Below are 70,772 nucleotides of genomic sequence, written 5' to 3'. Positions count from 1 at the left end.
TCATACTCGTACTTACGTAGGTAAACCAAGATTAGCAACTGTACTTGGTGGTTATCACAGTCTGACTTATTGGCGGGTTTCAGGTTCGTCTTGCTTATACGTTGGTCGCCAGGCCTTCCCGAATAACAGCAGTTGTCAGCGTTTAGTGCTTTCGCCTTGCGAAAGCAGCGGGTTCGGCGTAGCTGTTTATAAGCGCTGAGCTTGAAAGAGAAATTTTGGAACTGAATAAACAAAAGGAAAATGGCACACAAGTGGTGGACCAAATCACCTAATTACCATTGGAAATGAAGGTCAGGGAAACTCGCAAATCGGTCTAAATTATTCATGAAACTGAAAGAGGTACAAATCGGCATAGATAACAAATGTTTATTGGAAGTTTTGGGCGAAACCCATTCTCCTTTCGAGTGGCAACGCCGCATAGCTAGAATTACACGAGACGCTACAAGATATTTCATATATCTACCTAATTTTTGGGTTTTCGGGACCAGCAGATCCTGAAAGAATTGGTTAGGCAAAAGGGTGACCTCGATATTCATTTATAGGCGCTGGGTCCGACCAGCGACCGCGAACATATCTTGATATCGGCTTTGCTCCAGCATTATACGAGTATATACGTGTTTACAAACAGAGACGGAACAGTTAATTGGTCTTTGTCGGTGTAAATGTATGATATCCACCCAGCGCTTCAGTTCACAAGTCATTTATGACAGGAAAATTAGTTGCAACATTCACGGGCTTTGGATCTTATGCATGCAATGCGTGAATAAAGAGGATTGCTTATTTTTTATTCACTTACTTAAATGTGCACGTTTGTTTTGTATGTAGTGGTTGATCTAGAGAAAGTTGTCAATTCTACATTGAAAGAAAGCCATCTCATGTGAAGACATCTAAAAAACCTGCACAGAGCCAGTGGCATTCGATGAGTGGCATTCGTGTCATGAGGGTTGGCCAAAAACCGATCAAGGATGTTGGAATTTAAGTATTTATTGGGAGGATGACGGGACGGCAGCTGGCACTGTCGAGTATTCAGGGAGACGCAGCCAAATGCCGTCAGAAAACATCCAAATAATGTATACTTTAGATACATTTCATGTAGGCATTAGTTGACTGGTCGATTTGAATGGCTTCGATCTCAGCCAAGGAGAGTATGAAGGACTTGATAGTGGACATTGGGAATGGTGTCGGTGTGGCGAAGTGTGTGTTTGTGCTCTGTCCGACTCGCTCACCAGCACCGCCTGCAGGGGCGTTACCCCGTGGTGGACGTTACCGGGGGCGTTACCCTGAGGGTGTTACCCAGGTTCAGCTAACCGAGGGCGTTACCCGAGAGCGTTGCCCGTGTTTCCGAGTGTAGTGTTGCACTTTGTCGGGCAGCCGCGCCGCCTACTTACACGAAATGTCTATCAAAACTTGGAATGGCGTGTATCGTTCGGACGCTCCAACCCTGTATTGTATGTAACTTCTACGAAATGATGTCTTTCATGTAGTCTCTTTCGCTATTAGAATGTGATCTAGAATCATCAAGCACAATTTAGCGAACGCTTGTATGATATTAGATTCATATCTGCCATCGAGTGAAATAGAAATCAATAGTATCATGTACATTTTTGAGGTGATGATATCTTGGATTTGACAAAACCTGTTACACTCAGTGAACATTTATATTGGCGGATAACGAATGAAAAGAATCATATCATGCTCGGACCTAGGTGCTTGGAAGCATGAATGCAATTAAAGTTTTGCTGACTCAAGGATTATCATCGATATTCAACGAACCAGCGAACAGACAGGAAAGCATTTATGTAAAAAAAAAAACTCAAGCGCTTGCTCGTTGCAGCATGGGGAGACTGTTTGTACACAATTTCTTCATTTGAGCATGGCCCATTTTGATTGGCTCTGACATTATGTGACAAACGTCCGTGTGTTCGTGTGACATTCAGCTTTGATCCGTATAGCTATATGTGTATGTAATGTGTAATTTGTCCATATAAGTTTATGGTGTAATTCGTATATCAGCTCCTCAGTCACTCTAATTAAGTCACTCTAATCACTAATCACTCTAATCACTCTAATCACTCTAATCTAATCAGTCACTCTATTTTGAATATCATTTCGCAACATAAGACAGTTACCATTGCCAAAAATGGAATTGAGTTAGATTAAGATTATTCAAACGTAATAACACCTTAAAATGAAATACAATACACCAGAAGAAAAGATAAGTGATTGTTTTAACAAAGGCAACAAAATAACCTATTTGTGCTACAAAGGTAGCTTTTTACCTACCCAGCAATGACGACAGCAGGAGTCATACATTCAATCCATGGAACAGTTATTTGATATAACCTACCGCTTTCGTTGCCAATAACAAGTTATTCACTATTTGGCCTTTAATCTTCATTAAAAGAAGCTTGAAACAAAAATGAAAACACATTGGCCAAACCATTTTCGTAGAACTTGTGTGTTACGCTTGAGCGTGCCACTTGTGTCACATATAGACCGTTTGAAAACAGTGGACTTTTGTTAATTGACTGGTTACTAGCACTTAACGCATATATGTTTTTTCATTTTGTTAGAGATGCTGCTAGATGCTTTTATACCTAAAGACGCCCTCCCCGGCGCTGTGTGTCTGTGTGTCGCGGGCCCGGGGTGTTGCCGGACGGCCCTGTTCACCCGCTGTGTGACTGCGTGTGTCACCCGTTTGTAGCGTGCTGGCCCCGGCCGCAGCACGGCGGATCTCATATCACGGGCGGATATCACCTCACTCACGAGCGCTTCATACGGCGTCCCCCGGCGGGTCAGCGGGCGCCACCACTCACCACCGTCCATCCATATCCCCGGCGCCTCGGCCGCTTCTCGTGTGGGGGCGGGGCGGGGCGGCGGGGCGGGGCGGGCACATCACTGACCCCGCGTGACGTCATGGTGACCTGACCGGGGCACACGCCACACTGCGGTGCAGCCGACCACTACCCGGCGGGCTGGCGATAGGCGTTATGTCACGTGGTCTGTCTCGGTAACACGTGATCAGCGCCGATCACTTTTCCCTGCCAATGGCGGTGCGGTAACTTGGTTCCCTTTCAGTGTAACTCGCTCCATGTCAATGCGATCAATAACAGGATATCAATAGCCCCTGTAGTATATCGCTCACACGTGTGCCGTTTTGGCCGAATCAAATAACAGCCCATCGCCAGCCCGGGCCCGCCGCCCCTCCCCCTCCCACATCTGCCGCAGCCCCGCCCCCCGCGGCACCCCATGGCGCACGAGCGTTATCAAAGCGTGAGACTTGTTCCTGTTTGAGGAGCCACTTTGTCGCGATCTTCGGTACCAGCTTTAAGGCATGCCCTGCGCACCGGGGTCGGATGCTCTGCTGACGATTTGTATACCATGTGGGACGAGTGTTCGCTGTCCTGTGCTTACTGTTAGACAATAAACTTCTACAACAAACGTGTCTTTGAAAGCAAGGACGCGGGAACTACTTTCAGACTGGGGGGAGGGGGGCACACCATAATAGAGATCAGCCTAGGGTACCCCCAAATCTAGTTTTCTCACCGGTTTTAGGCCACTTATTTTTCATCCCTTGGCTTTTTCAACAAAAAAGAAAACCTTTGCAAAAAAGTGATATTCCGTCTCAAAGATGTGGGGGCACCGCCCCCACGGCCCCAGAGTTGGGGAGCAAGCTGCCCCCACTGCCCCCCCCCCCCCCCGGCTCCCGCGCCTATGTTTGAAAGCCACTACAAAGGGCAATTATCACCTTCATGCTACGTCACCAACACCTTCCTATTATGCGTCGAGCCTTACGTATTTATCCCTGAGCCATGAGCCAGCCCCCTGCGACGGCCGTCAGGGTCAGACAAATGTGATGCAATGCCACCGATCTGCAATTTCGTCTCCGGGTCACATACAATTCAAATGACCAATTTTTCCCACATGAGTCACATGGGCGTCATGAGTCGCACATCCATACGATCAACACGATACACACGGGCTACTTATGCATATTATCCGCACGATCCATAGTCGAGGCTCCAGTAGGATCGTTCGTGGGAGAAACGAGGCCTCGCGAGGCACTTGAAGAGCTGCATGCCCGGGAAACCTGCTCGTCATCTCTTCTGTTGAAATATTTTGACGATCCTGGACATCCCAACCTGCGAAGCGTAGATGGACACTGGACATTGTATGTTAGGCATCCATCAATGTCACCACGAATCATGTAGAAAAAAATTGAGATGCAAAGCCTAGATCAGCTACCCATTACACTAAGCACAATCATATAGTATAAAATAAGCCTGAATACATACTCGTACATACATATCCCGCACCCCGCTGGGCTATTCAGCCATTTTTTTGCTTAGGTAGGTCAGAGGTCAGGTCAAGGTCAGGTCAAGGGTACAAAATGCAAGTTTCTACAGTGTCGGTCTTGCACTGAGTGCCGAATAGTTAGTTTTGCTGTATTTTCCCTCTGCTGACACCATACGAGTAGGTATGCACCTGTTGTAAAACGAAACAGATAACGCACATAAGCGTAAAACATTGATTGATCGACCGCAATTACATTTAAATTAATGCATTGAGATGATAACATGCACTCATCAACAGCGCTAAAAAAATGACTAGTTAGAGATGTATACCCAGCTAACAGGAAACGTTAGTACAACGTTGCCACAACGTTGTTTCGGTAAGTTGCGAAATTACGGTTTAACCCTCGCATGTGTGCGGCGTTTTCCAGCTTCTAATGTGTAGGGGGGGGGGGTCGGTTGGACCCCCCCCCCTTGCCGTTTGGCCCCTGATCGAGCTAGAGCTTCGCGGAAAAAACGAGCGTGTTGCCCGTGACGAGAGGAAGTCGATGATACCCAATTTTAAGGTCCTAGGTCATTGGTTGACCTTCCAGGTCAGGTCAATGACCCAAGGTCGGGAAAATCGGGACCTGTTAGAAAGTCGTAAAGTGTGGCTGCTAAGGGGTTTTTCGGGGTGCTGATCACGAATATCGTGTTAGTTTTGATCACAGATGATGTCTTTAAGCATTTAGACCAGGTCGGGTCAGGTCAGGTCAGGTCAACCAGTAGGCGTCGTGACGGGTATTACGTGTCAACCGCCTCTGACAGCTTCGTAACATGTTACGAAGTCACCAAAACTACTTCGTAAATGTTCAAATGGTTGCTAAATTCGAATTCAGCTCCAAAAACTAGCCTAGAAACATGTAAAACTCGAAAAAGTGAACCGAGGTCACCAAAGGTCAATGACCTGACCTGACCTTCAGGTGACCTTGACACCCACCCTAATGCATGGGAGCAACATCAAATCACATGTTTGAACGTTTGAAACCGCGAAAAGCTTGCAAGCGCGCGGCTAATGCGAGCCGACATACGCGGAATCGCGATTCCGGCCAAACATGGTCTCGGAAAAGAGGTCACAGGTCAAAGGTCATTGGGGTCAGGGTCATGAAATTTTCAGGGTAGGTGTAAAATTGATCAATGCGAGGGTACTGAAAGTTTCGTCGCGATCGGCCGCTTTTTACGCGAGTTATTCGCGAAAAACCATGGGGGGGGGGTCCATCCGACCCCCCCCCCCCTACACATGCGAGGGTTAATTACGTTCTAGCAACGTTCTGAACGTTGTGAAGCCATGGTTTGGTCCTAGAGTTGTGGTAAAACGTTGTGACAAAGTTTTATTGGTACGTTGCAGCAGCCGCGCACTTGCAACATTATATTTTGATAATGCATGGTGACACATTCTGAGTATGTTGCGAACACGTTGAACGAAAATGTTTAGGACGTTTAGGATGTAAAATGTTTTAGGACGTCTCGGGGTCGCAGGGACGGCAATACGAAGTAGCGACAACGTGGTGCGCACGTGATAAAAACGTTCAGAAACGTCGCAGAGACGTTGCCAAAGCGTTCTATACTCGTTGTAGTTTATACGGCCTTGGTTGTAGTCACGTTGTGGAAACGTGGTGACAACGTTCCAGAAACACTGTTGTCACGTTACAGAAAACATTTCATAACGTTGGCGGGACGTTGTGAGAACGGTTTTGGGACGTCACGGTCACGTTACCGAAACGTTGTGATGACATTCAAATGCATGGTCGGATGACGTTGTCACGCCGTTGTCTGGAGTCTACAAAATTACGTTGTCACAACGACAAATCGGAACGTTGTGGTAACCATCTGACAACGTTTAAACGATGTTGTAACGACGGCAAATTGTTAGCTGGGTAAGAAATGACAACGCGCTGCGCTAACTCCAGGACAGCGTCGGCAGGGCGTAGATCGATTACGTTTACGAATGACGAGGACGGATGCGTCTCCAGTTCAATCCTCACATACTTTTTCACGCAATCACGCGGACTATCCAAAATAAATATGAACTCTAAATGTGTCTCTAGAGCTCAATCTCACCAACCATGCCCTAATCCTAAATAGGATTTGGTAGCACCGGCTTAGGTTCAACTACAGTAAACAGCTTTAAATAGAAAAATGTTTTTTTCACGCATTTCAGTCTATCGTATTTTGACGTTCCCAGGAGTCTTCGTTGGCTCGGATACCAGTCATAGAATATCATATTTGCCAATACCAGCACTCTTGCATTTGCTACCAAGTGACGGCGTGAATATGGAAATTCTATATGTAAGACTGCCAAGGATTGGCCACCACGAATGCACTGCCGGTCAGGTGCCGCCGCCCCGGCCCGACCGCTCACCCTCACGGCGCTCCATACTGGTACACCAGAATGACGTCCAAGTAGTTGTTCCCCACCCACCAGCCCATGCCGCGCTCACCCCACCAGCCCGGTATATGGGGCCTTGCTCGCGCTCACCCCGCTGCACTGGTCCGGCCGCGTAATGGCATTGATGAATGAGAACGTAGTTCTTTCAACGCCATCAAATAATGCCGTTCGCTGAAAAGAGCATGACATTAATCACAGCTGAATGAAGCATGAGCTTATTTGTCAGTGGCATTGCACCCTGCAGTTCATTCTTAGGCATTTATGATCTAACTCGGACAAATATAGGGCTGTGGGTAAGTCATTATAATATATATTTTTGATGTAGTCAGGGGCGGTCGCAGACTTGGCGTTTGGGGGGGGCCAACTTGGCAAAGGGGCCCTTGCACTGACCCGGGGGGCCCGGTGCTAGCTTAAAGGGGCCCACGGGCGTAGTGCATGAGTGCAGAAATCTAGCCATGACCGGTGAAGCGGGGGGGGGGGGGGGTAGGGAGCGGCACCCGAGCGGAGGCTCATTGCCAGCTTTGAGAGTGTACTATGTCGAAAAGGTAAGTTCATTTGGAAGCATTGGTAATGTCAATAATTCACGCAACTGTGAATTGACTACCGCAAAAAGTAAAACCGGCTAACTTAGCCATTTTGAAGATATCGTGCTAAAACTTTTGACAGTGAGTCATCGGTACGTTTAACTTACCTCAACATTGTAAAGGAGACGATCAGGAACGTTGTGCACGAGTATGCATGTCCAATTTATTCATCTGAATATATTTCTAGTCAGGAAGCCAGGCAGCATGTACAAATGATAATTAATGACTCACTATTCCTTGAAACTCTGCTAATGCAAATCAGAGCTCGAACAATCAGATATACGATAGATAAAGCAAGGCAGAGAAATGATTTAGAAAAACGCAAGCTAACGGAACTCCAGACATTAGAATCTCTTCCAAACCCAACATCAAGAGATATGTCCGAAATTAACGAGAAGCAATGTGAATTACAAAACCTGAGATCTGCTGCCAATGAAGGAAGGATCATTCGTTCTAGGGCCAGATGGTATGAGGAAGGGGAGAAAGGCTCATCTAGTTACTTCTTGAAAATGGAAAAGAGAAATTTCGAAAGTAAATTAATACCTTCTTTGAATGTGACAAACCGCATAGTTAAGGACTCCGATGGAATTCTAAGTGAACTAAGTCAACATTTTATTAAGCTGTATGCGAGAGGCTCTGATAGAACGAACTCTGAAATAAATGCGTATTTAGATGAGGTGAATGTGCCGACACTTACTGATGAGGAAGCTGAACTCCTGGAAAGAGATATAACGATTGAGGAAATCGGAGACACTCTTATGCATTTTAGCAATAACCGAAGTCCAGGTTCAGATGGCTTCCCATATGAATTTTATAAGGTTTTCTGGGGTGACTTGAAATGGTTTGTTTTTAGATCTCTTGAATACGGTCTTAAACGAGGAGAGCTTTCTATTACACAAAGAGAAGGTATCATAACACTAGTACCCAAACCGTCTAAACCCAAAAATTTTATATCGAGCTGGAGACCTATAACCCTACTAAATTCGACGTACAAAATGTTAGCTGGAACCATAGCCAATAGATTAAAAAAGGTGCTTAATAATATTATTCACTCGGATCAAACAGCTTTTCTAAGGAATCGATATATTGGAGAAAACATTCGTACAACATATGACGTTTTGTGGGAAGCACAGCACAGCAGCAAACAAGGACTTCTGCTTTCTATAGACTTTCAATCAGCATTTGATGTAATGAACTGGAAATTCCTTGAGAGCTGCTTGCGAAAATTTCGATTTAGCGAGAAGTTCATCAATATGTTTTGGTGTTTACACAGGAATACTTTCTCGAGAATATCGTATAATGGTGAGCTTAGCCGAGAACAGATACTGTTGGAAAGAGGCTGTAGACAAGGAGACCCGATATCATGCTACCTCTTTATAATCGGTGCCGAGATCCTGTCAAATAAAGTGAGGCAGAACGAGCGTATCAAAGGAATAAAACTTAACAATGAGGCAGCTAAAATAATACAATACGCAGATGATACGACGCTGTTTTTTAGACGGATCTGATAGAAGCCTGAGAGAAGTGTTTAAAGAGCTCGGGTGGTTTTCAAAGTACTCGGGCCTTAAGCCGAATATCTCAAAGTGTCATGCAATGTGGATAGGTGAATGTGCAAACTTGGAAACCAAAATATGTCCAGAAATAGAACTGGATTGGGTAAAAGAACTCAAGTTACTCGGTGTAACATTTACTCCCAAATGTGCGAATATAACAGATGAAAACATAAAACGTAAAAAAGATGCAATTTTGAAAACCATAGCTATGTGGCAGGGCAGATGTTTATCGTTAGTTGGGAAAATAGCGATAACTAAATCACTTTTGCTTCCTAAAATCACACATATACTTTCTGCCTTACCAAATCCTAGTGATAAACTTATAAAAGATTTAAATGCAATGTTCTTTACTTTTATATGGGGATCCAAAAGAAACCCGGTGAGAAGACGACGGTTGTGTCAGTCAATAAATGAAAATGGTCTGTCAATGATAGACACTGGCTCTTTCCTTCAATCCCTAAAAATGAAATGGGTTAAACGATTTGTTAAAGGTAGTAAGAGCACGTGGTATACACTGATACCGCTTAAGTTGCAAAGGGAATTCATATGGAACTATGGAGTTGTTGCACTTAAGGAAGTGGCAAAATCTATCACCAATCCATTTTGGAAAGATGTAGTTACGATATGGATGCATTTTTCGAATATTTTTGATATACCTGCTGAGAACATCAGTAATGAAAATATATTCCACTCAGACCATACAAAGTTCAGGAAAAATGCATATCGTAAGTGGGAGAGAAGAGGCGTGCACATTATAGGAGATCTTTTTGAGAATAATAAAATTCTATCGTGGGAGAGATTTAAAGAAATCTATGGAATTAACTGCAATTACCTAGATTATCACAGCCTGCTACACAGTCTTCCACAACACCTGCGAAGAGACCAGCCTGACGGGTGGAAGCAGGAGCGCCCCTATATTCCTGCTCGCATGTATTTCTTGCTTAATCACGATAGCTACACAAAAACATTTAATAGAAGTGCCCTAAACAGCAATATTAGGAGTGATACGGATATGATAAGGATAGAAAATAAATGGAAACAAGATGTGGGGTGTTTTGAACAAGGATCTGCCCTGACAGTTAAAACCAGTACGAGCTTGTTACGGTATACATCCTTTCAGTATAAGTTTGCTATGAGAATACTAACAACAAATTCCTTCTTATTCAAAATAAATCGCAGAGATCATGATCGATGCACCTTCTGTGATCATAACCCTGAAACATTAAAACATTTATTCATCACATGCCCACACGTTCGCATATTTTGGGAAGATCTTTCTCGCTTCTTACACACAAATGTAATTGGCCAACTTAATGATAAAACCAAATGTTTTGGTGACAGTGAAAACGCATTGCTTACACATATAGTAACAGTTGCAAAACTCTGTATATACGACGCGAGATATAAAGAAACAAAACCATCAATACATAACTTTAAACTCTGCATCAAACGAGATTATGAAACTGAAAAATATATTGCAATGAACGGTAATGATATGAAAGTTTTCGAAAATAAATGGAGTAAGCTCCAAAATACACTCGGCTCAAACAACCAATAAGAACCAGGCTGCCTCGCCTTGCTACCCGGCACACCGCCGCACAACGGTGAACCGGAAAACTTTCTCCATCACTCATATATCAATCAGTAGCCTGAATGATATATTTATCTCCAATGCTGCTTATTTACTGCTTATTTACATCCAATGCCCTAAGATATATCCTTCTATGATCCTTCCCACTCTCGAGCGCTGCTGTGTGGGGGCGGCATCTGATGGCGGCCCGTGGCCGGCCGGTGCGGTGGCGCCACCTACTGCTGGATGTAGTGGCGCCCCCTCTCCGTTCCTGGAGCAGACAATGACATGTTCAAAAGACTGACCGCCTCCGTCTGCCGCTCCGCTGCCGCCCCTTCAGTTCCTGCTGAGTATCTAAAATATTGTCACACTTGTGCCCGAACATGGTTAAATTTTTGTTTACTTTTTACTTTCTTTACTTACTTTTTGCGCGGTCTGTGGTTGGTGTGGACAATTTATTTAGTATAAAATGTCAGCTGGCGGGTGTTATACACCTAGGTGCCTATACAGAATTGGTTCGCGATTATGTGTGAAGAGAATGTGAATTAGAAATGTTATTGATGAAACCTGGGTCACACTGGGCAGTTTTCGCATTTTTATTTTTGCTCTGCAGTCTCTTATGTTCCTCTAGCGTGACTGGACGTCCCGAATTGAAACATAAGCGTGGATTATTAGAGTGACAGCCGAGTAAGAGGAGTCATGGGTGCAATAATTGTTTAAGCAACCTGTATGTGAGTGAAATAAATAAATTTATGGAAAAAAAAAAGAGTCATCGGTACGTGTTCAATCACATATGTTCCGTTTCTTATTTTTCACTTGAGCACACATGTAAGTTTTGAAGACCATCACAGTAGCAAATGCATCGAAAGATGGATAGTAGGGGAGAGTGGGGCACATTCGTGCAAAAAATGGATAAACCCATATATCTGTTCTTTGGTTAGTGCAATGGCAAAATTGTTGATTGTAGTATGGAAAGGAACTATTGCAGATAGTTTTCCTCTTTAAAAGTTATCCTATAAAATTATTGCTTCCATTAGAAAAAATGACTTTTATCAACTCTGAACATTTGCACGAAACTGCCCCACCTATGGGGCACATTCGTTCAAGAGATGGGGCACTTCCGTTCACCCGGCAAAATTCGAGAAATTACCGGGCATTACCAGAAATTTACCAAAGGAAATTGGCAGGGGGTCATTTCACTTGATTCCTTTCGACAAGAATGCATTACACAACAAATGTAGAAAGAATGGGCTGGCCAACAAGAATGTGCCAACTGCCGGCCTCCGTGATCTCGCCAAGTTCGCGTGAATTGCTCGTCACGACGTCGCAAGCAGTCGAGACTGAGTCAGGCGAGCGTCATTAGAGAAACCTACTACAGATAAAGTCATAAATCGCAAAAACTAAAAAAATATGCACGAATGTGCCCCCAGGCAGTGCGTACACGAACCTGCCCCACAACGTTATTAGTAATATATTTCAAAATTTCTTTTTGAAAAAATGACACTTTTTCAACAAACAAGTTTGCAGCAGTTCCGTGAATAGAGTGGGCTTCTTCACCCCCAATTTTGAAAAGCTGAACTACATTTCCGAGTCAGGATCACGAAAATGGATGATATGAGAAAAGTTTGGAAAGCTCACGAATATTACAAATTTGCGTTTTTATCAAGCATGACAGCAGGTACAGTGTTGTCTTCTACGGTGAACGAAGGGCGGCAATGATAGACATATTTCCATAATTTACCTTGAGCTCGTGCAGTCACTCGTGTTCCCATAAACTGCTGAAAACGAATGTGCCCCATGCACGAATGTGCCCCACTCTCCCCTAGTGGGCAAAATATCCTGAATTTGTCGTGCTGCATCGAAAGTAGTGTTGATGAGAAAATGGGTTTTATTCCAGATTATTGTGGGTAGAGAATACATTGTCTGCACCCACTGGATAATTATTGTTGGTGCAACTTCACCCACTGCACCCGTGACTCCTACACTAATAGGCCCATGGATAACGCTTCGGCGATACCTATCGCATAGAGGCTGCAATGTGGCCCTTAGAGTACAGTGTCAGACCCCCAGAGGCCGGCGTTTGACCATCTGCAAAGGGCAGTTTGAGACCATCAGAGACCGACTTGGGCACTCAGATGTTAATGTGGGTCCTTACAGGACAGCATGGGGCCCTCAGAGGTTAGCGTGGCCGCCGTGGGGCCCTTAAAGACCGGCATGGGTCGGCGTTGGACCCCAGAGGCCAGCCTCAAAGGCCAAAGATGGGCCCTCAAAGGTGATGCGGGCCCTAAGACTAAGAGGCCGGCATCGGGTGTTTAGAATCCTGTGCGGGGCCATCAGAGGCTAATGTGCGCCATTACAGCCCAGCATGGGGCCCTCAGAGGTCAGAATGGGGCCCGGAAAGACTGACATGGGCCGGCGTTGGACCCCAGAGGCCAGCAGAGGGCCCTCAAAGGCCAAGATGGGCCCTCAGAGGCCGATGCGGGCCCTTAGAGGCCGGTATCAGGTCTTCAGAATTCAGTGCGGGGCCCATAGAGGCTAATGTATGTCCTTACAGGCCAGCATGGGGCCCTCAGAGGTCAGTGTGGGGCCCTAAAAGACCGGCATGGGCCGGCGTTGGAACCCAGAGGCCAGCGGAGGGCCCTCAAAGGCCAAGATGGGCCCTCAGAGGCCGATGCGGGCCCTTGGAGGCTGGCATTGGGTCTTCAGAATCCAGTGCGGGGGGCCTCAGAGGCTAATGTGGGTCCTCATAGGCTAGCATGGGGCCCTTAGAGGTCAGTGTGGGGCCCTAAAAGACCGGCATAGGCCGGCGTTGGACCCCAGAGACCAGCGGAGGGCCCTCAAAGACCAAGAGGGGCCCTCAGAGGTCGATCCGGGCTCTTAGTGGCCGACATCGGGTCTTCAGAATCCAGTGCGGGGCCCTCAGAGGCAATTAAAGGCTAGTCTTGAGACAGAAATGAGACCACCAGAGCCTGTGTATTGTGTAAGGCCCTCAGCCGCCGGTTGGGCCCCTGAGACCGGTTTAGGGGCCCTTAAAGGCCAGTGGAGGGCCCTCAGAGGTCAACGTGGGTCCTCAGCGGTCAATGTGGGCGCTTGACCGCCACTGAAGGGCCCTCAGAGGTGAGTGTAGGACCCTCAAGACCGGTATGGGAGCTGTTAATAGCTGGCGTGGGTTTCTCGAGCCTCGTGACAATCGAATACGGGCCAGGGCCCCATACGCCCATGGGGGCCCATCGGTTGTTTGGGGGGGGGCCAAATGATATGATGGCCCCCCCTGATTTGCGTTTGGGGGGGGCCATGGCCCTGATGGCCCCCCCCCTGCGACCGCCACTGGATGTAGTAAGGCTTACGAAATGTAGCGTTAACCCGCGCGGGGCTGGGGGGGTAAATTTTACCCCCCCTCGCGAATTTTTGCGATATCTCAAAAACGGCGGCGCGCAGCGCCGCCAAATTTTCAGTACCTTTTCTTACATCAATTTGACACGTTCTCTGAAAATTTGAGCGAAATCCGTCGGAAAATTTTTGAGAAATTGACGTTTTAGTGACGTCATGTTCGCCATTTTCGCCTCAAAAACGGCAAAAGTTCAAACGCCGCTAACATCTTCATTTTTAAAGGAATCAAGACGTAACAAAAAAGGTTATACGTAATTTTACTTTGTCTATCAAATGGCTATCTCGGTTTTTTGAAAATTTTGGATTTTGGCCTAAATTTTTTCAAAAAACTGACTTTTTTGGGAAAATCATTATAAAATCCAAAATTTTGAGTGTATCGAAAAAACCGGAATATATGTCAGAGAAGTGGTCAATGTGCACCTACATACCAAATTTTAGAAGAATCGGTTCAAAAATGTGGGAGTTATTCAAAGTTTTATGACGTCACGACACACAATTTTTTTGAAAAATGACTTTTTTGGAAGTTCTAGACCTCGTACGGAAACAAAAATAGCACCATTCGATTCTCCGTGAAAAACTGCATCAGATAGACACCTTTTTAGGCCTTAACAACCAACTTCAAAATTTGACCTCACTTGACCTGACCTTGACCTGACCTCGACCTGAAATTCATCCAGAGGTGGTCCATATCACTTATTGAGTGTGCCTATTGAATTCTATGAGTAAAATGACCCATAAAACATGTGTCGCACATGCCCTTTTCTATATTTTGTTTTTTGGTGACCTGACCTGACCTGACCTGACCTGACCTTGACCTTGACCTCTGAATGATATTGTATGCAACGAATATTGTCTTGGTAGCCTAAGAACACGTTTTGGGCGATCAGTCTCAGTCCATGACTCCATTCTTCGGCAACTACGGTGCAAGGCCGATACTGTAGAAACTTGAAATTTGTACCCTTGACCTGACCTTGACCTTGACCTCAAACTTTAAAGTAAGTACATGTTTTTAGTAGTTCGTGACGAGAGCTTTCGATTGGCGTTTGAATTTACCAAATCGGACCATTAGTTCGGGAGATAACAGGGGGGGGGGGCAAAATTTACCCCCCCCCCCAGCCCCGCGCGTTCGGCTGGAGACCCCAGCCCCGCGCGGGTTAAAGGAACCCTCCCACCTTAAAAAAAGTTAATGAATTGGCATGAAAGTGATGTCGCTCGGTTCAGAAAGAGCAAAAATGAATATCTACCAAATTTCATCGAAAAATATTCACCGGTTTTCAAGATATTAGACTTTTACTTTTGTTTACTTTTTGGGATCTCCGCTGTTCCTAGCGACTTTATTTGAAAGTGCGGCATTTGTTGCGCGCAAAGCAGCATATACCTACCACCGCGTGCTGCCAAACGTTTTAGTAAAAGATTTAAAAATCGTTAGATCTCCGCTGACGTCACAAATTCTAAGGGGGCATACCAATGCATTAGCCCCTTAGAATCCGAAAACTGCAAGTTTGAAATTCCATATCTCCGAATTAAAGCATTTTTCGATGTTGTGAATGCCCAAACCGGTATTTTCAGGCCATGGCCACCAATTTGGCTATCTCAACTCAAAACTAATGTTAAGGTGGGAGGGTCCCTTTAACCCGCGCCCTGCTGGGGGGGTGTTTGAACACCCCCTTGTGGTTTTTCGCGAATATCTCAAAAACGGCGGCGCGGAGCGCCGCCGTTTTTGGTACACCTTATCACACATCAATTCTACACATGTTGTGAAAAATTTCAGACCAAGGTCATTCAAGGTCAGGTCACCAGGTCACTTGAAGTGACCTCACCTCATAAAAAGTTTCAATGTCTGTCATAGCTACACCGAGTGACCGATCGCTTTGAAACTTTCAGCGATTGCTAAGAGCAATAGCATGTACAAAATGTATATCTCAGAATTTTGATATCGATGACCTAAGGTCAGGTCAATTTTGCGACCTCCCCATTATAAGTCAATGGGAGAAAATTGAAATGCGCCTCTTTTGGACGAAAGACATTATAAACACTCCCAAACACTGAATTACAAGTGGTTTAGACACACTGAACATGAAAATGGTGTCCGTGACCCCTGTTTATGCCCTGAGGTCATCTTAGGTCACGAATGGTATCTAACAGTTTTTCGCAAATAACTTTTGATAGAGGCATGCTAGATCGATGAAAACGCCTTAGATGTGTTCAGCTCGACGATACGGATCGACTGATATGCAACATAACCCTTTCCGGTCAGGTCATGACCTTGACCTGAGGTCAAATTTTCAAGCTGACCTTTCAAGGTCAAGTTATAGTTCAGTCGATGCGTCTTGACGAGAGGAACACGATGCCGGTAAAAGTAAGCTCGTACTATGCTTGGGTCAAAAGTTATTGCAGAAAAACTGTTTCCGAAAAAAATCGGCTATTTTTGCAGTTTTTGTCCCCTGCAGGCAAAACCGTTGACGTTAGGTCAAATATGAGAAAATTACTCAGAAAGGGCGTTAATAGGGCTATCGAATGCGCTTTTCCGCGGCGCTATAGTTCTATTGGTTCCCGAGTTATGTGTTGGCTTCTTGGAAATTGTCGACATTCGACCTGGAAATCGGCGAAATTTTGCCTTCAATGACCTCTGGTGACCTGACCTTTGACCTGACAAAAAAATTGACCGAAGTGATTTCGTCATTATTTTTGACGCTCTTTCGAACGCCGCCTTCCGCGTATCGCTACGTGGCCCAGGAGCCGAGTTAGAAGGGGGGGGGTGTTCAAACACCCCCCCAGCAGGGCGTGGAAATCCAGGACCCCCAGCAGGGCGCGGGTTAAAGTGATGTTATGCAAATCTCTGGATATGGGAACTTGGGTAGCTATATGGAATACTTAAATGACTTCAGAGGCATGGTCGATGTCAACATCATTAACTAACAATTTCTCTTGTAAAAATGTTAGATCATTGTTCTGGTGAGAAATGAAATGCCCCTTCTTTATCTTTTTTTTTTTTGCCTTTGAATTTTAAAAGCATATTAATTTCATGCCAAAACCACCTCTACCTTGACTTTCGATAGTGTTGGATATGGCAGCACACCCTTTCACCGCAAACCGTCCCCTGCTTACTTCACATATGGTGTGCCACATTCAAAACATATCATTTGTCATATGATGTGAGGTACCAGTACGCCATCGAGGCGATCTGCGCCTACTACCGGGGCCCGGGAGGCGTCTCCAATCAGGAGCCCTCCTTCCACGTGATGCCGAGTGCCTCCTGCACTATCAGCTGCCGCTGGGGGACCAGCTGCTGCGGCAGCTGCTAGGACGCCAGCTGCCTGGGACAGCTGCTCAGGATGGCTGGACGGCGACTGCATCCCCCCCCCCCACACACACACACAGACTGCTACCGCCAGCGGCCAGAGCAGGTTACACCAGCACGGCATTGTAGCCACTCACAGCTCTCTGAGCAGCCGGAGCGTTACCCCGGCAGGCGGTGGGCCTCCTGGCCACCATCCGCGCGGGGGGGGGGCATTTTTTGATCCCCCCCGTATCTCAGAAACTACGGAACGGATCCGTAAAATTCAGACGGTGTTCGATAGCCCTGTCAGATTTGTTGAAGGAAACCAAATTTCATTGACCTCGGGGTAACCAATGACGTCACAGGTCAGGTCTAAGATAAAATGTTTCACCGTTCACGGGTCTTCTAGGGAATGCGCTATAACCAGGGGTGCGGAGCCGGAGCCGGAGCTGGAGCCGGAGCCGCCGGAGCCGGCATATTTTGCCCGGAGCCGGAGCCGGAGCCGGAGCCGTGAAACAATATAGCCTGGAGCCGGGACCGGAGCCGGAGATGTCAAAAACGCAGCGACTCCGGCTCCTTTTTTGAAGAGGAAAAAAATATCGACCTAGTTCGGTTTGACAGTACAAACAAGGCAGTAAAACATGTGGTATTCAAAATAGCCTTGTTATGCAAATACAGAAGCAACGTGAACCAATCCCTTCGTCTTTTCTTCCACCCGTATTTAATTATATAGACGATGTACTGAGTGCTGGAGCCGGAGCCGGAGTCGGAGCCGCCGGAGCCGGACCATTTTACTCGGAGCCGGAGCCGGAGCCGCCATGACATTTCACCCGGAGCCGGAGCCGGAGCCGGAGCCGATTTTTTTCTCCGGAGCCGGAGCCGGAGCCGGAGCCGTCTGAAATTTCCACGGCTCCGCATCCCTGGCTATAACACCGAATAAAACGCATTTTGTCGAAAATCAGCGATAGGGCGTCAGTTGCCTAGTACATATGTTGCTAGTAGAGTCACTGATAATACCAGGTCAGGTCACAGGTCAGGTCACCAAGGGTCAGCACATGAACCCAACGTTACTAAGGTTCTGCGATGCAAGTTTTATGGCCAATTTTTCATTTCTAACTCAATGGTGTTGGTCATAAGACTATCAGGTACGGTTTAGGTCACTTTCTGGTGGAGGTTAGGTCACGATCAGGAAAAAAGGTCAAATTTCAAAGTTGATAGTTTTGCATAAGTGGGTATTGATTCGATGCAACTCGTCACGGGGAGTCTAGATGACCTCAGGTCACCCGAACTTGGAAATCCTTGATGACGGGGGCGCCAACACAGGTCGAGCTGCTCCCGAAGATGTGCCGAAGATGTCCGAGGCGATCTTCCAGCAAGACGGTGCTTCAGCTCATCACGCCACCAGCACTCAACGGTGGTGCTAGGACAACCTCCGAAGGTTTTGGGAGAGGGGAGTATGGCCGGGCAACAGCCCCATGACCTGTCGCCCATCGAGAACGTGTGGGCTATCGTGCAGAGCGAGCTCGACATGATGGAGCCGGCTACCACCGAGCAGGCGCATATCAGGAACCTCCAGCGAGCGTGGCTCAGCATTAGTGCAGAGACACTGTATAACCTGATGTGTGGCATGCCCGACCGTATGAGGGAATGTGTGCGATTGGGTGGAGGGTATATCTGTAAATAAACCATGACCCATGCATGGTTTCTTTCCTTGTAAAGTGGACTAGAAGAGTGCGCAATCAATTTCCGGACACCCTGTACAACTCGGAAAGCTTAGCATATCCTGCCAGTTTGAATCAAATCGATGAACAACTCTATATTTCATTGACAAAATGACGTATTTTCAATACCATTTTGACCATTAACCGGTTTTTGTGACTTTGTGACCTGACCTGACGTTATTGGAACACAAAACTCCCAGGTCACACTTCAAAGGGCTGCCCCAAGTTGTGTCTGGAGTTTGGTGGCGCTAAGTCTTACGGTTCTTACGCTACAAACGATAAACTCAGCGATTCTGTTGCCGCTAATATAGTCCAACTTTACCGTGACATTGTACCGGTTTTGGTGACCTGGTGACCTGACCTGAAACGGCAGAGACCTGAAATTTTCAGGGAAGGTATCAAAAGGCTGCTTTAGAGGGTATGCAAGATTTGCCCCCCCCCCTGGGAGCGTCGTAGAGCTTAGCGGAAAAGACCAACGGATTGCTCTCAACGAGATCTCGCGATTGGTGGTATATTTTTGGTCCTAGGTCAACATTTGACCTACTTATGACCGGTCAAAGGTCAAATTTTCGGAAAAATCTAACTTTTTCAGATTTCCGCGCCGATTGCGGCAAAACGGTAAGAGATATCGACTTAAAACCTTCACTATCGTGATCCTTGATCAATTCTCTATCGTTTGGTATATATTTTGATGTCATAACTCTAAAAATGATGCGTTGGGAGCATCGGAAGTCTGCAAGGTCATTTGTGCATTGGGTCACGTCAGGCGTGTGACGTCACTGACCTGACCCTGACCCAAAATGAACTACAAGAAACAGCCGACGATGCCTGAAATGGATAGCAAATTCGAATTCAGGGCATCAAAATACCCCGAAAAGGCATACAAGTGCAAGAAGTCATTACAGGTCAACCGAGGTCACTGACCTTACCTTGACCTTTAGTAACATTAAAAATGTCAACGGACATTGTGCTAATGTCAAATCAGCCAGTTGTGATTCTAAAACAATCCATCCGTGTGTCAGGTCAGTCGGCATTTATACCAATGTGAAGCAATCTCCAATTTAGCGTAAATCTGGCCGGAGGTTGTTCCCTTTATGACGTCATAACTCCGTGATCTGACATGACCTTGACAAGAAAAAAATTACCAAAACTTGCGCAAAGGATGCCCCAAAGGGTACTGAAAATTTGAGCAGGCTATCTGAAACGGTTCGGCGTGTAGCTAAGAAAAACCTCAGGGAGGGGGGGGGGGTTGCACCAACCCCCCTACATGGGCGAGGGTTAAAAGTGACCTATTTCCCTGTGAAATTTCACGTTTTTCCCTGAAGCCTTTCATTCGCATGCAACAGCTGAAAATGCCTTCAGACGGCACGGACGACAAATAATTGTATCTCCAAAATTAGCTTTTGAATTTTGAACTCGGACGGACCGATGGGATATATGCAGAGCCCCTCTCCCTCCCCTCCCTCCCTAATCATTCATGTTGTAGAGATACCCCAGTCATGCGTAGATTGACACACTCACTCAGTCATCTGTCAACTGATGTATTGTGTTGGTGTTGTGTGTAACAAAAAAAAAAAAACGAATAAATCAATCTCAGGTTTCTGTGAAAAGCTAAAATCGAACAATGATAGTAATAATAAAACACATATCCACACAGTCCCGGCCTGTAGTTCAGTTTGCAGTCGTGTCGCCAGGCGGAGGTTGTGTAGGTATGTGTATCCTGTCGCGGGCCCCTCCGCAGCCTGGTGACACACACCAGACCTCTGCTCTGCCACAAACAAACACGGGACACTCGGAGACGCTACCAGTCGGATAAATACCGCGCCGTGCCGTCATGTTCTGTCTGTGATACACTGCTGTTACGTTGCTATAGGCTATGTAAAAGGGATGGCTAGCACACATGCTCAAATAGAATATTGGCTTCACTTTACTGGTGCTGGCAAACTGAGGGATTACCGTTACTTGATAAATTAGAACAAAGTTGTGAACAACGTTTATATCGAATGAAGAATGCTGTGGATGTGAACAATTGAGCTAATGTTCTAGTGTAGCTATGCTAGCATGCATCCGTTTAGAGCTCAACTGTTGAACAATAAACAGGTACTGCGGTATGCACCACCACAAACACACGTTCGAGTCACCCGTAACCTTTAAATCAGTCTAAGGCGACCAATGATGGACCTCAGCCCGTGTGACGTCAGCCCGGACTGCCGGCGGGCCGGGCATTGTGTGCCGCGGGTACCGGCGCGGCCCGGTGCCGGTATATAACCCCCCTCGCCTGCGTCCTCTCGAACACCGCCGCCGCCATGAAGCTGCTTCTGTTTGTCTGCGTGTGTGCGCTGGTGGCCGCCGAGCCGCAGCCGGGCGTCCCGTCGACGCCGCAGCTGGCCGGCGTGCTGACCAACCTGTACCGCCGCTTCCTGCACACGGTGGCCCCCAAGCAGCTCGAGCTGCAGGATGCGCTCGATATAAAGTGGAGCGATGGCTTCCTCGCCGGACCTGCCTTCTATTCTCCGGTAGGCTCATTGAATTAATTCGTCAGCGGTTGGACGTTTGGAAGACCTGTTTGTGTTACGATAGCCTATTGGCGGCTCGGCTTTGAAAGATAAGGAAACATTAACCCTCGCGGGCCCGGGGGGGGGCGTTTTTCGCCCCCCCCTGGCGAATATTTGCGATAGCTCCCGAACGCTTAGGGATAGGAAAGCGAAACTTTCAGTACCTTTTCTCCCATCAATTTGACATCTTCTGAAGTAAATATTTTTGACCTAGCCCCCTTGATGACGTCAAAGGTCGATTTTTCTAGACCCCTGCAAGGCAAACTTCGGCGTCACAGACGCGAACTTCAAATAGCTGCTTAAAATAGAGTTTTAGAGATAAAGACAAATTACGAGCACGGTTGTGTAGCGTTTGACGTAGAGAAAAATAGAAAAATAGTTTTGGTGACCTGAGGTCAGAGGTCAGGTCAACGACCCCGAAATGTGGTTTTAGTTTTTCGCAAATAACTTCGACAAAAATGGTCCTAGAGCTACGGCAGTGGTACCATCGCATTCGCCGTGTCAAGCCGCGTCGAATGATATATATTTTGTTTGGAAAAGGTCAAATTTTATGTTGACCTCATGTGACCTCGAATGACCTTTGGGTGACCTTGACACATGAAAGGTCGTTTATGATGGATTTGTACCCGCTGATCACGAATCTGGCATCCATTTTCTTCTAAGTCTTCATTTAGAGCTTCCGGATGGCAAAACTGTCTTATTTATTATTACTAACTTGAATTAGTGAAATAGCCTCTAGCAAGGATACTCTTCTGTGACCTTGACCTTTGAGCAGCCTTGTATCGTAAGATGAACCACAAATAGGGAACTGATAAGCCTCCAAACATTTCAAAACATCTTGGAAGTTAGCACGCAAGATGTACGAAAAAGTGCAAAGTTTGAGGTCAATTGTGAGCGTGACCTTGACCTTGACCTTTGATTTTGAGCACATATTCGGAATCCTCAGATTCTCTTCTTTCGTTTGATACCCAATTTTGCCGGTTTGATGCATCCTGCCATCCTCTAGAAGGCTTACTTTGAGATCACTACACATGTGCCGGTTTTTGCCTTTGACCTTGACCTCTGACCTTGAAAATTGACCTGAGGTCAAAAATTTTAGGTGCTTTAGAATCGTCTCGTAAGGACCTTTCGTTTTGTATCGCTTTTGTTTCCGTAGCTCCCTTATTTACGGAGTTAGACAGGGGGGGCGAAAAACGCCCCCCCCCCCCCGGGCTGCGGTGGTTGGGATTACCCCCGGGCCCGGCCGGGTTAAAGCAGGTAGGAAAATTTCACGTAACTCGTAAAAAATAAGGTCCTAGGTCATCTCAGGGCATGAGTTATTAAGTTCAAACTAAGGTCCTGTTCGTCCATTTATGATCGAGCTGTTCAAAAAAAAAAAACGGAGAAAATCAGCCCAGAATTTTTTTTAGACCTTACTATGACGTTTTAAGTCAAAGAAAGGTGACCAATGAGATAACTGTGGCTGCAAATGTATGAGCTGCCCTCATAGCTGCTCTAATACAATCCAGATGTCATTCCATACGATTCGGGCATGTGTCTTGTGATTGCTCAAGGAGGCTGACCCTTCTCGTGACCTCACAGGTCATCATCCATTTAGATGACCGTCCATGGGCGGGATCTACTATGCTCATTGTTCATCCTTTTTAGTCTCATTTTAGAAATTAAGATTTACTTTTATAACCGAGTCTCGTCATTAAAAATTGAGCATATTTGACTTTGATTGACCTTTCTGTGACGCCAGAGGTCAAAAATCGATGTCACCGAGATAGTGCATTGTGCATCTTTAGATCTTTCGAATGTCGTCTGAATTTCATCTGATCCGACCATTGGCTCCGGAGAGACCCTCTGCCCCCCCCCCCCCCAACAGAACATAACAGGACATGAAACATACCAGATCCCAACGGGGCACGGGTTTAGTTAGTCAAAGGCAAATAACTTTGGAAGTGTTAAGATCGAAAATCAAAGAAACGTCTTTCCACATCACCATTCACCGTTGACAAGTGCCAAAACAGCCGCAGTCAGTTTTTATATACCTTATTTAACACGCGCAGTGGAAGGGGGGGGGGCGGATTTCGCCCACCCCTCCTGTTTTTCGCCAATAACTCGCGCCGCAAGCACAATATCAATGTGAAATTTCGGCTACCTGTCCAGAATTGAATTGCGGATCTTCTCGTGCAAGAAGTAAGAAAATCGGTTCACAACTTTTCTAATAATAGCGGTGTAAAGTCAAACATCGTGCCGCCGCGGCGGCGCGGCGGCGCGGCGGCCGGCGCTAGCCGTTAAGCGCCGCCTGAATGGGGTTGGGAACTCGATTTTTTAAGAATGCATGAAAATGATCAAACTATTTTCACAGAATTTATGGTGCATACCATTGCCTCATAAAATCAATAAGCTGAGAGAAATGGGGGAAGAAAGATAGGAAACTTGTTTTGAAAAACTCTTGAAAAAAGATGCTCTTGATGCTGTTACGTCACATGTCACCTTCTGCGGTTGACAAATAATGGCGCATCTGGCGCACCACAGATTACATGTTATATCAATGGGTGAAAGATGTTGTTTGCTTCACTCTGCCATTCGCGCTGTTTTTAACTTTAAATTATGCTAAAACATTTACGGATGAAATGTTCAGTGTCAAAAATTGATGTGTCTGCCGTGTACTATATTCCCACTTAACATGAGCGCGTGATAAACATTTTATGTACCTCGAATTTTCAAATGATAAAGATGATGAATCGGAGGATACTGAAAAGCAAAAGCTCATTCCAATATTTGGACTACTTTACGATTAAAATGTTTACATTCCTGTCATCTTATTGATCATTTATTTGTTCTTTTTTATGAAAATAACTTAAGGCGTTGAGAACCGAGGTAATTTCTATCTACCGTGCCTTAACTTACCAGCAACAGCAATCTATCTACGCCCTACGGTGCAAGCTACGGTGGCAAGGGAGACTGTGAAAGAAGCGTAAGATGGATTCTAAACAATTCTTTTGTGATATACTGAAGGGCAAAGTGCAGAGAAGAGCGTACAAGTCCTGTTTTGTGCCAGGCTGTTGCAGTAGCACTTATGAAACTCCGAAAACGATCTTCGTTCATGTCCCGAACAACATTACCCTGAGGAGATGATCGTCTGCAATAGCAGGAAGAACTGATGCAAGTACTTTGAAATCCACTATCAAGTCGGTGCTATTGTTGTAATGATCACTGTGAGGTGAGATATTTTGTGCAAGGGCTGAGTGTAATGCCCAGGAAATGACCTCCATTCGCCCCCTGACCGGTCAGGGTTATAAAATTTGAGTGGATGGCGGTCCGTTTGGGGTTCAAATGTCAATTGTATTTTGTTACTGTCAAACAATACATGTTATGCTGGCAGCGAATGTGTGTAACGTCGTTTTTCGAAACAGAAGTTAGAACTGTAACGGCAGAGTGCTTGCTGGTCTCATCGTAAGTATTGTAAGTGTTGTAAGCAAAAGCATTGTCAATATTGTAAGCATTGTGAGCATTGATGTATGGTAGATATCACCTCACATGATCTCGGCTCAGATAACCCTCTCCGGTGTCCCTGTCAGTAAATGGCACCTGGATCATTACAGATAAGATAATTTGTCATAATTCTTAAAGAATTGGGTGGTTTTGACTCGTTTACTCGAGGTGCAGGTCGCATTTCAATACTTTTCCATAGGCTTGCAATGTAAAGGTCACGACTCTGACCTAACCTCAGGTCACAGATAAAAAATTCTGAGATATACAAACGACACATACTGCAGGTACTGTTTTGAAGACTTGATGAAAGGAAATAACTTCGTGAAAAACTCAAGCTCTGACGTGTTTGCAAACTTTTCTGAGGTGGGGTCAACAAACCCGCTCTGGTTACCTGACCTGACCTGACCCGGCATTTTTTTTTTTGCTGAGATGTGCGCAATGAGCATTTAGGAAAAGTCACCAAATTTGAGCTGAATGTCTCGCGGCGTTTGGCAATTGTACAAGAAAATCCTGAAAGGTCTCCCCGTCCGAAATAGGGTTAATGTGTAGGTATATGAAGAGTTGCAGATGCCAAACATACCCAGATCTAAGACTGCAGTTCCCAGCGCCGCTGCAACGTTTTTAAAACAAGCATACATAGGACATACAAACATGTTTATTTGCATCTGTTTTGGATAATAGCAACTCATGGCGCCATCACCCGCGATAACTGTTAGGATTTGAGATATATTTTTATTTAGGCCATTAGTTTGGCTGTAATGTTTATTAATATTAGTTGGGCGGAGTTTGGTAGTTTTTTATTAAACTTGTGGTATGTTGTGCTGATTGCGGGTTGTTCAAACCTTTCAAATGTAAGGACCTTATTGAATTCAACCCTACCCCTACACTACCCTACATACGACTGGACGCTTTCCAAGCCCACAAGCATCACGACGCCGAGATGGAATGCAGCCGAGGAATCACACTCGCCATCTGCTCTAGAGCTAATCGTGTGGGGCGGCGTGTGGGGCGCCGCTTAGCCTATGGGGGTGCACTTCTAGTGGATGGGGGACGGGGGTGCACCTGCACCCCTTTCATATGGAAAGTTACTTCCCTGATTACAGCTCCCCGTATTGCACCTAATCAGGGAACGGCCAGCAAACGAAGGAACTATTTCTGGATGACAGGCGAATAACCGCTCACGCAAGGAGCGGAGCTCCGCCCCGTCCAAAGTGGCCAACAAAGCAGAGACAGAGGCAGCATCACATCTTCCATCAAAGAACTGGTTTCTGGCTTGGAAGATGAGCTCCATCTTTGCATCCGAGTCGGTGCTGTCAGGAATCAGCTGGTCTAATGGAGTGAGAGTAGTGAGACGACTAGCTATTGTATCAGAGCTGCCTGGTCTTCGTAGCATTTGCACCGATTCTTCTCGATCGGACTCTGAATTCTGTCCCTCCTGCGTATTACTTGAGGCATTGCTATGTAGCTAAGTCTTTGGCATGGCAGAGTTTCATTATCCATGCTTTGCAAACAGTGCCATAACAACACAGTTAATTAATCACCAAGCTTCTTTGCAAGTTCCAATACAGTTGAATCGCACGCGATTTGAGTGCAAAAATCAAGAAAAGTGCCAACTTGTTCCCGTAAAATATTTTGAATATTGACCTAAAAGAATGAGTAATTTCCAGATAGAATAACAGTGAAATCAGTTTTCGCTTGCCAATAAAGCTCACAGATATTGAAGCTCCATTATTAAAGGAACATTTTAGTATATGCCATTCTTGATAAAACTTCTTAGCCACGCAATACCAGCGCAAAATAAAGAGACACTGAAAACACGACCAATCACTCCGATTTACCATAGGAAAATACATAGAAAATGTATGTCTCAACTGCGCCAAATATACAGACAGTTATATACCTACATGTGACGTCATGATTAGCCCGACCAATCAGAAGCAAGTTGTTTTCAGCCACAAATAATCAATTTCTGAACTAACTAGGCATTTTTTTAACAAAGTGATTTTAAATTAAATCATTAAAAATTCTGAGCTTTTTATTTTACCAAAACATACAGAGCATGCAGATAGGTCCCAACCCTATTGTAGACTGTGCCGGGGCGGGACGGTTCCGTCTTTACATCGCGCTCCTTACCGCTGATTATATTCGATTCGCGTCAAATTCGGTGAGAAGACTGAGAAATGTAAAAGCAATCATATGGTCAAAGAATTTTGAAAATCGGCCGGTAACAACTTGAGTTATGAGTGTGTAAACACAAAATTGTGATTGCCGCGTTTCCCGCGTCGGCCGATGCCGCTTCAGCCGGTGACATCTTACCCTTAGCAGGCTTCTAACTGCCATATTTATTGTTGGATTATCTAGAAATTCACCATACATACTCACAAATGTTTGCTCTTTCATATAGTGAAAGTTTTAAAAAAATCGGCCGGTAACTTTTTGAGTTATCGGCGTGTAAACGCAAAAAAGTCGCTAATATGGCAGATTTGACCACATTTGACCTCATTTGACCTTGAAGATATTGACCTAGGGTCACGAAATTCACACACAATAGAGTTCCCCATGGCCCGCACCTACCCTCCAAATTTTGTCTTTCTAGCTCCAGTGGGAGCTGAGATCTTAGGGGGGGCGACATCCGCCCCCCCCCTTCCACTGGGCGTAGTACTCGCAACCCTTCCACTGCGCGTGTTAAATGTTGTCTTCTAGTGCTTCTTTGATGGTGAGGACATGATGGCACACATCAATTGCAGTCGATGGATAGCCTGCAGCACGATTAACCCGCGCCCCACTGGGGGGGCTATTTATAGCCCCCCTCCCGTTTTTCTGCAATAACTTCCAAACCGCTTGACGTATCGACGCCAAACTATCAGTACCTTCGGCTGCATCAATTTGACACCTTGTGTCAAAATTTGAACTTCGTACCTACCATAGGTCGGCCGGAAATGACGTCAGAGTGACGTCATGTTCGGCCGATTTCGACGCAAAACATTGAACCACGGCAATCGCTCCCAAGAGCTCATTTTTTAAGCTAGATCCAATTTCTTTGCATGAGAGGACTCAGAATAGACTGCGCTATCAAACTGCTATCTCGGATATTCGAAATTTTGAAAATTTTGAAAAATTTTTATAATAAAATTCAAAATTTATATTTTTGCATTTTTTCTTCTTTTTTTTTGACTTTTCGAAAAAAACGGAATATATGTGATAGAACGCATTATTATGACTAACTCTAGCAACTTTTAGCTAAATATCTTCAAAAATGGCCAAGTTATACGCATTATTGCAAAAAATTCACAATTATAAATTTTTCAAATCAATTTTTCAGCACGTATTTGACATCGTACACCAATATAAATAGCACCATCGTGTTCCTGAGCTCAAACTGCATCCAATAGACAGCTTTTTTGTTGAAAAATTTCAACTTCAAAATTTGACCTTTTTTGACCTGAAAGTGACCTGACCTAAGCTAAATTTGACTCAAAATGACCTCGAATGACACAGACGACATCAAATTCGAAATGTTTGGCCTAAATGGACCATAAAACATGTGTCACGTGACCGACGGATGATATAATATTTTCGTGACCTGTGATGACCTGACCTTGACCTGAAAATCAAAGTACAAGTTTGGTACCCTCAGAGTATCTAGAGCATCTGTTCACGAGTGTGTGAACCAAAAATGAGCCTGATCTGACTTGTAAGAAGGCGGCCAGAGCCCAAAACGTGAAGAAGCCAAAATGCTAATAATTTTTACTTTGACCTGACCTGTGACGTCATAGGTGACCTCGAGGTCAATGAAATTAGGTTTCGCTCGACAGTTTTTCCGGGGCTATCAGACGCCGTTTGAATTTTGACGATCGGCCCAGTAGTTTCGGAGTTAGGAGGGGGCTATGAATAGCCCCCCCCCCCAGTAGGGCGCGTTATACGCAGACCCCAGTGGGGCGCGGGCTAAGCTAGTATATCCTATGCATACCTTATCTTTGGATTATTCCGATAGTTTTGTTCATTCGTGTTTCATATTCATGGCCTTTCCTGATCCAAATTCTTTGATTAAAGGAAAGCTTCTCAATACCCATATCATCGCCCATCAAAATGATGGTGCGATTAGTTGCTAATCACTGCGCAAGAACGAGCGCATGTTCTTGTACCATGCTTTCGCTGTTACCTTGCTTGTTGCCCCTCCAACAGATCAATGCCACTTTTGACGGCAAGGAGAGAACTGCGTTCTCCTTCATCAACTTTCTGATCAACCCAGGACAGGCGGGCCACCTGGGCCAGGGGAGCTGGGTGAAGAACGACGTCTCCGAGGTGGTTTTCATGTACCACTACGGAGCAGCCGTGAAGGTATGGTCCACTCCGAGACGCACTTTTCCAGACTGAATCAGTTTGCATGGTCAATAGTTAGTTTTCGGGGTTCAGTGGTGATTGGCGAAGTTGCATAATGCATTCTTACTTGTCTGCTACGTGGTGGTTAACTAGCGCTAGGCGATGAAAACTGACAATGGCTAACGAAAAAGGGCTAGTTGTTCAGCTGTATTCATTTATCTTTTTGAGATTGGTTCATTGTTCACAAATGAATGTACGAAGATCTTGGTTTTACAGAAAAATGGTAGGAAGAAACAAAAGCTTGAAAGAGATTTTGTTCCGTTTTTGTTTGGAACTGCGATCCCATTGATGGCAATCTTCCTCATCTCGTTCACTGCCTTCTCCACACAGTTTGCAGTTTACACTATTCGTTTCAACCGCAGGTGCATCTGATCTCCGAGGACGGCAGCTACAGAACGGAGGTGATGGGGAACCCGCTGGACCACAAGGGCTCCAGGTTCCTGGTGTATGTGCCACGGGCCACCTACAGCGTGTTCGAGTCGCTGTCGGGAGACGAGGCCACCTTCCACTCCTACATTGACATACCAGGTGTGTGCCGGTGACAGGACCATCTGACGCTACGCGCAGGCGATTATTGCTCACTCACACACGTGACTTTGGACAGTGGCCTGAAAATGTACGGGGTACCTACAATTTGTCTCCATCTTGAGGAAACGAGCGATTTTTAACAGAAGGCCGTTTTGGTGTGTTTAGGGAACGACTCCAACGATGAATATATGTACAGTGCACACAATCACACAATCACACTTCGGATGAGGTGAGCTAGCAGAAATTTAAGCTTAAGCGTTATAAAATGATACAGTTGATGACCGACTTGCTATCTTTCTTGCAGCGTGGTCCAGGGAGCATCACCAGGAGTTTTCTGCCGAGGAGATGGCGACCACCTTCCCTCAGCACGCGCAACTGTTTCACCACCTGGCCAAGCCGGGGCACCACGGCCACACTGCCCGACGTTAGACCTGGGGACAGCCGCGGCCCGCCGTCACTGATATCGCGCTGCAGGCACCGTCCTGACGCCATTATCCTGCGCTGATGGCGACTGTATCATGGTGAAGGGGGTTTGACCTGTAGGCTGTGGTCTGTTATACCTGCTAGAGTTTTCTTCATGAATAAAAAAGGAAAGGCGGTGTAGTAAGTGGCACGCCCTTTCATAAATGAAACATATCTAAGCTTCCAATATATTTGTTACTGATGAACCATATTCTGGTCACGTGAAACATCCTCGCTCCCTTGCGCCTCGCAGCTGTACAGTGTACAGGGTGTCTCAAAAAAAGTGTCACGGTTTTGAACATCTCCCATTTCCTAACTACATGACCTACATCGTTCAAATTTTCCAGATTTAGTGGCAATATTATGACATTTTGTGTGGCAGAATTTCAAGTTCCTAAGAAAAATTGTTTTTGCACCAGAACAAAAAATAAAAAACTCAATATTGGGCGCTATAGGAGATGGTATACGTCACAGTCTGCCGACGATTTCGCTAAGACTCCGGCTTTTGCTTGTTGCATCCAGCAACATGCTCGTCAGTAATTATCTACAACTATTAGAGACCAAAAACGTCACGCAAAACAGACAATGGAATTGCAATCACCCATTAGTCTCAGAACAGCGCCGTTGCCATGCCTGACTCTTTCGTCAAAAGCTGCAGTCGCTGACACCGTGCAAAGGACTTGTGACACACTGTCACATTGCGCACACCCAGAAGCTGTGCACGTTTGAGTAGGAATTTTAAAACTGTCCATCAGCTATCCTTTCTTCTCTTTATGTGTTTCGGAACAAAACCGAGTAGAGGATTTTGTCATCAAAGATGAAGCCGTCGACTGTCGAGGCATTGAATCTCGCGTCGTCTGAAAATCAGTGTTGATCGTTGACCATGTTTGTGGCTGTGCTTCAGCTTGCTGCTGTGCTCCAGACGGCAGTTGTACACGGTGTTCTTACTTATAAAGGTTTCAAAAATGTATTGCTGAGCTTGTTTCTGGATTCATGATCAGGCGAAAGGGGCCCAGACTCTTCAGGATCGACGGCAGGCTGTGACCTATCATCTCCTACAGCACGAAAACTGAGTTTTTTATTTTTTGTTCTAGTGTAAAAACTATTCTGCCTAGGAACTTGTAATTTTACCACATAAAATGTCAAAACGTTGCCACTAAATCTAGAAAATTTGAATGATGTAGGCCTTAAGGTTACGAAACAGGAGATGTTCAAAACCGTGACACTTTTTTGAGACACCCTGTACATAGATATGATAGGTATAACTTTCTATGTAAAGGAAATGTTTTATAAGGCGTATGTTGAGCAAACGCAGGCACAATCAGATTTTTAGCAAATAGTTATTCTCCATTTACAGGGCAATTCAGATGATCATCAGACGAAGCTTTAGCGAAAAAAAATGAAAGACACATTTCACACTACTTTTAAATGCTTCATAATGAGATCGTTTGATTTTTTAACCACAGTAACTTCATAAATCAGCAACGTCACAAGTATTGACACCGCGCCTGTTTAGTAGCTGATAAATGGAGAGTATTCTGGTCTAGGGGTAAGATTTTTGCCTCTAGATTCAGCCATCTGGGTGATCAGGGCTGATAAATGTGAATCGTAAGCTCATCTCAGTAATAAAAAGAAAAAATTTTTGCAACGGTGTTGTTATAGATCATTTGCCATTGAATGCCTACAGGCTACAACACTTATCCATTTTCAAATATGTTCCGTCAGTTTGGGTTCTACAGCTTCTGTGTTTGAAGTTGATAGCTTTCGGTCAGGATTAAACTTTTTCACTGGCGTGTCGGCAATTTTTTAAAGATATCCCGTTCACATAGACAATTTACAATGAAAAACTACACGTAGGTAATACAGAGCAGAGCTGAGAATCAACGTGCAATATCCACTTGATAAAACTGATAAATTGAAAAAGCGAAGAGAGTCTCTTAATAAGAATGCTCATTTTGGCTGCATCTTGCACGTTGTTTACATAGAAACCAGCCCCGCGGGAGCCCCGTGGTCTGATCATTATCGCATGTTCATGGCAAACCAGGCATCATGAGAGCTGACTGTTGCCAAAATCCTGATCAAACGCAGACCAACACGGATGCCATCACGATGTGTACTTTATGCACATGACAACAGGCCGGCGTGTGGGCTGAGCTGCGGCCAAAGATCGGGGCCCGCTCACTATATAACCCCACGGCCCGGAGCAGTGGTGCACTCCTCTCACTCGACGCCATGAAGCTGCTCCTGTTTGTCTGCGTGTGTGCGCTGGTGGCCGCCGAGCCGCAGCCGGGCGTCCCGTCGACGCCGCAGCTGGCCGGCGTGCTGACCAACCTGTACCGCCGCTTCCTGCACACGGTGGCCCCCAAGCAGCTCGAGCTGCAGGATGCGCTCGACATCCACTGGCGCGAGGGCAAAATGGCCGGGCCCCGCTTTGTGTCTCCGGTAAGTTGGAAACCCAAATTAGAATGCGGACTTGCTGTTCTGGACTGAACGGGGTTTCGTTCATGTGTGCCGTGAAATTCAGGGGTTAATCCTGAATTTCAAGGGCGTAAGGCTGTGTCTCTGCTTATGTCTTCTCTTTACTGGCGCATAAAACATGTATTTATTGTGCATTGGCCTCATTCGCTTGTTTGCCATAATAACGCAAATGTTCTTAACTGCTTCGTCCTTCTGCCGTACGACAGGTCAAGGGAACCTTCAATGGCGTCGAGGAGCCGACTTTCTCCTACGTGAACAACATGATCACCCCGGGTCAGAAAGGCTTCTTTGGCCGGTGGACCAAGCACGAGACGTCGGACCTGCTGATCACCTACCACTACGGCGGCTCCGTCAAGGTGAGAGAACGGACGCGCTTCTCAGGGAAGAAGACTCCCAAATTTGCTCTGACGCTCTCTCTTAGTTACATGTATAGCACTGTATCGTTGTTTCGTATTGAAAAGAAGTTTTATAGTAAACTCTAAGTGACAGTTTCTGGCTGGAAAACATCGAACAGACTGAATGGGCATTCTACTGCGGTGTCCTAAATTTTCGGCATAGATTCATAACAGTGAAGTGGACGGAGGCCCACTTGTTTAGGCTGTGGTTCCGCGACGATGCAGGACAAGCTCTGGTAAACGGGCACCCAGGCCGTCATTCAGAGCCATGTCCTTACAGGGTACACAGGACACAACGGACACTAGTGAAAACTTTATTACTTACATGACATGTGTCACTGGCACCTGGCACCGTTTCCAAAACGCTAACAGCGTTTCCTTGCTCAAATGCTCAGTTACTTGACATTTGTTATATCCCTAGATACATATCCGACGACTACTTCCGTGAGTAAATGACTGCAAGAATATAGGATTTCTCAACAATCTCCTCTCCCTTCTCAGGTTCACATGCTGACGTCCGGTGGCATTCACAAGGAGGTTATCCTTGGCAACCCCATCTACCACAAGGACCACTCCGCCAAGTTCAACGTCATGGTGCCCAAGAACACGTACTGCATCTTCGAGTCCCTCTCGGAGGAAGAGTCAACCTTCAGCTCCTTCGTCGCCGTCCCCGGTAAGGAAGGATTTCGACCTGCGTATTAGTACATTTTCCTTTTTGCTTTTGACCGATGTGAGAACGGAACGATTATCATCTCCATCTTAGAAAGACAAATATTATTTTGATGATTATATAAGTTGCCTTGGGCAAGATGCATAAGTTGAAGCGTCCAGCACCGTTGTTCTAGCGTGGAAAGAAAACTAAGCAGTTTGCCTGTAAAATAGGTATGTGTTGAAGTGCACAGCAAAGCACGAGGAAGCATCGCCATTCATCAAATGATTTTGTTTTGGTATCTAAAGAAGTTTGGTTGGTTTGCAATTCCCGCGGCCTCCAACACTATGGTTTTAAATCAGCTCAGCCGCTGACACGCCTTTCTCGTTCCTCGCAGCCTGGGACCCGACTCATGCTCACTACTACACCGAGAAAGAGATGGAGGTCAAGTTCCCCGCCTTCACCGAGCTGTTCCACGAGCTCTCCAAGCCCGAGGTGCACCACGAGGATGGCTATTTCGAGGAGCACGGTCACTACAATGAGGAGCACACCGAGCCCGAGCATCACGGATACCGCAGGCGCTTCCGCGGTCGTCAGGGCAAGGGCAACTTCTTCTACTAAAGGATAACTGTTCAATGAGTGCAACTCTTTTGCTGGTTAAATTGTGAATCCTGTTCAATTTAAACGCTCATTTTTGTCGGTTGATAAGTGCGTTGTGAGGTGCTACAAATACATGTAAATCTGCATGACAATATCTTTGGAATCCGAATGTGATCGAAGAGCGCAGTCTATAGCACTGAATAATATTTCACTGTAGCACTGAATAGTGAATAGTGAATACTGAATTTTCATTACACTTCCCGCGCCCCACTTGGGGCGGGGGGCTAGCCCCCTCCCGTTTTTCTGCGATAACTTCTCAACCGCTTGACGTAGCGCCGCCAAACTTCAAATACCTTCGGCTGCATCAATTTAACACCTTTTGTTAAAATTTGAAATTCATATCTATCATAGGTCGGCAGGAAATGACGTCAGAGTAACGTCATGTCGGCCGATTTCGACGCAAAACATTGAACCACGGGAATCGCTCCCAAGAGCTCAGTTTTTAAGCTAGATCCAATTTCTTTGCATAAGAGGACTCAGTATGGACTGCGCTATCAAAATGGTCTTGGATTTTCATAATTTAGAAAATTCTGAAGATTATATACCTATATTAAAATTCAAAATTTGTTTTTTTTACCTCTCATTTTTTTGGCTTGTCGAAAAAGCAAGCAAAATATACCATGATCGAACACATGCTTATTACTTACTCTAGCAAATTTTAGTCACGTATATTCAAAGATGGCCAAGTAACTACGCATTATACCAATTTAAAAAAAAATGAAATCAATTTTTCAGTACGAATTTGACATCATACACCGATATAAATAGCACCATCGTGTTCCTGAGCTCAAACTGCATACGATAGACATGTTTTTTTTTTTTGTTGAAAAATGTCAACTTAAAGATTTGACCTTTTATGACCTGGAAGTGGCCTGACCGAAGCTAAATTCAACTCAAAATGACTTTGAATGACATAAATGATATCGAATTCGATATCTATGGCCTAAATGGACCATAAAACATGTGTCACGTGACCGACTTATGATATCAGATTTCCATGACCTGTGATAACCTGAACCTGACCTGAAAATCAAAGTACAAGTTTGGTACCCTCAGGGTATCTGAAGCATCTGTTCACGAGTGTGTAAACCAAAAATCAGTCTGATCTGACTTGTAAGACGGCAGCCAGAGCCCAAAAGGTGAACAAGCCAAACATCGATAGTTTTTACTTTGACCTGACCTGTGACGTCATCGGTGACCTCGAGGTCAATGAAATTACGTTTCGCTTGGCAGTTTCTCCGGGGCTATCAGATGCCGTTTGAATTTTGACGATCGGCCCAGTAGTTTCGGAGTTAAGAGGGGGGCTATGAGTAGCCCCCCTCCCCCAGTAGGGCGCGTTTTCACGGACTCCAGTGGGGCGCGGGTTAACTCTCGCCAGACCTATTGGTTTTCTACATACGCGCCGGCCGAGGGGAGGGGGTACGAACTGAGTACGACCTCTCCCCTCGCCGTTTCGCCCCTGGTGGAGCTAGCGCGTCGCGGAAAAAACAGACGTGTGCGCCGTTACGAGACGTAGATATTGGTAGGTACCCGATTTTAAGGTCCTAGGTCAACCGGTGACCTCTGAGGGCAGGTCAAGTGCCCCAGGTTACGGCTCAGTTTTTGGTGAATAACTTTGCAAAAAAACGGCCGCAGAGCCGCCATTTTGGCAGCATCTTGTTATCCTCGCTCAGGCGCGTCGAATGATATACTTTTTGTTTGGGTCAGGTCAACTTAGGGTGTTGACCTTAGGTCACGGTCAGGTCAGCACCCCCAGGTCACGACGTTGGCCGAAAGACGTCATGTCGCATATCATTCGATTCGGCAGGTCTTCCTGAGTCCATTGGTGGCTTTCATGACTCGCTAGCTCGATTTGATCGGGAGGTATTGACGAAAAACTAATATGACCTTGATGACATCATAAATGACGTCACGCAAGGTCAACATTGCAAAAGTGACGCATCTAACCTTGCAAGGAGTGCATCAAATCACGATTCTGTGTGCTTGAGATAGTTGGAGATCGTTCCCGGCGCCAGAATAGCAGTTTTCATTTTTCCCCATTGACTTATAATGGTGAGGTCACGAAAATGACCTGACCTCATATGACCTTTAGGAAAAATCCGAGATATACAAGTTGTGAGACTCATAATGGATACTAGATCCTGCAAGTTTCATTTCCCTGTGACATCTCCTCTGGCAGTGAGGGCGTTGCGAAGTTGCGACATCTGAAGACCGTGCAGAGGTTCACTTATAACGTCATAGGTCAGTGACCTGACCTGACCCAAAAATGCGGTTGGTGTCAAAAGATCCGGCTTGAATCACAGGTCAGTTATGCCAAGTTTCAGCTCTCTATCGCCAGCGTGTTCGGAGCTATTGCAAAAAAAAACATATGGGGGGCGGCAACCGCCCCTCCCCCTCGGCCGGCGAGGGTTAAAGGTAGTGTGCCAGCTTTCCTGGACCGTATGGAGTTAATGGCCCAGATAAGGAGAACCGGATTTTTAGAACTTATCCATACCTTCAAAACTCATGGAAACGTCTTAAATTCTTCAAATTTTGAGTACCCCAGTGCGAAATTCGCCCCGACGGGTTGTCGGTCGTACCCCAACCACATTTCACACCACTATGAACAATAAATGCACACACTGAAATCGCTATTACCGATATGCTCATCCAATCAAGTTTCGATAAACCCGTTCATCATCATCTCCTGCGGTTTCGAACACGCCTGTTAGGTGGTGCGGTAGACAGCGCCCAAAGCCAGGGCCCCGGTAACGTGAGGTAGCCGAGTCGGGGCAGCGTGCGCTGACCCAAGCCGGGGCCGCGCGTCCTCCCGGTGTCATGTGATAGCCCGCGGCTGCCCGCGGGGATGCGGTAGACCGCGCCCAAAGCTGCGGCCCCGGCTTGGGTCAGCGCACGCTGCCCCGAGTCGGCTACCTCACGTTACCGGGGCCCTGGCTTTGGGCGCGGCTTCTGCTCATACTTTGTGGTGCGGTGGTGGTGCGTCAGGCCGCGCGCTCTGACTTCGGCCAATAAAAATGCGTCAGCTGATCATTGTCATTTCTGCCACTTGCGTGTGGTGAAATGGGGTCATAACTTAAGAGACGGCTTTTTCATATCAATTATTTTACATAAAATCATATTTCAAACCATAAATAATGTTCGACAGCCAAATAAAAGAAACAATACCAATACAGGCTTACATACCGGGGTTACATGAGCGATCCGTTCCAAATACGCACTACGCTAATGCGCATCAGCTCCCCACAAACGGATCTACGGCACCGGTTACATGAGACTAATTCGTTTTATCTACGTCAAACGGATCTTGTTTGGCTCACCCGGGCTGACTCCTCGACGGCCGGTAATTCGCATCACAAACGGAATAGGATTAGCGTACAGTCATGGCGCAGTTGCGGCATTTACCGGGGCGACTGAGCTAAATTTTAAATAATTATATCATTTGATAGGCTCAAAAACATTTAAAATTAACATGAAATCAAAAAATGAAAACAAAGTTTTCTTGTTTTAAGTCAGTGGGCACTGATTCGCCATGCAGCGACAGCAGGGTGGTCAGAAAAAAATTATCTATCAAAATATTTCATTCATTTTATTTTACATGCAAAGACTAAACCAAAATACCAACATTTTTTTGTTATTTTCTACGAGGCAGCCAATAAAAAAATGCTTAGTATTTTGCATTTTGACGCTTCCAGTCAGCAAAGAATAGTTCTTGTGAAATACGGCCCGAATCGTGTGCCTCGGACGTTTCGGTTACATGAGCGATCCGTTCCAAATACGCACTATCGCTAATTCGCATCAGCTCCCCAAGAACGCATTCAGTGCACCGACTACATGAGCAAATTCGTATCAGTGACGTCAAACGGATCTAGTTTGGCTCTCGGCCCGATGCGCATTACAAACGGAATAGCATACAAATGTGGCGCACTTCCGTAGCAATAGAGGTGACTAAATTAAAAATTTATTATCTTATGTCTTTTTTGCATTTAATCTGCTCAAAACATTCTCAATTAACTTAACAAAAAAAAGTTGAACATAAAGTTGTCTTGCTTTGACTAATTGGGCAATTGCCTCTCTTGATTCGTCTGTAGTGCTGTCGGAAAAATGTTTCAACTGAAATTATGTGGATATTTACTATTTGGTTTTCACTATATTTATTGTTGAAAACTTGACAAAATACCGACATATTTTTTTAAATATTATTTCAAAAGAAGAAATTGAAAAAAATACCTATTATTTTGCATTTTAATGTTTCTTTTTGCAAACAAATAGTTCCTGTAATACGTATCTTGGTCCTATTCGCTTCTAAGCCTTTTTCTCAGCGGATTTTGTTCGGACCGCCGATTCGTATTAGCAGGTGGATACATGAGTCGGTAGTACGCTCCTGATTCGCATTAGCGGTGAATCCGATCGTGATACGTATTTGCTTTGCTCATGTAACCGCGGATCGGATCGCCGATTCGTACTAGCAGGTGGCTACATGAGTCGGTAATGCGTTCCTAATTCGAATTAGCGGCTAAATACGTATTTACTGTGCTCATGTAACCCCGATAACAGTTTAAGGCTCGATATTGTGTTGTCTACGATTAGACACTAGACAGCTGATAACTCATTCCCGTACGTCGTAACTCTATAATGACCTTTGCTTATTGTCACATGTGCGCCGCATTCGCGATTGTTGCTGACGTCTGTTTGCAGGTCAGCCCACTACAGTTGTTATACATATCGAAAAACCGATAAACTTTTTGGCGAAAAAGGCACTATTCCAGGCCCATTTTTGATTTTTTTTGCGATATTATGTAAAAACAGAACCTTCTTATCCTAGGAAAAATAAAATGGGAAATCTTTCAAAGGTGGCACACTACCTTTAACCCGCGCCCCGTAGGGGGGGGGGCGAAACGCCCCACTGTCCTTTTCCGTCGATATCTCCTAAACGGCTGGAGATATCGCCACCAAACTTTCAGGAACCCTCTGGGCATCAATTTTACACATTGTGACCAAAACTTATTCCAAAAGCTATGATAGGTTGGCCACAAATGACGTCAGAATGACGTCATGTTCTGCCATTTTCGACCGAAAAAAGGCCTTCGGGAGAAGACCTGTCAGGCCTACAGATTTGAAGATACAGAAAAATGATCAAACATAAAAGGTGTAGAATTGACAGGGCTACAAAACTGCTATCTCTGATTTTTGAAATTTTAGAGATTTGACCCCAAAAAATCAAAAAAGCATTTTTCGGATATATTAGCCCAAAAATCCAAAAAGTTTTTTGAGTTTCGAAAAAACGAAATACATGTGATAGTACCTACCATGTTCTACCTACATACCAAATTTCAGATCGATACCTCGTTTTTTGGCCAAGTTATAGCGAAAAAAACTGTTCAGAAATGATGACGTCAAATTTTCAATCCCAATTTTTGGCAATTCTAGACATCGTAGAGCAAAACGAAGACCACCATTAGACTCCCCGTGACGAGCTGCATCGAATCGATACCCATTTTATGCAAAAATATCAACTTTGGAGTTTGACCTAATTTGACCTGACCTTGACCTGACTTTCACCAAAACGTGACCTAGGCTGGCCCCAAAGGCTGCCTAACCCACATAATCGCATTTTTCATGTAAAATGGACCATAAAACATGTATCACACGACACTTTCATATTGTGACCCCGGTGACCTGACCTCGCTGTGACCTGACCTGGTGTCAGTGACCTCACATAGCAAAGTATGTGTTTGACGAACAATGTAGCATCGATGGTTTTCAATAAATTACCATTTTACTCGATTTCACAACACATATCTTGAAATGCCTGTGAACGGTGAAAATCCGACCTTTGACCTGACCTGTGACGTCATCGGTTTGACCTAGGTCAATGAAATTTGGTCAAAAGGTAGTTACCGGGTGGGGCTATCGAACGCCGTTTGAATTTTGAAAATCGGCCGGTAAATTTCCGAGATCTTAGGGGGGGGCCGAAACGCCCCCCCCCCCCCCCCCCCTACGAGTGGTAGGGTCCGCCGATAGCCCTACGGGGCGCGGGTTAAGAGACGGTACAGAGTCACAGACAATACAGAGAAAGAGACTGAACCGATGTAGTATCCCCACATACGACTCATACGAGTAGTGAAAATAAGAAAGTGTTAAACGGAAGTCATTCAACAAATGACTTTGTAGGACTAAATCCATTACCCTCAGTCACTATAACTCAGTCCAATTAAAAGCAAAACAAACGAAGAACAATCGTTATATATTTTGTGCGAAATGTGGTCAACAGTTATGACATAACGTTCGAATTATCTTGAATGCTATTACAATGTGCATAGTTTGCACCCAAGCATGGCACTCCAGTAAGTTCCAGCATCAAGTCTGGAGGCCCCCCCCCCACAGTTTATAGCCTTGTGTTAGCGGGGAAACAAAATTTAAAAGAAAGTCACACCGGCTTCCCCACTGCGCGGAGCTCCCGCAGCAGAGCAGTTAGTGCCGATGATGGCTGCGGCGTCCATGGCCGTCGTGGTGGGCGTGCTCGTCATGGTCGCTGTCCCCTTGGTGTTCGTCATGACCGTGCTCATGATGCACTCCAGGCTTCTCCAGGTCGTCGAACATTTGTCCCAGCTGCGGGAACTTGGTCTTCATGTCCTGGTTGGAGAAGTGCGTGGAGGCGGCCTGGTCCCAAGCTGTTGAAAGACCACAGACAAACCGCGTTACATTCAGCGTCTTAAACATAACGCTCCGCAGAATAATGCATATAATCATATCGGAGTAACGCATGCACAACAATGAAACGACCACAGCGTATCATACTTTTGATGGCAACAGGCATTGAACACCAATCACCGCAAGCTGACCTGGCACTGAGATGTAGGAATGGAAGTTTGCCTTCTCTTCCGAAAGCGATTCCACGTTGAAGTACGCCTTCTTGGGTACGACAGCGACCACCTTGGCCTTCTTCTCGTGCAGAGGGTTGCCGATGATGACCTCCTTGTGAAGTCCAGCAGAGGTGATCATGTGGACCTGCCAAGAAAAAAAAACAATAACACCCATTCAGTTAGGTCGAAAGCGGCGCCATAAATGTAATCGAGGTGCTCCACCTAAGAACCGCAAGTCAAGAATACGATCCTCAAGGACATTGTAACAAACACTCGCCCGATCTCCATCCTGCCGGCGATAATGAAGGTTGTTGAGCGGGTCGTCCAGCGCCAGCTGGTGCAGTACTTGGAGGCCAACCAGCTCCTGTCAACCACCCAACATGGCTACCGCAGCGGCCGCAGCACCGAGACGGCACTCAGCGTCATCACCGACCGTGCGCTGGAGGCGATGGACGCTGGAGAGGTGTCGATCCTGGTGCTGTTGGACCTCTCCAAATGTTTTGACGTTGTGCCGCACGGGAGACTGCTGGATAAGCTCGCACTGTATGGGGTAGATACCGAGTGGTTCGGCAACTACCTAAGCGGACACACTCAGCAGGTGCAGATGGCCAGTGGTGACGGTGGATACGTGCGGTCGAGTGTCAAGTCAAACACAATTGGCGTGTTCCAAGGCGGATCGTTAAGTTGTATGTTGTATTCGGTGTTTGCAAACGAAATGTGTCTGTACCTGCCTGACGGTGTCACAATCGTGCAATTTGCAGACGATACTCAACTTCTTGTGAGCGGTAAAAAGCGTGACTTGGCACAGGTCATCCAACGCATGGAGCAGGCGCTAGAGTGTCTCTTCCAGTGGTTCTGCGCAAACACTATGAAGCTAAACACCGCTAAGACGCAGGTCCTTGTACTAGGAACCCCCGCTATGCTGCGAGGACTGCCGCCTGTCACACTGACTGCCATGGGTGCTGTTATTCCGGACTCTAGAGTTGTCAAAAATCTCGGAGTAGTCATGGACAATCATCTCAGCTTCAGGTCGCACATCGATTATGTGACAGCTAAGTGTACTGGTGTCCTAATCGGTCTGATGCACGCCAAGCACGTTATACCGAAGGCCTCTCTGCCTGTGGTAGTAGAAGCGCTCGTGAACTCCGTTATCAGATATTGCTTCTCGCTATACGGTACGTGCACCGCTACTCAGATTCATCGTGTGCAGAAACTGCTGAACTTCGGTGCTTGAGTTATTAGCGGCCGTCGTAAATACGACCACATCAGTGACGTTCTGTGCGACTTGGAGTGGTTGAATGCCCCTAACCTTGCTAAGTACCATCGCATCAGTTTGGTGCACAGGGTCACTACGACTGGAAAGCCGGAAGCGATCGCACAAACCATCGGTGACACCCTGCGTCACTCGTACGAGACGCGCAGAGCTGCCGACCACGCGCTGCCGAGAATCCGCACGGAAGCCGGTCGCCGGCGGCTCTGTTATAGCGCAGTGCGTGAGTACGACTCTCTGCCGTTTGACGTCACCGTGCGAAACTTTCGGCGCCAGCTCAAAAAGCATCTATTGAAAGAACAGTGTGAGGCGCATGGTTAGCTCAGGTCGAGTGGTTGAGTGCTGCTTTTTATGCCTGGTCTTTTACTTGTGTTGTAAATGTTTGACGTGTGCCAATGAAAAACCATGCACCATGGATTTGTCATGAATATATTATCTGTATCTGTATTGTATACTGCATATCGTCAGCGCGATGAGTGATCGCTTCATTAAGCAGTTATGGTTACAATCGAGCCAAATTTCTAATCTTACAAACTTCGCACAAAGTGGTGGAATTTGTAAACGCCTTCGATGTGGCTCTGAAAATGAATTAATAAGCATTTTCACAACAAATTATGGAGAAAGAAATACACATAACTAAGTAAAAATCAAAGTGAGACCTATCAAGCCGTACGAGTACAATACAATCCAGCCAATAAAATCCACCCAGCCGACGCACAGCACGTGGCGCGCCGTGGAGTCCAAGCGACGTCCCCCGTACCTACCTTCATGGGGCCGCCGTAGTGGTAGGCGATGACGATGTCACAGGCGTCCTGCTTCACCCAGGGTCCGTCATCAGCGACCCCCTTCTGACCGGGGTTGGCCAGGCTAGTGATGTACGAGTAGACGGGCCGCTCCTGGCCCTCAAACGTTCCCTGCACCTGAGAACGGACAAACAGTTTGTGTCACACAGATAAGGATTGGACAACACATAGGCCTACGCCTATCTCAACAATTAGAGGATATTGTGTGTCCTGTTACTTTTCTTTAATCATAGAGGATATTGGATGTCCTCTCACCTCTGTTGTACTCAATGTCCCGCTGGCTTTTGCGTTTGTTCACTTCATCGCTAAATTTACCAGCAGATGTAATATTATAAGGAGAATTTCCAAGGATGAAAACGGAAAAAATCCTCTACATATAATTATCCAGATGCATGGCGTTGCAATGCAAAACAGCTCCAAATAAGCGGAAACATGATCATTGTCCACCCGCACATTGTTTTTGCTGAAAGTACTGCTGCGCTCGGCGCTACCTACCGACGCCTGGTGCGGCGGACCGGCCATCATGCCGTCGCTGTAGTGCATGTCGAGCGCATCCTGCAGCTCCAGCTGCCGGGGGCTGACGGCGTGCAGGAAGCGCCGGTACAGGTGGCCCAGCGCCACGGAAATCTGCAAAGGCGTGGCCGCCTTCTGCTCGGCCGAGACCAGTGACAGCGCGACCAACAGCACGACCAACTTCATGACTGGGAGCGGAGGCAGCGACTGACGACCGGCGGCGTCCCCCGCGTTATATACCCACTTCGCCGTGACCTATGGTCGCAGCAGGACGGCAGAGGGTGTATAGCAAACGAGGACAGCTGCAAGCGCAGATAAACAGCGAGCGAGGCCATTTGTTTTTGCTATTGCAAATTGCTGATAGGTACTTTGATTTATGCGCAGCCTGATAACTACTCTAAACATGAAACCAAAGAAAGAAGGCCGAGAAGCGTCTGAATGTAACCAGCCATTCCAGTTACATAACCGTGATGTAACTACAGGCACACTGTTTAGTTTGCGCTACTTAGGTTGCTGCTTACATAAGCTGTTCGCTCCGTAGCTTCGTTTCCTCGATGAATGCATGCATCAGCGCTTGGCTGTAGAGCATCTGCTTTCAACAGAATACCGTCGGACGTTTATGGTCCTTTTGATTGCTGAAGAGTAAGTACATACATACAGCCCACGGCTCACTACGCGATAGGTATTTGCACTTCGACAAGGCCAAGAATAGCTGAAAAGCGACGTTATCATGCGCCCGGATCTCACAATATAAAAACTCTTGCGTTGCTCCACACATAAGATAGAAGCAATTGTCATAAGTTTGTATTTTGGATCACTAAAAACCCTTGCCCATTACCTGAACACTTGCGGCTCACTGCAGGTAAGAAGCTTAATTAAAGATAGATAAAGAGCGTTGTTCGTCTTAATGTTAGAATTCCCATATTACTGATGCCTTACTTAACTATAGCTATTGTTGGTATCGTCGAAATGGGAATGCCTACAAGGCAGTAAGACGGGTCCGTAAGTGCTACGAGTTCCCGGCTTCCCATAATATCAGACGATTTCAGGAGGGTTGCATCAACCCCTCCGTACCGGTGTGGGTTAGGATGGCACGGCATCCCATGGCATCCCATGGGCCATGGCAGTGCTTTGATCCGGAATCGAAGTCAGAGTCGAAGAAGAAACCGATCAAAAAAAGCTCAAGTCGAAGGCGTAGTTGGAACAGCGTCATTACGACTCCGAAGCCGTCTTAAATATTCTATAATGATTCCTTGTTATATCTTAAGCTATTTTTGCTATTTAGTTTCTCCGTGCTTTTTCTTACTAGTAGGTACTTTCCTATGCTATCGGTTGAAAGTTCAAGGAAGGCAGAATAATTCAAAGTAATTTTCTAAGCTTTGCGTCGTTGAAAACAAAGGCAGGTCAAACACAGTTCGTGGTCAAACAATTATTGTATTGCACAAGGAACGATGATGGGATGTACATCGCGTCATATTGTAAAACAACTTCAAAGTGACTTGCTTTGAGCATGGCTTCGTTCCGTCCGCCAGTGCCCTGCGTCGGTCGATGACCGTGCTGCCTCAGAGTCTCGTCAGCAGGGATTTAGTGGCGTCCGCCGAAGCGGCGGCCACGGCCGCGGAAGCGGCGGAGGCGGCGGCGCTGGGGGCCGTGGTCGTGCTCGTCGTGGTCGTCGTGGTCGTGCTCGTCGTGCTCGTGATCGTAATCCTCGTCGCCGTGCTCGTGCTCGTGCACGCCGGGCTTGGAGAGCTCGTGGAACATGTTGCTGAAGTCGGGGAACTTGGCCTCCATCTCCTTCTGGGAGTAGTTGTGCGAGTTGGCCGGGTTCCAGGCTGTCGAAGGGTGAGGGCGAATGGGTCAGAACCTGGGCAAAAGAGCATCACCAGACCCAACCACCACGACAGCCAAATCGCTTAGACAAATCAGCTTCGCAAAATGACCACAAAACAATTACAAAATGTAATAGCCACCCATACCGAGTCCGGTAGGTCTACGCACAGTGAATCAACTCGAGCATTACGATGCACAAAATATGGACCGGTTGCACATCAACTGTGAAAATGTGATCTCGAAAACGGTTTGTTCAGTACCACAGAAGCTCAAAGAGCCTCGCCCTCAGGTGGGATTGTGTCGATGCATTCTGCCTACCGGGGATAGCGACGTATGTGACGAAGGCGGCGTCGTCCTCAGAGAGCGACTCGAAGATGCAGTAGGTGCCCTTGGGGATCATGACGGCAAACTTGGCGCCGTGCTTGTGCAGAGGGTTGCCAAGCACCACCTCCTTGTGGATGCCGCCGTCGGTCAGCATGTGGATCTGAAACCACACACAGAAACGGTGTCACACACAAATGTGGCCAACATCTGTGGATTAGTAGGCGGTCTCACTGTTTAGTGGTATTGAAATTTACAAGACCCATCAACGGAGGCTCAGACGTCCTTTCCATCACGATTTAGATAGGATATTATCGGGGGACATCTGCATATCCTTTGTATAAAAGACAGTAAGTGGGTTTCGTTGTATCCATGGCGCCCAGGAGACACTGACCACGCTTCTCACCTTGGTCAGGCTGCCGCGGTTGTAGGTCATGAGCAGATCCGAGGTGTCGTGCTTGCTCCACTTGCCGAAGAAGCCCTTCTGGCCGGGAGTGATCATGCTGTTCACGAAGGAGAAGGTCGGCGCCTCAACACCGCCGAAGGTTGCCTGGACCTGTCGCACAACGGATCGTAAAGGGTTAGAAAGTACGCCAACAAAGTCATGGGAAACATGTGTCAGGTATCCGTCATGAGATGTCTTAGACCTTGGCTGATAGCCATTTCTACATGCTTTGTTTCTAAGGAAGCTAAGGAACCTCTACGACGATAATGAATGCAGCTCTGTCAGGGATTGTTTGTAATTTACTGAAAATAGGTATGGGTGCTATTGCAGCCCGTTTACGTTATGCTATATCACAAAAAGTCAATTCGAATGAGCTACATGCCGCTCGGTTCACTGCATCTGCTTCCGCCGCCTGTCCGGCGACGTCGGCCGCTCACTCACCGGGGAGCGGAACGGCGGGCCGGCCATCATGCCGTTGCGCCACTGGATGTCGAGCGCATCCTGCAGCTCGAGCTGCCGGGGGGCGACGGCGTGCAGGAAGCGCCGGTACAGGTGCGTCAGGCCGACCGTCAGCTGAGCGGCCGTCGGAACGGTCTGCTGCGGCTGCTCGGCCGCGGCCAGGGCGCACACGCAGGCGATCAGCAGCAGCTTCATGGTGGCGACTGAGAGTGCCGACCGATGGGAACATGGCCTTATATACAGACAGCAGCGTGCGCCCTTTGAACCCGACACGCCCAGAGGAGGCGTGTCGGTGGAAGAAAAAACAACACCACAGAGGCGCATGGTGATTGGGGTGGGCACAACGGGCCGTCCAAGTCTTACACATTACATGATTACACATGACACAGCGCCGGGAACCATGCACAGCAGACACTGGCGGATCCAGGGTGTCAGCGCGGGGGGGGGCATACCAGGTCACGGAGCCAAACCTAAGGTACCCCCAAATCCTGTTTTCTCATCGGATTTAGGCCACTTATTTTTCGTCATAGCCCTGACACGAATTTTTTTTTCTTAAAAAAAAAAACAGAAATGGTAGGACACCTGACCCCCATTGGCAGATCCAGGAGGAGGAGGCTTTTGGGACAAACACCCGGGCAGCGCCAGAAATTAACGAAAATTGGTGGGGCCGGTGGGGCCCTCAGAATGACTGGTGTAGGTAAAGAGCCGACCCAGGGTCGCCGGTGTGGAACCTTAAAGGGACTATCCCACCTTTAACATGGGGTTTGAGTTGAGATAGCCAAGTTTGCGGCGAGGTTCAGAAACCACTATCTATCTAGGTTGCAACCCCGCGGCCTCTTGGTGTTGAAGAAATTCGTTCCCTTCATTTGAAAATGGGCCTTGTACAAGGCCCTATCTTCAACATGGAGCGACCGTTAGTGTGACGTCACCTCGTTTAGTCATTCTGATTTAAATGGGTTTGTTCGTTGAAAAATCGCTTAAAACTTAGTCTGAACTTTGTTGTGGTGCCTACAGAGTAAAAAGAATCAGCTTTATGACAGTAATGTGGCCTGGGGAAGGAGGTAATTTTGGGCTGTGACGTCACATATTTGAAAGTTTGTGTTTGTAATATGGGAAGCCTAAGATGTTTAATGAAAAATAAATGCCAGAACCGTGTTCCTGGTCATCCAATCTATAAAGTCGGGCACAATTTAACTGGTTTTAACAACATTTTAGAAGGTGGGATAGTCCCTTTAAGAGGTACTGGCGTGGGACCATCAAAGGTATCGATGTGGGTTCCCCAGAGGCAGTGGTGTGGGGCCCTCAGAGGCACTGGTGTAGGAACCACAAAGGAGCCGGTGTGGGCCCTCTAAGGTGCTGGTGTGAGGCCCTCACATGGACGCCGTTGTGGTGCCTCAGACACTGGTATGGCGCTAAGCCCACACCATTCACAGATGGCTGTGTGTGGGGCCCTTGGAGTGGTTGGTGCGAAATGCGAATGCTTAATAACCCAGTAGGCCCTCTCAGAGACCGACAAAGGGCCCTCAGAGGCCGGTAACGGGCCGTATGATGCCAACAATGGGCCTTCACAGGCCGGCAAGTGAGGGCCGGCAGTATCTTCAGGAGCCCTGTGGAGTCCTTAGAGATCGGCACATGGTACTCTCAGACGCCGGTGGGGCCCTCAGAGTCACCGGTGTAGGACATACAGAGTTACCGGTGGCTGACTGCCAGAGGCATTGGTGTGGGGCCCCAGAGGCGCCAGTGTGGGACCCTCAGACTCGCCTATGTGGGACCTCAGGAGACACTGGTGTGTCAGAGGTGGCGGTGTAGGGCCCTCAGGCGTGTCTGTGTGGTGCCCTCTCAGTCGCCGGTGAAGACTTTCAAAGGCATCGTTGTGGGAGTCCTCACTCCTCAGAGACACATGCATGGGGGCAAGGGGTCTTCAAGAGACCAGCAAGGGCCAGCAGAGGCCTTCAGGAGCCCTGTGGGATCCAGGAGACCGGCGTGGTACTCTCAGGCGTCACTGGGAGCCCTCAGAGTCACCAGTGTGGGGCCCACAGAGTTGCAGGTAGGTAGCCGTCAGATGCGCCTGTGTAAGACCTTCAGAGGCGCCAGTGTGGGGCCCTCAGAGCGGCCGCCGCGATGTAGGGCCTTAAGAAATATTGGTGTTAGTCCCTCAGATTGGCGGTGTTGGGCCCTCACACGCGCCAGTGTGAGACCCTCACAGGCGCCGTTATGGGCCCTCAGAGGCACTGGTGTGGAGCCGTTCCATGCGGGTATGGGTCAGGACCCTAATTAAAGCTGAGCTGACGCTTAATGGGTCAGCAAGGTCACTCAGAGGTCAGCACAGGGCCCTCAGAAGCCGGAGTGGGGCCCTTATGGAGATGTGTGATGTGTGGCGACTCAGGAGGCCGTGACTCCGTGAGGTGCTCTCACGAGTCCTGCGGGTCTTATCTCAGTCGAAATAAGGCATGCTTGGACCCTGAGCGGCCAATTGGCACTGCAGGGCCTCTCGGGCCCATAGGGCACCATGCATCTAATGAGGCGGCACGCGCCCCTTGTGCCCCCCCCCCCCCCCCGGTTACGCTGCACTGGCTGCGGCCATACTGATAAAGGTAAATCATATTCTAACCGTCCCTATTCTCAAGCATAGGCGGCGGCCGATACCTGGTTTGCGCAATATGAGTGCCATCGTTAGACAATACGGTCAAAAGTGTTGAAGCGGCATGACCATGGGTGTAGTTTTCCAAAAATCATTGGGGGTGCTCAATAGCTTTCAGAAAGGCATGCCATATTTTTCGTAGGTCTTTTTTCAGCTGTTCTTTTTTACTGTATCAGGCATCATGCAAGAAATGATGTTAAATCGATTCGAGAGCTTGTTTTAATAGCGCCACTGTAAAACAATTTTGGCTCACCCAATGCATTCATAATCACGGAAGTTTTTGAACATATTTCAGAACACGCTGGGTTTAAAATTTTTAATTCAGGCCCTACCGGACTTTTGGTAGGTCCGCGCTTAGGCAGCCTGGTCTGCATAGCTCTGCACGAATGAGCTTATATTGAGGGCTATCCAACATGACGCATGACGGGACAGGCTCGATGGTTACTCTCCGGACATGGTTCTCGTGAAATATTGCGTTTTGTTCCTGGAACTTAAACCTCGCCGGCACAGGTCATTTTGCGTCCTTCGATGGCACAAGGGAGGGGGGACCCCCCTCGCGTTTGGCCTCTGATCGAGCTAGAGCTTCGCGGAAAAAAAACGAGCGTGTTGCCCGTCACGAGAGAAAGCCGATGATACCCAATTTTAAGGTCCTAGGTCTTCGGTTGACATTCCAGGTCAGGTCAATGACCCAAAAGTCGGGAAAATCGTGACCTATTAGAAAGTCGTAAAATGTGGCTGCTATGGGGTTTCCGGGGTGCTGATCACGAATATCGTGTTAGTTTTGATCACAGATGATGTCTTTAAGCATTTAGACCAGGTCGGGTCAGGTCAGGTCAGGTCAACCGGTAGGGGCCGTGACGGGTATTTGTAGTACGTGTCAACCGCCTCTGACAGCTTCGTAACATGTTACGAAGGCAAGGCACCAAAACTACTTCGTAAATGTTCAAATGGTTGCTAAATTCGAATTCAGCTCGAAAAACTAGCCTAGAAACATGTAAAACTCGAAAAGTGAACCGGGGTCACCAAAGGTAAATGACCTGACCTGATCTTCAGGTGACCTTGACATCCACCCTAGGGAGCAACATCAAATCACATGTTTGAACGTTTGAAACCACGAAAAACTTGCAAAAGCGCGGCTAAGGCAAGGCGACATACGCCGAATCGCGATTCCGGCCAAACATGGTCTTGGAAAGTAGGTCATCGGTCAAAGGTCATTTCGGTCAGGGTCATGAAATTTTTAGAGTAGGTATAAAATTGATCAATGCGAGGGTACTGAAAGTATCGTCGCGATCGGCCGCTTTTTACGCGAGTTATTCGCGAAAAACCTTAGGGGGGTTGCATCAACCCCCCCCCCCCCTGTCCGGAATCGCGCGGCGTATGTCGGCTCGCATTAGCCGCGCGTTTGCAAGCTATTCGTGCACACAAAAATATTAACACCGTTAGCGGTGTAATTGCACAGTACCTACATATCTGAGCACTTGAGGAAAGTTAATTTAGTCCCTTCCCCGCTTAAATTACTCGCGCTCCTAAATGAACACCAGGAAGAAGGTAATAGAACACTGTTATGAGGGTTGGGTGTTTTACTACATGTAGTGTTCTATTGTGTTCTATTACCTTCTTCCTGGTGTTCATTTAGAAGCGCGAGTAATTTAACCCTCGCCCGCACATGCTATTTTCCCATCCTAGAACGCACATGGGGGGGGGGGGTGGTTGCCACCCCCCCGCGCCATTTCGTTCCTATTGGAGATAGAGCTTAGCAGTAAAGACCAAAAAGATTCTTTGGGAAGAGACGAATCCAATGATACCCAGTTTTACCTTCTCAGGTCAGTCATTGACCTTCCAGGTCAGGTCAAACTAAAAAATATTGCTGTTTTGGGTCACCGTTGGATATCAAGTGCGCTGCTCATCAAATACCGATGACGATGCTGTTTTCTGGTGCCAAGCCAGCTAGAACCTCTTTGTCACACTACCCGACCAGAATTTTGCTGCTGAGGTCATTTCAGGTCAAGTTAGGTCAAGATCAATTATATGTGTTTGTATGTCTGTGTGTGTCTGTGTGTATACTGATGTGTGCACCGATTGTTTTTGGGTCCATATTACATGAAATCATGATCTGAGAAGCTTTTACCAAAAATGCAGTCAAAAAACTTCACAAAAAGTAAATTCAGCTTGCCTAAAACGCAATTATCTTAGATGACCTAGGTTGACCTTGACCCTGACCTTGACCCCTGTACATCGTCGAACAACATGTTCCATGATAGGTGGGAGGTAAGACTGGCAAAAAAGGCCGAAATCAGGGTGTCAAAAGCTCACAAGGCCCATGGCAAGCGAAAGATGTTGAGAATTGGCCATTTGGGTCATGACATGACCTGAAAAACAAGGTCATATCTCCGAAACCAAAAATCACAGAAACTTGAAATTTTCAGTGGACATCAAGAAAGGATAGAGGAGCAGCTATACGAAAAATCAGCCTTCTAGCTCTAAAAATGTTGAGTGCAGAGCAGAAAGACTACCTGGGGGGGTGGCAACCACCCCCCCCCCCCCCATGTGCGGGCGAGGGTTAAGTGGGGAAGGGACTAAATTAACTTTCCTCAAGTGCTCAGATATGTACTGTGCAGTGTGCAATTACACCGCTGACGGTGTTAATATTTTTTTTGTGTGTGGTTTCAAACCTTCAAACATGTGATCTGATGTTGCTCGCATGCATGGTGGATGTCAAGGTCACCTGATGGTCAGGTCAGGTCACTGACCTTTGGTGACCTCGGTTCACTTTTTCGAGTTTTACAAGTTTCTAGGCTAGTTTTTTTTTAGCTGAACTCGAATTTATCAACCATTTCAACATTACGCAGTAGTTTTGGTGCCTTCGTAAAATGCTACGAAGCTGTCAGAGGCGGTTGACGCGTTCTACGAATACCCGTCACGACCCCTACCTGTTGACCTGACCTGACCTGACCCGACCTGGTCTAAATGCTTAAAGACATCATCTGTGATCAAAACTAACACGATATTCGTGATCAGCACCCCAGAAAACCCCATAGCAGCCACACTTAACGACTTTCAAACAGGTCCCGATTTTCCCGGCTTTTGGGTCATTGACCTGACCTGAAAGGTCGGCCGATGATCTAGGACCTAAAAGTTGGATAGCATCGGCTTCCTCTCGTGACGGGCAACACGCTCGTTTTTTCCTCTAAGCTCTTGCTCGATCAGGGGCCAAACGTGAGGGGTCGTACCACCCCCCCCCCCCCCTTGTGCCGTCGAAGGACGCAAATTGGCCTGTGCCGGCGAGGGTCAATGTGCCTGGGAGGCGTAACCGCCGCACGGGCTTGTTTCATGTGCCCTTCGGGAGAGTGAACACCGTAAAGAACTGTCTTTCTGTGCATATTCCTCGGTTGTGCAATCAATTTTTGGCACAAGGTCCGTCGGTGGACTTTTACCACCCTTCCACGTCCTTCCGGCGTGAGGCTTTCCAGTACGCCCGAACACTGGGCAGCTATGGGATCTCTCTGTCATCATGTCCCACTTGATTCATTGGCCCAGGTTGTACTGAACTTTTAGAATATTACAGAAAATTGGATATTGTTAGGCTGGCGGCTGCTTATACATGCTTGTATGTTTTACCCAAACAGAGGAACTAAGTGTGGTATGGTATGGTGTTGTGAATGTCGATAAATTTTACAGCCATTGACATTGTTTGCCAACCTTCATTTATGTTAGATTGGAGATCTTACTTAGTTCCAAGCACCATAATATCAGATGTAATGTAAACACATATATCATGCATCTTAATTTGTGGTAATTTATTCAATGTATAGGTATTCCCTTAGTCACTGAATTGAGTATAAGCATAGTATTTGCATGATTCACTGAGCTCAATACAGAAGAAAATTATTATTACTGGAGATTACTGGAGAAGAAAATACTGATTATTGAGGGTCTTGAGTCAGCTGGGAATGTTTTGATGAGGCTGGGGGTGCTTTAACCCTCGCCGGCCGAGGGGGGGGGGCGGGTGCCGCCCCCCATAGGGTTTTTTCGCAATAGCTCCGAACACGCTGGCGATAGAGAGCTGAAACTTGGCAATTCAGGGCTGCGGAGTCGATGGATTTTCGGCGACTCCGACTCCGACTCCGACTCCGGCTTTCAAAAACCAGCTCCGACTCCGACTCCGACTCCGGGCAGAATTGTCGACTCCGACCGACTCCAACTCCCGACTCCGACTCCGCAGACCTAGCAGGGCTGCGGAGTCGACAGATTTTCGGTGACTCCGACTCCGACTCCGGCTCGGGTTTCTACAGGGTGTTTCACTAAAAGTGTCAAAAAGCAAAAGGTCATAATGCACATAATAACAATGTTTTTAAAGAAAATTTGCATATCATTTCATCCGCAATTGTTGGACATTTGAATATATAAAAACGATATCACCGTCACTCAAACCTATTCCACACATCTGCCCCTTCTTTTGATGCACCGTTTCGGTACGTGTCCGGAGGTGACTCACAGCCCGTTTTCATCTTCAGCGTCCAGACTGTCGGCAAAGCCTTGAATTGTGCTCTTCAGCTCCCGAAGTGATGCGACTTGAGTCTTCCTCAGCTCTGCGAGAGCTACTGAGTCACTGACCAAACCAGAGGCTTAGCCTTGACAGATCGGGGCTTCGCGCTGGCCAGGGGCGGGCGGCGAGGCAGCTGATTATTCGGCCCAGGAGCTTCTGGTCCAGTCAGTTCCTGGTGGCTACAGCCGTTACAGTGGTTGATTTTAATAACTTGTAAGGCCCTGGCTATTTCTGATGTTGGAATTAGCTTCTTGTTATCTTCAAAGGCCCTCAAAAAGACCCTGACCTTCTCAACGGTTTCCGCCGAGAGGTGGGGGCAACCCCGCCTTTTTTGGACTAAAACCGGCATCGAAGGAACCCTTTTAAACCTCTCAACAAGCCCTTTGAAACTTTAATAATCTGGAACGTAGCGAGGTGAGAGAGTAGTTGCGGTGTAAATAGCCTGTTCTTGTTCTGCATAAGGAAAAAATGACTAGTAACTTTGTCCTCCTGCCCTCGCTCCGTATGAGTGTAAAATATATCTTAAATGGATAAATTATAAATGTCCAAAAATTTGCAACAAAGCCACGTGCGCAGCCACGTGATTAGCATATTCTATATATCTTTAATAAGCATTCACTTTTTGACACTTTTAGTGAAACACCCTGTAAAATCGACTCCGACTCCGACTGCGACTCCGGTCACAACTGTCGACTCCGACCGGCTCCGACTCCGACTCCGACTCCGCAGCCCTGCTTGGCATACCTGACCTTTGATCTAAGCCAGATCTTTTGACACCAACCGCATTTTTGGGTCAGGTAAGGTCACTGACCTATGACGTCATAAGTGAACCTCTGAACGGTCTTCAGATGTCGCAACTTCGCAACGCCCTCACTGCCAGAGGAGATGTCACAGGGAAATGAAACTTGCAGGATCCAGTATCCATTATGAGTCTCACAATTTGTATATCTCAGATTTTTCCTAAAGGTCATATGAGGTCAGGTCATTTTCGTGACCTCACCATTATAAGTCAATGGGGAAAAATTCAAACTGCTATTCTGGCGCCAGGAACGATCTACAACTATCCCAAGCACACAGAATCGTGATTTGATGCACTCCTTGCAAGGTTAGATGCGTCACTTTTGCAATGTTGACCTTGCATGACGTCATTTATGACGTCATCAAGGTCATATTAGTTTTTCGTCAATAACTCCTGATCAAATTGAGCTAGCGAGTCGGGGAAGCCACCAATGGACTCAAGAAGACCTGCCGAATCGAATGATATGCGACATGACCTATTTCGACCAGCTTCGTGACCTTAGGGTGCTGACCTGACCTTGACCTGAGGTCAACACCCCAAGTTGACCTGACCCGAACAAAAAGTATATCATTCGACGCGCCTGAGCGAGGCGCACACGATGCTGCCAAAATCGCGGCCCTGCGGCCGTTTTTTGCGAAGTTATTCACCAAAAACTGAACCGTACCTTGGGGCACTTGACCTGACCTCAGAGGTCACCGGTTGACCTACGACCTTAAAATCGGGTACCAATCTCTGCATCTCGTAACGGCGCCCACGCTCGTTTTTTTCCGCGACGCGCTAGCTCCACCAGGGGCGAAACGGCGAGGGGGGTCGTACCCGTCCCCCCCCCCCCCTCGGCCGGCGCGTATGTAGAAAACCAATAGGTCCGGCGAGGGTTAAGGAGGCAGGGGGTGCTTTAGGGAGGCAGGGGGTGCTTTAGGGAGGCAGGGGGTGCTAAGCTCAGGATTGGGGGTGCTTGAGCACCCACAAAGAGATATACCTAAAGTTACACTTATGGGCATGACTCCCCTGTGGTAAGAACTAAGAAGCAACATACTTACAAAATAAAGCAATGACAACTAAATTGAGGCTACTAAAACGACTCTGATCACAAAAGTAGTTACTAGGAAGGATTTCTAATCCATTTTTATTTAGTTCCTCGTTATAGGCGTAAGAAGTGTAAGTCTGAACGGGGGGGGGGCATACTTGTACTGAATGCCCTCCCCAGGCTCCTGTCGGGGGGGGGGGGCATATGCCCCTAATGCCCCCCCCCCCCTGGATCCGCCAGTGACAGCAGACGCCCAGTCAGAGAGATGGATCAATCTGTAGTCGGCCTTTGCTGAACATCCGGTCCTTGCCAGCGCTCCAGGCTGCTGCATAGGGCAAAATGAGACCGTGTTGAGCTTCTGAATGGGTTAACCCTCGCCCAGTTTGAAGGGGGGCAGTATGACCCCCCTGTGGTTTTTCCTGAATAGCAAGAAAACAACGGCGCGCAGCAACACCAAGTTTTTGATACCTTCCCAGGCGTCAATTTGACACCTTCACACAAAATTTCAAATCTTAGGTCACCTTTGGTCAGGAGTTATGAGGTCAAACTGGGCTCATCTTTGAGCAAAAATGAGTAAAAAAATGCAATCTTTAAACGCTCACAAAAGCTACAGTTACTAAGCAATTTCAAAGTTCGTTATATGGTCATGAGTAGCGAAAGAGGGCGCTACAAAACTGCTATCTCTGATTTTCAAAATTTTTGTATTTTGACCCCAAAAAATTAAAAAAAGCTTTTCTTTTCGAAAAACGCAAACAAATCCCAAAACTTTTTTGAATTTAAAAAAACCGGAACATAGGATGTGATAGCCCCTGCGCTCTTCTATCTACATAGCAATTTTTTCATCGATACCTGTTTTTTGACCAAGTTATAGCGAAAAAACTGCTCAAAATTGATGACGTCAAATTTTTGAACTCAATTTTTGGCAATTCCAGAGTACCTACGTAGCGCAAAACAAAGACCAGACCACCATTGAACTCCCCGTGACGAGCTGCATCGAATCGATACCAATTTTATGCAAAAATATCAACTTTGAAATTTGACCTTATTTGACCTGACCTTCACCAGAACATAATCTAAACTGACCCTAAAGGCTGCCTGACCCACATAATTTGACATTTGGCATATAAAATGGACCATGAAACATGCGTCACATGATATTCTCATATTGTGACCCTCAGTGACCTGGCCTCTGTGACCTGACCTGGTATCAGTGACCTCAAATAGCAAAATATGTGTTTGACGAACAATACCCCATCGATTGTATTGACTTTTGCCAGCACTCCACATACACCGGCGTGGCTATTCTGTGCCGATAGTCACAATATAAAAACAGGTAAAAGGCGGAATGGGTAAAACAGGCAAACATCAGGCACACGTGCACATCATAAAGCTTGCACTCCTATGCCCCCTCCCCCTCCCACTACATATCCCTATTACACTTAACCATCTTCACGGCACGTTTGAAAGAAATGGGGTCCAGCTCAACGATACTCACAGGCAGTTCATTTAAAAGTGATGTTGCGCGATATAAAAACGATCGCTGCCCGGCGGCCGTTCGCATAGCAGGAGGCCTCAAAAGGCGATCCTGACGCGTACTGCGCTCGGACTGCTGGCGCGAGTCACGAAACGTAGTGAACAGAGTAGAGATGTCCACAGGCTCGCCATTGGTGATCGCCTTATGGGCTACCGTCAAAGTCGACACCTCATACATTTGTAAGGGGGAGAGAAGTCTGAGGTCCTCTCGCGCGTGAGAAATGTGGTCGTATTTTCTTAAGCCAGTGATCACTCTCGTCGCAAAGTTGATAATGTTCAGAAGCCTCGCATCATTCTTTGAGGTTCCGCCGCCATAAACAGAAATACAGTATCTCACGCGCGAGAGGACAAGACCGTCAACAACAGCTCGCAGAACACCCCGCGGGAGGTAATGCCTCAGGTGACGGAGACCGATCAGGAGGCCAATGCATCGACGGACCACGTCACTGACGTGCGCGTCCCAGGTAAGGTGGCGATCAAAGATCAAGCCCAAGTTTTTCACGGTCAGGCTCTCCTGAACGGTCTCCCCACCGACCCGTACGCTGACAGGGGATAGGCCACGTGTGTTCTGTTTGGTACCAAGGAGGAGGATTTCAGTTTTGGATGCGTTGAGCTTTAGGCCATGGGCATGGAACCATGACGAAAGGGTGCAGAGGGTGGTTTCCATGCGTTGGATGAGGTAAGGAAGGTTGCGTTTGGTATCGGATAGAAGGATTTGGGTGTCGTCAGCGTACTGGGTCACATGAGCGTCCGGCGCGTGCAGGCTGAGGTCGTTGGCGTATATGGTGAACAGGAGAGGACCAAGGACAGATCCCTGGAAGACACCCATGGTATTAGGGAGGGGATCTGAGACCACTCTGTCACCAGAGGAAGATGTGATAGAAACGGACTGAGTGTGACCGGAGAGATAGGAGTCGAACCAGGCTGGGTGAATGTTGTACTGCTGGAGTTTGGTGAGGAGCTGGTTGTGTGGAATGACGTCAAAACACTTGCTGAGGTCCAAGAGGCAAAGGAGTGAGAGGTGGCTACGGTCCATATTGGAGAAGATCCGGTTTGTGACTGTGAGCAGAGCGGTCTCAGTGGAGTGACGGGGGCGGAAACCGTGCTGGGATTGGGACAGGAGGTGATTGTCGGACATGTATGAGAGCAACTGCCGCTGCACCACACGCTCGACAACCTTGGAGATGACAGGAATTATGGAAATAGGACGGTAATTGGATATCAGAGTTGAGTCACCAGATTTGAAAATAGGATGGACCAATGAATGCTTCCAGGTATCAGGGATGTCACAAGTGGTAAGGGAGGTATTAATAATGTGGAGAAGGATAGGTCCGATGGCTTCGAAAGACAGGATTAGGATGCGAATACAGATACCATCAGACCCACACGCACCGGAACGCTTCATGGAGAACATGACCTCCCGCAGGGCGCCCAGCGTCGTGCCCGACACCCGAAACCCGCACGCCCCCACACGCGGCAGACGGCACGGAATGTCCGGCGGCGGCCCGAGATCGGACAGGCCGGCCGCGACACGGGGTCCGACATTCACGAAGTAGGTGTTTATCTCATCCGGTGTGGCGGCAGGAAGGCTGGGCGCGCTGCTGCGCTTGCCGGTGATGACTGGTCGTATGACACGGTAGAGGGAACTGCTCCTCGGATCACGCAGCCTCTCCTGAATGTCCTCACGACAATCGCGCCTGATAGCGGACCTGACCTCCCTGTCTAAGTCGCGGAAAGCAGGCGACCTTCCCTCTCGGCGCAGCACGCCCCGCCGCCGTGCCATCAGGTCCAGTGTGGCCGGCGTAACCGCCGGCGCATCGGGGTTTCTGACCCTCACAAGTCGAATCGGGGCTAGCTTGTCAATGACCGATAAAAGACGACTGGTAAAATATGTCCACATGTCAGCTACAGAGGTACAACTAAAAATTCCGGTCCAGTCGACCCGGTTCAAGTCATTTATAAGAGCAAAACGATTTACATTTTTAAACGACCTTGATCTAATGCGAGAAGCACCCTTACGACATTTCGGTATAGATAAAAGAGAGCGAACAAAACAGTGGGGGCTAAAAGCACACGGGAAAACACCAACGCGTCGGACAATGTTATCGGAGTTTGAGATCACTACATCTAAGAGCGAGCCAGATGAAAAAGTGGGCTGTGAGACATATTGATACAAATGAAACGATTGAAACATGTCAAGCAATCGGTCTTTACAGATGTTTGGGTCTGCGTCTAAAAGATTACAATTAAGATCGCCCATGATGATGACATGTCCGGTATGCTGTAGTATCGCCCGCTGATACTGGAGCTCCAGCTCGCCAAAGTCCGCCTGGAGCGCCGCGGCCGTTCTCCGCGGCGGCCGGTAGACGGCGGCGAGCGTGAAGTGCGGCCCGGTAGCCGGCTTCACCCGGAGCCACAGCGACTCCAGCCGGCAGTCCGCGCAGTCAGCTGATGGCTGGGCGATGACAGCAGTCTGGTAGTTATGGTGCGCCAGGATAGCGACACCCCCGTAGCCCGCCTCGCCCGGCCGGTCGGCGCGGTGCAGGGTGTACCCGGGGAATGTCACCAGCCGGCTGGCAGTGGCGGATCGGAGCCAAGTCTCGGTGAGTACAAAGAAGTCGTATTCAAACCTCTTCAGTTGGTCGTGTTGTAGCGACACCACCTTGGGTAGCAGGGATTGGATGTTAAGCATCCCAACCAGTAGATGGTGTCCGTGTTTGGAGCGCCGCCACGCCTGTCCGCCCCTGCACCCCCGGCGCCGGGCGCTGGCGCCGCGCCTGCCACGCCGCGTGGCGCGGCCTGCCGAAGGTCGGTCTGGGTCGGAGCGACGGTGACCGGGCGTCCGGGCCTGGGCGTGCTGGGGCTGGGACGAGTGGAGTCGCTCAACGTGTCGGCAGCCTCGACGGTCGGTGTGGTGACCAGCTGTGGGTGGTGCAGGACCGCATTCCCGGGATGCAGGGGCCGCGGCCGTCACCAGCAGGTAGGTGAGTGCCAGGAACAGCAGGTGTCTGATCAGGTCACGGTGCATACTGATCGTCGGCAGCACCGTAGAAGTTCAGCCAGTCGTCACAGCACTCCAATTGCACTCACACCCTCACACACACCTTTCACACGGGAAAGGAATGACACACAGCGAAGTGGGAGCGGAACGGAGCTCCCGGCGCCGCAGCCGACCGCGGGCGCGGCGCGCAGGTAACTGACGTAACTGACGTCAGGTAATCGATGATTTTCAATGAAATGCAGTTTACTCGATTTTACAACGCATTTCTTGAAATACCTGTAAACGGTGAAAATTCGACATTTGACCTCACCTGTGACGTCATCGGTTTGACCTATCACCTAGGTCAATGAAATTAGCCCCGCGTTCGATGTCTCACGGACGACGAAGATTCTACGCCGTCCGGCCAATCCCGTTCAAGGTCAGCGAGGGCTCGGCTGCGGTTATAGAACGTGATTGGCCGGACGGCATAGAATCTTCGTCGTCTGCGAGACATCGAACGCGGGGTAGGTCACAAGGTAGTTCCCTATTGGGGCTATCCAACGCCGTTTGCTTCTTGTCGCTATGTTGCGTGGTTCTCGAGATCTTAGGGGGCCAAATTGCCCCCCCCCCCCTCCCAACAGGGCGCGTTGCTCGGCAGTCGGCAGACCCCAACGGAGCGCGGGTTAAAGGAAATCTACTCTTCATATTTTAATTACACTGATAACAGTTTTTACGGCAACATCGAGCTGTTACAACTATCACCAGTAAAACGCCTTTTGGGCGAAGAGCGAGCGAGCGAGATAGTGAGCCCTGCACGTAGGGAAGGGCGAGAGGGTACTTCTAACGGGGCTTGTGCCAAGCAACCTTCTAACCGGTCGCTAGCGGTGTGCCAAATTTGAACGCAATCGGCCCAGCCGTTCCTGAGATCTGGAAGCGGCATTCTGCACGTGCGCACGTGCAAACGGGGTCCAAACTGACTTTTGCACGGCACCCTACTAACTGGTCCCCAACCGTGTACCAAATTTGAGCGCAATCGGCCCAGCCGTTCTCGAGATCTGGAAGCGCCCCCTGCACGTGCGCACGTGCAGTAGCACCATAACCCCAAACATGGGAATGCACTGCCTGGTGGGTGCCTACCTGTATGCCAAGTTTTAGCGAAATCGCCCCAGTAATTACCGAGTTATTGAAATGGGAACAAATTTGGCACCTCTTCTTTTTGTATTTTGCACGTGCAGTGGGGGTCACTCACATAGATCAAGAGTATCCGACCTTTGGTAGAAGGGATGCAGCTACCCTACACAAATTACCGCAAGACAATCGCCCAAGCGGCTGCTGAGATATGAGCCTCCCAAATTCACTACTTTTGCAAAACAGTTTGAACACCCTTGACCTTTCACGTGCCACGACGGTCACTGAGATGTGTCAAAAGTAGTCAATTACGGGGTAGAAGGGATGGGGCTACCCAGAAAAAAGACCGCAGGCCAATCGGTCCAGCGGTTGCTTAGATATAAGCCTCTCAAAAGAGTTACAGGCCGGGCCGGGACGCTCATACCGAGATTTTTCCGTTATATTGAAAAGACTTCGCTTCGCTCGCTGCGCTCGCTCGCTCGTAACAAAATGTAAAAACGATTTCAATGTTGATACACGAGTCAGTTGGGAAGCCGCATGCAAAATTTTATCAAAATCCGTTCATAACTTTTTGAGTTAGGTATATGAACTGAAAACAAACAGGTAAATATTTCTGCCCCACCCTGTATTTATGCTCCTCTAAAAATATTTTCATATAAGGACAGCTAATTTCCATCTTCGGTAGAGGCTAGATATTACACGGAAGCTGATTGGCTTTAATTTTATATGTTCAATAAAAGATTCTCCACACACTTCCTATGTTCATCGCAAAAGCACTGACCCATTCAAGGCCCTATATACCGACCCATTAACATATCAATTTCATCGGAAACTGCCTCTCTCCATCCCACCAGCAGATAGGAATAGCCTAGCGTGAATGTGGCTTGAATGTAGAGACCGCAGACACCTCAACGGTGATGACATTGGCTTCTTAGGGTCCTCAATAATTCTCTAAGAAGCTTCTGATCGTTCTCTGTGGCGGATGTGTTCTCATACCTAACACGGGGTGATATTTACAAAGAAACTACAGCATCACAGAGTCGACATATTACAAATAGATATGTATATGTATTCATTAAATACAAAACCAGCATACAGAATACTATACCAGTATAACGCCTTTTGGGGCGACTAACGGAGCGAGCGAGAGGGTGGGCCTTGCACGTGCGAAATTGCGAGGGAGTACCTCCAACTGACTTGTGCACGGCACCCTACTAACCGGTCGCGTATTTACAAATTGCAACCGAGCTCCGCCGTGGGGTAAGGTGGGCAGGGGTTTTCGCACTACGGCTGCGGTTGAACTACCGTCTGTGGTAGAAACTTCAGGGCCATGGCGCGTTTCATACGAAATGTGGCGCAATGTTTGTTTGCTTCTGAACTTGTACTGTTATTGCTGTGAATTCTTGAAGTGAGAGTGTTTCAATAACAATTTGTGGATTATTTGAGTTTCTTTATATAAACATAGAATAGTATTATGAAACATTGTGTGGAAACTGCAAATACTGATATGATCAATTACTTAGTTTGGGAATTGATACACATTTTGTAGAGATTTGTCTGACAAATGGTGTAACAAACCTCAAGCATATCATGATCTGAAGCTTTTGCAACAAATCAAAATTGCTTTGTTGGAAAGACTGGAGCATGGTTCAAGATGATGTGTAAAAATTCAAGATTTGTGGGAAAGCTTGTGACTGTAGAACGGAAACAGTTCTATATGATGGCTCAATCAAACATGGAAATGGACGACAAAAGTAGTGTCAACATTCAGCATGTGAGAATAACTTCAGAAATTCATAATTCTTGTAATATTGCATTCTTCTTATGTACAGTTATAGGTTTTGTTAGGGTATTTGAAATTCATTGTGTCAGTTGAGATATAGATGGATTGCGGACAAATTTTAGAATCATTGCATGGAAGCTAGGTATAAGGTACTTGTTCGGTAGAAAGGTATTGATGAATGCCATGAGAAGGTTTTTTTGTGATTTAATATATGGTCGACTCGTTGTACCTACAAAAATGCAAGCTTACTAGCAACTAGTTTCTGAATCAAATCGAAAGTATTTACCATGAATGTAAATATGTACCTGCAAAGTATGTCAATAAATTTGTGTGATGTTGACCAGAGAGCTTTATCATCTGGGCATTTATGTCGCTTCTTGCATTAGGTGTTAAGCATAGTAATTACGGATGAACTTTGTGCCAATATCTTCAATGCACAATGTATGTAGCATGTCTACAACCCTCACTGATCCTAGCTATAGGCATTTGGCACCAGCAAGACCAAGGGCATGAACTTCACAGTTGCTCAACCTTTTGTCATGTACCACCAGTCACTTTTTTACTTAAGGTGCACATAGCAGTGCACACAACAATGTGCAGAGGGCCTACACAAAAACAACATGATTAGTGTGCACTATGCACAGGATTGTACCCTGATTATTTGAATATTTTGATAACTCAACAGTCAACAGTCAGGAGTAATTATTGAATATCACATTTATTATACATCACTTGTCAAACAAGAGCATGATGACACACATTTTGACTAGCAATCATGGTAGTATTTCAATAAGTTGGACAGTCATCTCCCTGGGCGTCATTTTTCCAGGAAGGTACCTCTGCACTCTGCAGGTGTTGTGGTAGGCTAGGTTGAACTGGGTCAAGTTAGGCGAAGTAAGGTGGTTAGGACCCGGTCGGACCGTAGTCCGTAAGGCCTGGTCAGGTTGATTTTAATCTTTCATTCTAATTTGATATAACCTTTTACCTATGTTTTTGCTCCAGCCTGAATTTCATTAGGTAATGAGTTAATTTTGCTTTGTTTTTATCTGTCTTGTTTTGTGTTTTTGTCCCTTATATTTTGCCCCATAGGCAAGGGTGGAGCTTTTCCAGGGAAGGTGGTGGAGCATGATTGGAGGCGCTCAACCAGACGGCATAGGAGGGCACGGTTTCTGAACGCGCACTGATGCCTGATTCAAGCCACGCTGACTTTATGCGTGGCGGCGCGCTACTTAAAAGTCCCTAAAAGAACGGGAATTGATGCCGATAGAACCTTCAATCATTCTGGGCTAACGCTTAGGGGAGAGCGGGGCCAGTTGAACCGCTTTTTATATATTGACATGCACAGCGAGATCTAGTTGTCATATCGAAAAATGCACAAAACCATGAAAAAATATGCTCTTTTGGCTTTATTTTAAGGTATGTAAAATTATGTTTCAAACATATTTTGCTGCCAAACGCATGCTTATAAAACAGCTCTACGCCCGTTTCAAATGACCCCGATGCGAGGGTCAATTGAACCAGCCCATGGGGTCAATTGCACCTATCCTTAACAATGGGATGTTTTCCTCTTTAAGGCCACTTTCTTAAGGAGATATTTTGTCCGGTTTACTTTTCCAAATGCTACATTCAATAGGTCGTTGGAAAGCTAAAAGTGCAAAGTTCCTCATAATAGGTGACATAAAGTACATAGACTATGGTAAAATGGGCGGATGAGGAAAATGAGAAATATCTCAGGCTATAGTGTGCTTTCAAGCAAAAGGCTGGAGAAAAAGGGGTCAAAAATTGAGCTCTTATTAAACTACTTTCAGTTTAAAAGCTCATTTCAAAGGTGGACTCTTTCCTTTAATGTTTACAGCCCCTGAGCAATAACCATTGCAAAGGTCACCGGGGTCCATTGAAACGGATTGTGGCCCTGTTTCAACTGACCCTCAGAGAAGCGTTTCAATTGACCCCATCCGCTCCCGCCATCTCGCACGCGCCGTAAAGCACATGTCAAACGAGCTGGAAGGACGGCATCATGCTGAATGAAGGGCCAAATAAGGTGTTATTCCGGAGCCAGGAGTTCTTCTTTCAGCAAACAAAGGTATATGAGATATCACAAAATATTCATAAAAACGATTTCTCCCAAACGCCCCTCAAAAACACAAAAACAGGTGTCAACTCAAAATTACCGTCCGTTTGCCGCCCAAACGCCGTTGACAAATGAAGTGGTCGAGCGCGGATGCGCAGTGGTGTCGGCAACGCCATATGTTGCATACTGTTGAAAATAAAGCCATGTTTCATCTGACCCCGTGTTTCAACTGGCCCCGCTCTCCCCTATGACTTGGAAAAAGTCGCGATCCCAATTCAATCGAAAACCTGTGGGCTCTTGGTCAGCAGGAGGTGTATGAAGAGCCACCCGCCATAAGCACTGCTCAACCGCAGGCACAGGTTTAGACGGCGTTGATCCGCATCAAAGCCAGTGTGCTGGAGAATCCATTGGCTGAAATGCTCCAGAACATTTGCCACTGTGTGGGTTCCTCATTTCCTCTCTGACTGTCCTTTGAAACCACTCCAAAGATATGCAGAAACCAACGAGGTGAGTAAACTGTGTTTTTATGAAAGGTGGCTACCAGCTCGGTTAAAAGAAAAAGTACCAGATTGTTTTGCTTTTACAGCGGGAAGAAAGGTGTCTGGATAATTTCGTTACACCCGCTGTGATGTTCAAATGGTTGCTAAATTCGAAATCAGCTCCAAAAACTAGCCTAGAAACATGCAAAACTCGAAAAAGTGAACCGAGGTCATCAAAGGTCATTGAGCTGACCTGACCTTCAGGTGACCTTGACACCCACCCTAATGCATGGGACCAGCATCATATCACATGTTTCAACGCTTGAAACCACGTGAAAACTGCAACCGCGCGGCTAATGCGAGCCGACATACGCCGAATCGCGATTCGAGCCAAACATGGTCTCGAGAAATAGGTCACAGGTCAAAGGTCATTTGGGTCAGGGTCATGAAATTTTCAGGGTAGGTGTAAAATTGATAAAATCGGGGGTATTGAAAGTTTCGTCGCGATCGGACGGTTTTTACGCGAGTTACTCACGAAAAACCGATAAAGCGCACCCAAAAAGGCAGAAATATGCACATGCGATATCCTATACTGCGAAAAAAGGTGCATCATTTTTGAACGTCGCCGACAAATTGTAATTACCCTAAGCTCAGGCAGATGTATGGTAGAAAATCCCCCAAGTGAAATACACTACGGCGGAAATAAAATACCCTACGGCGGAGCTCGGTTGCAATTTGTAAATACGCTAACCGGTCTCTAGCGATGTGCCAAATTTGAGCATAATCGGCCCAGCCGTTCTCGAGATCTGGAAGCGGCACCCTGCACGTGCGCACGTGCAAAATGGGTCCCAACTGACTTGTGCACGGCACCCTACTGACTGGTCCCTAACCGTGTACCAAATTTGAGCGTCATCGGTCCACCCGTTCTCGAGATCTGGAAACGACCCCTGCACGTGCGCACGTGCAGCAGCACCCCAACTCTGGCACATGGATATGCAGTGCCTGGTGGGTGCCTACCTACATGCCAACTTTCAGCGCAGTCGGCCAAGTAGTTACCGAGATATTGCAACAATTACAAAACTGACACCTCTTCGTTTTGCACGTGGCACGTGCATAAGGGGTCACCCACATGCATCGGGAATAGTCCAATACTTGGTAGAAGGAATGAAGCTACCCTACAAAAATTACCGCGTGTAAATCGGTCAAGTGGTTGCTGAGATATAAGCCTCGCAAAAGCGTCCGCACGGCCGGCCGGCCGGCCGGCCGCTCATACTCAGAAATTTCCGTTAATCTAAGGAAAGACTACGCTCGCTTCGCTCGCTCCGTAACCAAAGCAATACCTGCGTGTGTAAGAGTAACGATTGGGAAACGTTACATCCTGCCGCATTCTACATTACGGAGCGATACATAACTGTGTGCGCATTCCCACTTTACTCAACACAACAGTCATATCTTGAAAAGATGATTCAGTCTACGAAGCACATGTGAGTACTGAGTATTAATGTTTGGACCACTTAATACTGCCCTGTCGTGACCTGGTCATCGTTACAGCCCACCGAGTTAGAACGCTAAGGTACTCCTTGAACAGTGAAACCTAACTGATGAGAAAAGTGCAGAGCTCGCAATCTCCCTGACACGAAAAAAAAAGACATCACTACCGTCAACCACGCGAGTCAGTACGAGTTCTGTTTACGCTGTAACAGTATAGTTTTTCAGCGCTAACAATCTGAATATGCACATTCGCAAACGGTCCATTTTTCAAAACATCCGCCGCCAGCCCTGGAAGACCTTTTTGCAATCCAATTCCACGCTGCAGAGGATATTGCTGAGTGACATCGATCCGATTACGGGTTCTGCAGCATTCTACATTGTCTCAACGCCTCACTTCTTTGCACAAGATTTCTATCGCAATAACAGCTCACCCTAGATTATGCGGACACTGCGCCTCCTGCCCAGGTGACCTCCTAGTCCCTCCCTAACCTGAACCATTCCTGTAATCCAACGCCTCTCGAAGACACCCCATGAGCGCCCCTGTGCGGCCGGTGCGACCAGCCCCCGTGGCGGCCCCGACATAGAACGCGCATCTGGCTCACATCGCACCCGTCTGATTTAGTCTGGAGCCGTGCTGTAACCCGTGCCGGGCCGGGGGGGGGGTGTTTGAACACCCCCCTCTTGCGGTTTTTCGCAGATATCCTCTTGAGTCCCGCCAATTCGCCCATGAATGGAGAGCAACGAAACTTTTTTAGCTGAGAGCTTTGGTGCCAATAATGACCAGATTGGTGACATTTCAGCCGTGAAGGTCATCGCGCATGCGCAGTGACATGTATACTGGGATATACAAAAATACTCAAAGCCTATAAAATATGACTGAAATGCAATCCATGAAAACTTCCATACAAACACCAAAGTGTATTTTTTCGTTTGTTTAGGACGTAAAATGGCTAATAGTATTGACACGTTTAATTATCAACACCACTCGCCCTTAACTTCAGCTTCTTCTGCCCTTGCCCACTGCTCTTAGGTCTTTAGTTGCCATTTCCTTTGAAGATATAGAACTTGTAGCACCTGTTGCGAATCGATAAACAGTAGATGAAGACCTTGCAGCATTATCTGAAGCGACATCTCTAAAAAAAATTCGCCGTATGGTGTGTTTTAGAGAGGTGCTTGCCTATGTCATTGTGCTTAGGGGTCGGATTCTAATTCATCGGGCGATTTATCAAACTTTGAGTGAGGATCTACGGTCATTGAGGTCGCCAACGATTCGAAGAATGTTAACGCTCAACCACAGAGCCATTTGAAGGCATAATGTTGTTTGTGAGCCACAAAAAAATGGCTTTAACTAACCCAGCAACCATGTATACTACAGTATACATGACTAGTCCTAGGCACAGTCCGTTGTATACTGACGTTTACATTTCTCCGTCGTGCAGGATCCCGTTGGTCACTCGGGTGTACATTTATTTTTTTCAGAGGTCAATTCCTCCGAATAATTGTATAGTCTGTTCCATATCAAGCTTGCAGTTGGAATTTCTTCGGCAAATCGCTCCTCCGCTAAGAATTTGCTTCTTAAAATGTAAGAGCTGTATATACAGAAATCACGCACTGCTTTCAGCAGGGCGCTTCGGCTGCAAACTTGAAACGAAACAGAGTATAGTGCTACTTCTTAAAGGAAATAGTTCACTTTCACGAAATTATTTTTTTGCAATGGATTTGTGATTTTTTATGTTCAAAATGATCAGCAAAGAAAATAAATCCTTTTTATAACAAAATATTATTTTCTATATTTTTGATATAGGAAGAACTTTTCAGTTTCTGTAAGGCACAAGCGATCCAGTATGAAAAGAGCATGGGTCCCGAAAATTCTTCAGAAACTAGAGAAATCGCGGCCACCGGCATTTGGGCGATCTGCTCGTGCTTTTGTTACTGGAGCGCCTCACTGGAGCGAATTTCTCAAGAGTTCTCGTAGATAATTTCTCTAGTTTCTGAAGAATTTTCGGGACCCATGCTCGTTTCATACTGGATGCGAATATATGCAAGGCACACATCCTCAACGCAAGGCACATTTTTCGGGACGAGAAATAGAATATCTTTGCCTAGGGTGATCGTTGGGCTGTAAAAGCTCCTGATTTATGCTCGTCTCAGCCCAAGCTACGGAACTGCTATTCCAGTTCAAAACCCATGTTAAAATGTGAACTATTTCCTTTAAGCACGTCTCAAAATTTTTCGGGCCAAGGACATTTGTATACCTTAGTACCTATACATGAACTTTAATTCTTTCTGGAAAAGTTCCAAACACACAATGTTGTTTACAAAACCTGCAAGCAATGATCAACGACGAATGGTTATGTTAGCAAAACAACAGTTTTCGATGAGTCATACTCTTAAAAAGAAATAACAGGAAAATAATTAGGAGACGTACCTCTATGCTGCGACCGCCGAGATACCGGGAAGATTGAAGCGCTGGAGGCGTCAACAAATTCAACTTGAGGATATAAATTCAGCCACCAGGTGGCGGACCATGGCACTGCAACGCATGGCCACGAAATAGCCTAGCCATTAGTGAATTCCGTATAGATCGACTTAGGACGATGTATACCCCAGTATACAAAAAGAACCAAGAGGATATCTCAAAAACGGCGGCGCGGAGCGCGGCTTTTTTAGCACACCTCTTCATGCATCTTTTCTACATGCGTTGTAAGAATTTCAGACCCAGGGCTCTCAAGGTCAGGTCACAGGGTCACGTCAAGTGACCTCACCTCAGAAAAAGTTGCAATCCTCGTCATAGCTACACCGACTGAACGATCGCCTTAAAACTTTCAGCGATGATAAGAGTAAAAGTATGTACAAAATGTGTATCTCGGAATTTTGATATCGGTGACCTAAGGTCTGGTCAATTTCGCAACCTCTCCATTATAAGTCAAAGGGAGAAAATTGAAATGCGCCTATTTTGGACGAATAGTGTTCAAAACCCTCTCAAACAAAAACACCCTCTCATGAGTCTCAAACAAACAACAGTTTCTCTGATATGTACTGATATGTAGTTTCTCCGTGCTTTTTTCTTACTAAATAGTACCTATGCTATCGGTTGAAAGTTCGAGGTAGGCAGAATAATTAAAAGTAATTTTCTAAGATTTGCGTCGTTGAAAACAAAGGCAGGTCAAACACAGTTCGTGGTCAAACAATTATAATTGTATTGCACAAGGAACGATGATGGGATGTACATCGCGTCATATTGTAAAACAACTTCAAAGTGACTTGCTTTGAGCATGGCTTCGTTCCGTCCGCCAGTGCCCTGCGTCGGTCGATGACCGTGCTGCCTCAGAGTCTCGTCAGCAGGGATTTAGTGGCGTCCGCCGAAGCGGCGGCCACG

General features: G+C 46.9%; 5 protein-coding genes across 5 annotated transcripts in view; 2 read left to right on the top strand and 3 right to left on the bottom strand.

The window, feature by feature from the left end:
* The first annotated feature begins 21,034 nt into the window (after positions 1-21,034).
* Positions 21,035-31,285, top strand: LOC122375744. Its single transcript, XM_043355237.1, has 4 exons — positions 21,035-21,334; positions 29,042-29,197; positions 29,602-29,767; positions 30,072-31,285. The coding sequence occupies exons 1-4, from the start codon at positions 21,125-21,127 to the stop codon at positions 30,194-30,196; spliced, it is 657 nt and encodes a 218-aa protein (XP_043211172.1). The 5' UTR covers positions 21,035-21,124; the 3' UTR covers positions 30,197-31,285.
* Positions 31,286-31,566: 281 nt separating this feature from the next.
* Positions 31,567-34,500, top strand: LOC122375743. Its single transcript, XM_043355236.1, has 4 exons — positions 31,567-32,671; positions 32,914-33,063; positions 33,604-33,775; positions 34,149-34,500. The coding sequence occupies exons 1-4, from the start codon at positions 32,462-32,464 to the stop codon at positions 34,370-34,372; spliced, it is 756 nt and encodes a 251-aa protein (XP_043211171.1). The 5' UTR covers positions 31,567-32,461; the 3' UTR covers positions 34,373-34,500.
* A 6,142-nt stretch (positions 34,501-40,642) lies between these two features.
* Positions 40,643-44,512, bottom strand: LOC122375745. Its single transcript, XM_043355239.1, has 4 exons — positions 43,843-44,512; positions 43,309-43,464; positions 41,254-41,419; positions 40,643-41,082 (listed from the first exon to the last, which is right to left on the bottom strand). The coding sequence occupies exons 1-4, from the start codon at positions 44,044-44,046 to the stop codon at positions 40,883-40,885; spliced, it is 726 nt and encodes a 241-aa protein (XP_043211174.1). The 5' UTR covers positions 44,047-44,512; the 3' UTR covers positions 40,643-40,882.
* A 762-nt stretch (positions 44,513-45,274) lies between these two features.
* On the bottom strand, positions 45,275-47,139 carry LOC122375748. Its single transcript, XM_043355242.1, has 4 exons — positions 46,898-47,139; positions 46,418-46,567; positions 46,009-46,174; positions 45,275-45,692 (listed from the first exon to the last, which is right to left on the bottom strand). Exons 1-4 carry the CDS (start codon positions 47,108-47,110, stop codon positions 45,445-45,447), a joined length of 777 nt encoding a protein of 258 aa, XP_043211177.1. The 5' UTR covers positions 47,111-47,139; the 3' UTR covers positions 45,275-45,444.
* Positions 47,140-70,569: 23,430 nt separating this feature from the next.
* Positions 70,570-70,772, bottom strand: part of LOC122375746 — a 1,863-nt gene continuing 1,660 nt past the window's right edge. Inside the window, exon 4 of the mRNA XM_043355240.1 lies at positions 70,570-70,772. This exon is cut by the window's right edge and continues 215 nt beyond it. Within this exon, the coding sequence (XP_043211175.1) occupies positions 70,743-70,772 (30 nt within the window). The 3' untranslated portion in view covers positions 70,570-70,742.

This window comes from Amphibalanus amphitrite, unplaced genomic scaffold (genome assembly GCF_019059575.1).
Source record: "Amphibalanus amphitrite isolate SeventyFive unplaced genomic scaffold, NRLGWU_Aamphi_draft 001909F_arrow, whole genome shotgun sequence".
Lineage (NCBI taxonomy): Eukaryota > Metazoa > Arthropoda > Thecostraca > Balanomorpha > Balanidae > Amphibalanus > Amphibalanus amphitrite.
Note: the sequence above shows the minus strand (reverse complement) of the source record. Positions and strands in the feature narration are given on the sequence as shown.

What these genes read in the sequence shown, in the direction of transcription:
- LOC122375744 (XM_043355237.1), top strand. Translation starts at nt 21,125, where the DNA reads ATGAAGCTGCTTCTGTTTGTCTGCGTGTGTGCGCTGGTGGCCGCCGAG. An exon ending in ACTACGGAGCAGCCGTGAAG is followed by an intron (nt 29,198 to 29,601) that starts GTATGGTCCACT and finishes TTTCAACCGCAG; the next exon opens with GTGCATCTGATCTCCGAGGA. An exon ending in CTCCTACATTGACATACCAG is followed by an intron (nt 29,768 to 30,071) that starts GTGTGTGCCGGT and finishes TCTTTCTTGCAG; the next exon opens with CGTGGTCCAGGGAGCATCAC.
- LOC122375743 (XM_043355236.1), top strand. Translation starts at nt 32,462, where the DNA reads ATGAAGCTGCTCCTGTTTGTCTGCGTGTGTGCGCTGGTGGCCGCCGAG. An exon ending in ACTACGGCGGCTCCGTCAAG is followed by an intron (nt 33,064 to 33,603) that starts GTGAGAGAACGG and finishes CTCCCTTCTCAG; the next exon opens with GTTCACATGCTGACGTCCGG. An exon ending in CTCCTTCGTCGCCGTCCCCG is followed by an intron (nt 33,776 to 34,148) that starts GTAAGGAAGGAT and finishes CGTTCCTCGCAG; the next exon opens with CCTGGGACCCGACTCATGCT.
- LOC122375745 (XM_043355239.1), bottom strand. Translation starts at nt 44,046, where the DNA reads ATGAAGTTGGTCGTGCTGTTGGTCGCGCTGTCACTGGTCTCGGCCGAG. An exon ending in GTCCGCCGCACCAGGCGTCG is followed by an intron (nt 43,465 to 43,842) that starts GTAGGTAGCGCC and finishes GTCCGTTCTCAG; the next exon opens with GTGCAGGGAACGTTTGAGGG. An exon ending in TTCCTACATCTCAGTGCCAG is followed by an intron (nt 41,083 to 41,253) that starts GTCAGCTTGCGG and finishes GTCTTTCAACAG; the next exon opens with CTTGGGACCAGGCCGCCTCC.
- LOC122375748 (XM_043355242.1), bottom strand. Translation starts at nt 47,110, where the DNA reads ATGAAGCTGCTGCTGATCGCCTGCGTGTGCGCCCTGGCCGCGGCCGAG. An exon ending in ACCGCGGCAGCCTGACCAAG is followed by an intron (nt 46,175 to 46,417) that starts GTGAGAAGCGTG and finishes GTGTGGTTTCAG; the next exon opens with ATCCACATGCTGACCGACGG. An exon ending in CACATACGTCGCTATCCCCG is followed by an intron (nt 45,693 to 46,008) that starts GTAGGCAGAATG and finishes ACCCTTCGACAG; the next exon opens with CCTGGAACCCGGCCAACTCG.